The sequence below is a fragment of the Mauremys reevesii genome, linkage group 12 (assembly GCF_016161935.1).
Source record: "Mauremys reevesii isolate NIE-2019 linkage group 12, ASM1616193v1, whole genome shotgun sequence".
Taxonomy (NCBI): Eukaryota; Metazoa; Chordata; order Testudines; family Geoemydidae; genus Mauremys; species Mauremys reevesii.
The window spans coordinates 23,144,136-23,210,093 of record NC_052634.1 but is presented as its reverse complement, the minus strand read 5'-3'; the positions used below and the strand labels follow the sequence as shown (position 1 = coordinate 23,210,093).

Below are 65,958 nucleotides of genomic sequence, written 5' to 3'. Positions count from 1 at the left end.
TCCGATCCAACCATCTATACTTATGCCAATAGGTTGACTTTAGGTCTTTAACTTTGAGCGGTAGCTGAGAAGATGGTAAATCGGGCAGAAACCCAATCGACAAACCTCTTCATTTCCTTGTTATTTCCTGACTTCTTCATTCATCGCCTTTTCCTTATTTCCTGGCTGAGGCGGCGGCCTGCCAGGGAGCTCCCTGGCACCTCTGGCTGCCTGGGCTGAAGGCAAGAGGCAGGCCTGGGTGTGGTGAGGGCCTCCTGTCCCGTAATGAGGCCGCACTGCTTCCTGGTCCCTTTTTCCCACCCACACCGGCAGGCGGCTGCTGCGGGAGAACACGAGGGAGGCTCTCGGGATGCTAGGCAGCGCTGTGTGGCTGTCAGGGGAAAGAGCCTTCTTCTCTAAAGATGGCTGGCAGAAAGGTGGTGCTCAGCTCTGTAAGTGACCTGCCCAGTAGCCTCGCTGCCAGGGGATGCAGACATTTCTGTAAGGTGCAGAAAGAGGGTGTCATGAATAGATAATAAAGGGTTAAAGCATAGTACCTGGTGGGCACCTGACCTGAGGACCAATCAGGGAAGAGATTTTGAAACTCCTAGGAGGGAACTTTTTCTCTCTGTTTGGGGGGGTCTTGGTCTTTGGCCGTTGGGAGTTCAAGAGACCAGACGAGTTAATGAAGTCCCTACAAGTTCCACCTTTCTGAACTAATTTCTTCTAGTCAAGATAGTGAGTATTAGAAAGATACTTTGTGTCCTTATCTAATAATCCTATGTTTGCAATTCTGTGTGTTTGTTATTGATTATTCTTAATTCTGCTTGTACTGGTTGTACTGAGAAAGAGAGAGGATTCTCTCCAGAACTTAGCAAGGTTATACCCTATGAGTGCCCAGCTTGGATTCATAGAGATTCTGTATTTTCTTTTTGTTCTCTTAATAAATTCTTTTCTTTTCTATTAAGGACTTGTTGGTCTTTCCTTGGGTGGATTCTCAGGGAAAGAGAAGGGGGAGGTATCCCTCTGTAGTTAGATCCCGTGTCTCTCCTAGGAAAAGGGAGGGGGGAGGAAGCAGGGGGAATGGTTTGTTTCTCCTGGGTGTAAGAACTCCATGGATTTGGGGCTCTTGGAATCCCCTAGGATTTTGGGGAAGGACTGTGTCTCAATCCACATTTAATGATTGAGTGGTGGCAGCCTACTAGATCTAAACTAGGATTTTAGTTTAGAGGGAAGCCATGCGGGTCCTCACTTTGAAACCCCCCAGTTTCAAGTGAGGGTAGACCAGGACAGAGGGTATTTGGCTTCCAAGTTAATATGAGAAATATGCATTTAGGAGATGGAATTTCCATTCTTTCACAGAGCCCCAGTGGCCTAATGGACAAGGCAATAGCTTTCTAAGTCAGAGATTGTGGGTTCAAGTCCCATCTGGGGTGAAAAACTTCCTCTACATTGCAAGGAAACCTGGGCCTTATTTTCGCCAAGGAAGCTGGGAGATGTTTGAACACAAAATACTGGATCTTGGGAAAAATCCCCCAGAAATGGCATCTTGACAAATGCTTTCTAAACCCATCAGTAGCAAACAGTTAATACTAGCGTTTGTCTGAGACAAGAGGGAAGGGGAGTGTTTACTCTGACACCTCAGTGAGTGAAACAGACGGAAAGAGCAAGGCTGTTCTGAAAGAGAATGGATCTGTCTGGAGACAAAGCAGCCCCTGAGAATGAGCAATGGTGTGAAAAGAAGGGGTTCAAATTGGTGTTAGATGTAAGTTAGTGTTAGAGGGTTTATCCCTTCACCCTCCAATTACTGGGTCTGTCTTGCATACACACAGAGCAGCAATACCCAGAGTCCGAAGGTGCAAACAATTAGATGTTTATTGGGTTGAATTTCCAGCAAGCAACGATTCCAGTTTCCTTCCTCAGTGTCCCCATCCCAGCCCTGACGCCACAGAGCCTTGCCTGTGACCCTGTTCCCATTCTCCCCCTTAGCAAAGCATAGGACATATGGTGACACATTTCCTGATAGGGCCAGGCATCAAGGTGGAAGGTGTTGATATTCCATTGTCCCACTGCCCCGTGCGTAGTACAGTGCCCTGCACCTTCTCTCGTACAGGCCTGCCACACCTGTTCCAATTAGCGTTCCAGACTTCCCACTATAGTGGGCCCGAGAAGGTTGGGTCCAGGTTGTCTAGTACAGGGGGGAGGGGCTTACTCCATTACTTCTAGGTTATTTTCATAGGCAACGTAACACAAGTATACTTAGCAATACACCAGCCGCTGTAACAATCCACAGCAACACCGAGAGACCTGAGCACTGCCGCATGGTCCAACATCCTGGCCACCACCGAAACACCTCCTCTCCTCCTTCGACGGGGTCAAGCTCTTAACGTGCCCAGTTGCAATACGCTGCCGCTGCAGGTTTTCGTGCTTTTGTCCATAGCATAAGTCCATTGAATGTCCACAGAGAAATGGGTTATTGTCCAAACCAACTTAACCACGTGGTGTGGAATCAGGCTGTATGCGCTGGTTCGATTATTCACAGCAGTAAGATTCACAGGTCTATCTGTGCACCAAAGCCCAGAGAGCAGCGTGTAGTGTGGAATTTGGTTAGGGGCTGGTGTAATTGTGCCCCCAGTAATATGTACATTTCCAGCAAAACACCTCATACACAGTACACCCAATTGTCCACCCCTTGCCACGGGCCACTGGGTGTGCTCCTCCATGGCCATCAGGGAGGGGCACATTCAAACATCTTCTCTGGATTTACACCATTTTACACACCCCTCCATTGATTCCCAGCGAGCAAATCCCCTTCTCATTATTCCCATAGGGCTTGTGGGGCCCACCTCAGCTGCCGATTCACTTCCAGATACCACGGTAGCTATTACACAGGTGCTGGCCTCCTAGTCGAGCATTTTGAATTTCCATACACATCTTCCCCCAGGTCAGCCTTTTGAAGCCATCCCCACCCATGTCATGAGGTTTTCTGTTCATTGAAACACAACAATGCTAACAACAAGACAAACACCACAGACAAACAACACAAAACACAGATTCATGGTATTCTGGGTTAGTCTTTTGCTGGCACCAGCTAGTTTGTAGAGTGTCTTAAAAACAAAAGAAACAATTTCCACACACGCCCCCGGTGGGGACAGATTAGTGCTTAATAATAATAATACCACTTCCTTTTACAAATTTCCTTGTAATTGCAGGAAAAACGGAAGAATTACTTCCAGGCTCTCCTTATTTTGTTCTATAGTCAGATAGTGAATTACCCCACTCGCTGGTCATTTATGAAATTCATGAGGTGGTGTGCCTCAGTTTCCCCTCTTGTACAACAGACCCAGTTTGCAATAGTTTCTCTGCAGTACCAAGCTTTAAGTTTATCCTCAGGTAATAGCTGAGAGACAGCTTTAGATTTAGCTTTAGCACTGTACATACACCCACACACTCCTTAGAGTTAACCTGTCCCCCTTATTTTCAGGCTTGACTTGTTTTTTCACCTCCCTTTCCTGGAGGGCTACAGTCTGAGTCTTCCAGTAGCTTGTTTGCTGACCAGATGTATTTATTATTTGCAGCTCCTTTGTGCTGCCACTGATGGGCAGTTCTCTCCTTCCCCCATCAGCTAGGTCATTTGCATTCACACCGGCTTTCGGGCTTGCTTTTGGATCCAAAGCCGTCAGCAGCTCAGAGACACAATCAACTTCCACTGGAGTTCTGATTACTTTCCACTTTCATCTTCTGCTTCAAAGCACACAGACCTGAAAAAAAACCCACAACCTATTGTGGCTCCCTTTGGAGCCCTAATAGGGTTTGAATTAAGTACCATGTTTTGTTTGCATTTCTTTTACCCCTTCTTCAATATACGCTGCACATGTCCTGGGAAAACGCACATTCCTTCCATAGTTTAATCTTCATAACATTATGTTACAAACCATAAGTCTCACTTTAGGTTTTTAAAACCTTACACAATTACACACAACATTTTGTTTTGTCTAACATCCCTTGCACTGCAATAATTTTTTTTTACACAACTGTACCCCGATTACACGTCCATCTTGTACAACCAGAGCCAGCCAGGGGTAGGCAAGTTAAGTGCCAATAGAAACCTCGGACATTCCTTTAGTGATTTTGCTAACATTACCCAGGAGTCAAATCATTTTGATGAGATTATCTCTCCGCCTGCTGCCTGCAGCCGTCCCCTATAGACCATTTCTGTGGGCAAAGGGCCCATTTCCCCTCAGAATGTCTATAAATGCTTCTTGGGACAAAACATAGTGGTGGTAGCAGCCACTTTACCTGACACTCTTGTATCATTTAATTACTAAGCTTCCATCCAACGTGAGTGCACAGAGCTGCACATACAGTTACATTTATATAACTGGGTTTTATTATTAAACCAAAAACTGCCTTCTTGTAACACCACAACTGTTGCCTTTTGCTATTTCTACAACTCCAAAATGTTTACTTTCCTCCAAACTCTGTATTATTAATTTTTGCAAAGCCCTGGGCGGCTGCACTGCAGTGCTGGGGTGACTCTGCAGGAGGAGAAGCTGCTGTGGAGCAATGTAGAGCAGGTGCAGGAAGGAGACGGGTCACTATTCACATTCTGAACTGCACAATTTTCAAAATTTGGGAATGTCCGATAACAATTCTAAAGGGAAGGTGAATGCAGAGCAGTGACACTGGAGATGCCCAGACCTCCAATGGGGGCGGCATGGAAATTAATAATGGGAAGATCATTTGCGTAATTAGTGGTCACTGACAAGGTTTGTCTCTGTTCTTATTTCACGTTGTGGTGTTAGTTAGCAGAACCAGGACATAGTTTTACTGTATTAATTAAACACTTAATTTTATTTAACCAAGCCAAAAACTTAGTGTCACTTATTTTTTTCTCTGTCCTAGCAAGAACTAAATGAATGTTGTGACTTTCTGGAAAGTGCAGCAAGATTAAATGTGGGGAATTCAGTCTCTGTGTTTGGAGCTGATGTTTTCCTCTCACAGGTCAGTGCCTGCATTGAAATACCAAGAGGGATCTAAGGGCTGGTGTACGCGGGGCACAGGGGTGTTTTCAGAAGGGGCGGGGCCTCAGGTGGAAGGGGCGGGGCAGGGCGTTAGTCTCCCCCAGCTGGCGGTTCACGCCCTGCCCATGGTGTTGCAAGGAAAGAGGCTGCCCAGGCTGCACTTGTAGCGAGGTTCCCCCACTAGGTGGCAGCGCAGAGGCTGCAGGAGACAGGCAGGTGGCAGCAGGGGAAGTGGCGACACAGGAGCTCTCAGCAGCAGGGTGACGGACAATGCCGTGGAGCGGCAGCGACGCAGAGTGAACAGGGCAAACCGAGAGCCAGTTGAGGGAGTGGCAGCAGCAGAAGCTGAAGTATCACTCGCTGCCTCCCCCACCCCTGGGGCTTTGCTGCCCAAGGGGAGTGGGGGTTGGGGGAGGAGAGCGGAGGGGTCTGTTAAAGGAACATTGGATTGGCCTGTCACACCACAAGTTGAGAAACTGAGGCACAGCACTGCCCAGCGTACTCTGGGGTGGGGGGTTGCTGATGAGCATAGATTTGAATGTGGTTGTGGGGTTTTCCCAAACTCAGGCTTGATTCTCTTTCCCTTTTAAATAGAAGTTCTCATTGGCTCTCCACCCACGCAGAGCTGGGGAGTGGGGGCGTGTTGCCTTTTCCCCAGGCTGAAGGGTGACACCTGCCTGGCGAGTGAGGGTCGGTTTGGGTGACCCCCACTCAGGGCAGGCTAAGGGCAGGTCTCTGCCCTTTACTCAGCCTAAGAGGAGTTTTTTGCACTAACATCCCAAGTATGCAAGTCCGTCCCCGCAGAGCTGCCCCATAGGGTGACCTTAAAGAAACTGGAAAATGGGACAGGGCGTGGGGGGTAATAGGCTCCTATATAAGAAAAAGTCCAGCCAAACCTTTAAAAACGGGACATCTGGTCACCCTGGAGCAGCCCCACACTCCTGCTCCCCCGTTGGTGCGTTTGTAACCCGGGGGCTGAAGCCGACGCGAGAAAGGGAAGTGAGTGAGCTCGGAGCTCTACGGTGCCACCTGCTGGGAGCACAGGGCAATGACTGAGTGACATCCTGGCTAATTTAAATATCACCTGCTTCTCTGCCGGGTGGCTCCACGGCAGAGCTGGGGAGTGGCCTGAGTGTGGCAGCACCTTATTTGCATATATTAAAAGCAGCAGTTTGGGGCCATTGGGGTAAAATATGAGTAAGTTTTGGGGTTGGGCACCACATGTTTAGTGCAGGCTGCGGGGAGCCGGGCTGAGCACAGCCTGCCCCGACGGGGTGTGTGGTCACCCTGAGCTGGAAGCATGTTGCCAGATATGGGGAAGGGGCTGGGTTGGGGATGAGGTTGGCTGTGGAAAGCAGGAAGAGATTCACCCATTTTTGGTGTCTGGGTGGAGTTATTATGTAAATAGAGAACAGCAGTGGCAGGGCAAGGGGATTTGAGACTTGTGCTTTGGGGGTTGCTGGGGGGCCTGACCTGAGTTATCTGGGGCTGGCTGGCTGCTGCTGGGTGGGGTAGGATGGGGGGGGTGCTGTCTGTGTGCTTGAGATGAGGGGTGGTTCCTGGTTGGCTGGTGCTGGACTGTCTAGTGTTTTCTGAGAGCTGAACTTCCATTGGCCCTCACGCGGGGCGGGTCTCTGAAACCTGGTCTCCCATGGGGCCATCCCCAATTGACGTTTCTGACAGGCTCAGCTCCCATTGGTGACGTTGTCTGACAGCGATGCGGGGCGGAGCCGCCAGGGCCTTGTGCGCTCAGAGCTCAGGGCCCGCCCGCGAGAAGCGGCGCGAGGCCGCGCGGGGCCGGGTCCCGCTGCCAGGCGGAGGAACAGAGACCGCAGCAGCGGCGCCAGCGAGAGAGCCATCAGCCGGTCCTTAGTTTCTGCTTGGTAAAGGCAAGTCATTGGGGTCCATCCGTCAGAAAAAGAGTCCCAGGACTTCTTGCTGGGCGCCAGGGTCCAAAAGCAGCGCATTCCCTCCTGGAAAGGGCTGTGTTTCGAATGTCCGTCCAGTGCGTGTTGAAGGGAAGGATCTGCGTGCCTGGGAAGCTGCGTCCCTCCAGAGGCGCTTGAGAAGTCAAAGGGGCCGTGGGTGAGTTTGTGATGAGGTGAGTGTGAAGTGTGGAAGGGGGAGGGTGGCAAGAGGAGGTTTTGAGAGGAAAAAAGGTGCTGCTGAGCTGGTAGGTGAGGGCAAGGTCCCAGGCGGGTGTTGTGTGAGGAGCTGTGTAGGCCCGAAAAGGCGTCATGCTGGGCAAGGGCAGGTGAGGAGGGCCAGGGCTTTTCCCAGGGCTCTTGCTGCAGCCAAAGCCTTTGGGAAGCAGAAGAGGGCCAGGGATGTTGTTGCCTGCTGGGGCCCATGCGACGGTGTAGGTGTACACTGACCATAGCTGGTCTGTGGGAGCTGGGGCCACTCCCTGTGCCCCTTTCCTTGTTAGTATAGTGGTGAGTATCCCCCCCTGGGAGGGTGTGCCCAGTGAGAAGGACTTTGCAGTAACAGGGTCCCCTGGGGGGATTGCAGGAGCAATCCCGGGGCGGAGGAGTCTGCAGCTCGACCCTGGCAGAGAGGTGGTGACCTGAAGAAGGGCTGGTGCACGAGGGGTCTCCCTGGAACCGGTGGGAAGCTGAGAACACAGGCCGGCGAGGGGCCAGCAGGAAGATGTATGCTAAGCGCCTTAAGAAAGACCTGGTGGAGCTGAGCAGGCAGAGGGGGCTGCACATTGGGAGGTCCACCAAAGACCAGCTAATTGCCCAGCTGGAGGAGACGGATCGCTTGGGTGAACCAGGCCCTGTCCCAGGGGGAAGCCGCCCAGCGGACACATTGTGGGCCCTGAGGCCTGACATGGCTGGGAGGGGCCAGACTGCTGCCGAGGACAACCCGAGACTCTGACCACCTATACCTAGGGGAGGGGTTGGGAGAAGCCCAGTGAATACCGAGGGCTCAGCGGCCAGCAGGGGATCGTCCCAGCGGAGCTCCCTGTCCCTGGAGCAGATGCGGCTGGAATATGACAGGGAGGCGCTCGAGTTAAGGAGGCAAGAACTGAAGGAGTGGGAGAATCAGCGTAAACACGAGGAGAACCAGCACCAGCGTGAGCTGGAGGAGAAGGAGAACCAGCGTAAACACGAGGAGAACCAGCGCCAGCAGGAGCGGGAGGAGAAGGAGAAGCAACGTAAACATGAGCTGGAACTGGCCCAGCTGAAAAGCAGTGAGGCCCCGGCTGCGGTGAATGAGGGGGGACCCAAGCCTACAAAGAGCTTTGATAAGAGCTTCCTGGCCCGGCGTAAGGACGGAGAGGACATAGATACCTTCCTGACGGCCTTTGAGAATGCCTGTGAGCTGCACCGGGTTGACCCTGCAGACAGGATCCCGTTTCTCACCCCCTTACTGGACTCCACCGCCGTGGAGGTGTACAGCTGAATGAAAGGGGCGGAGGCAGGGGACTACGAACTGTTCAAACAGGCCCTGCTCCGCGAGTTTGGGCTGACACCGGAGATGTACCGGAAGAGGTTCCGGAGTCAACATAAAACCCGGGAGGTCACATACCCAGAACTGGTCAACCAGGCGCAGGGGTATGCCCGCAAGTGGACAGCCGGGGCCCAAACTAAAGAGGACCTGCTTGACCTATTCATACTAGAGCACCTGTATGCGCAGTGCCCACCTGACCTGCGGCTGTGGTTGATGGACCAGAAGCCGGAGAACCCGCAGCATGCAGGCCAGCTGGCCGACCAATTTGTGGACAGTCGGGCAGGGGATGGCAGGGAGGAGTCTCGAAGGAGCAGGCCTGCCTTAACGCAGGGAGAGAGTCACCATGGGACCTCCCAGCAGGGGCCTATGGAGAACCCCACCAAAGGGGAACATCCAGCGTCAGGTCCATCCGACCCCCTCGAGGGGACCCACGAGACATGGGCTGCTATCACTGTGGCCAACGAAGCCACATACAGGCCCAGTGCCCCAAGCTCAAGGACAGACAGAACAGACCCAACCCGCAGAGGGTTGACTGGGTAAAGACCCAATCGGATGAGGGGCAACATTCCCAGGAAAGGGGGGCTGGCAGCGTTCCACCTGGGAAGGAGGGAGGAGGGCCCCAGGTCAGCTCCTCTGGAGGGCTGGATGCTCCAGACACAGGGTTTTTGGTTTATAGGGTAGGCACAGGGCTGCCCCTCCGGAAACAGTGCCTTGTTCCCCTGGAGGTGGATGAGAGGAAGGTCACTGGGTACTGGGACACGGGCGCAGAGGTGACGCTGGCCTGGCCCGAGGTGGTGGCCCCTGATCGGATGGTGCCTGACACCTACCTGACCCTGATGGGCGTGAGCGGGACCCCATTCAAGGTGCCCATGGCGAGGGTGCACCTGAAGTGGGGGGCCAAGGAGGGCCCCAAGGACATGGGGGTACACCCACATTTGCCCATAGAGGTGCTAATGGGGGGGGAACCTCGAGGACTGGCCAAGCAACGCCCGGGGTGCCCTGGTCTTGACCCATAGTCAGAGTCGTCGCAGAGCTCCGCACCCTGACACCGGGGAAGGTACTCTGCCCAAGGCGCAGGACCCTGAACTGGTGGGGAGGGAACGCCCAGGGACATGGCTCAGAGAGGCTGCGGCCTCAGACCCAGCCGGTGAGAGAGAGCAGGTCCCCATCCCTGTCCCAGCTGCCGAGTTCCAGGCCGAGTTGCAGAAAGATCCCTCCTTGCGGAAGCCCAGGGACCGGGCTAACCTCAGTGCAGTACAGACCATGAGGAGAGGTTGCAAGGAGAGGTTCCTGTGGGAGAAGGGGTTCCTGTACCGAGAATGGGCTCCCCCCAGGGAAGTGGAGTCATGGGGGATCAGGAGGCAGCTGGTGGTTCCCCAGAAGTTTCGCCACAAGCTCCTGTACCTGGCCCATGACATCCCCCTCGCTGGGCACCAGGGAATCTGGCGTACCAGGCAGAGGCTGCTACAGAACTTTTACTGGCCTGGGGTCTTTACCCATGTTCGACAGTACTGCCAATCCTGTGACCCCTGCCAGAGGGTGGGGAAGGCCCGGGACAAGGGGAAAGCAGCTTTGAGGCCTTTGCCCATCATAGAAGAACCTTTCCAGAAGGTGGCCATGGACATAGTGGGACCGCTCAGCAAGGCGACCCGGTCGGGGAAGAAATACATCCTGGTGGTGGTAGATTTCGCCACTCGCTACCCTGAGGCGGTGGCCTTGTCCTCTATCGAAGCAGACACCGTGGCAGATGCGCTGCTGACCATTTTCAGCCGGGTGGGATTCACCAAGGAAGTCTTAACGGACCAGGGGTCCAACTTCATGTCGAGCCTGCTCCAGTCCCTGTGGGAGAAATGTGGGGTCCGGCACAACTGGGCCTCAGCGTATCACCCCCAGTCCAACGGGCTGGTGGAGAGGTTCAACGGGACCCTAAAGATGATGCTAAAACATTTATGCACCAGCACCCACAGGACTGGGACAAGTACTTACCTCACCTGCTGTTCGCGTACAGGGAGGTACCCCAGGAATCTACCGGGTTCTTGCCTTTTGAACTGTTATATGGGAGGCGGGTAAGGGGGCCCCTGGACCTGATGAGAGATGAATGGGAGGGGAAGGCTGCCCGATGGCGAGTCAGTGGTGGAGTATGTCCTGACCTTCCGGGAAAGACTTGCCGAGCTCATGGGCCTGGCCAGGGAGAATCTGGCCCGAGCCCAGAGGAAGCAGAAGGTCTGGTACGACCGCACGGCGCAGGGCCGCGCCTTCCCCACCGGGGGTCAAGTGATGGTTCTCATCCCTGTGAGGAAAAACAAACTCCAGGCTGCCTGGGAAGGGCCCTTCAAGGTTATCAAGCAACTAAATGAGGTAAACTATGTGGTGGAGCTGTCTAATCGGGCTCATCACCGCCGGGTGTACCATGTGAATATGATGAAGCCATACTATGACAGGGGGAATGTGGTGTTGGCTGTGTGTGGACATTGGGAGGAGCCGGGAGCTGACCCTTTAGTGGATCTATTCCCGGGGACAAAGGCTGGTTCCCCCCTGGAGGCGATTCCCCTCTCTGATCAGCTGACCCTGGGCCAGCAGGCTGAGATCAGAGGGGTGCTGCATCTGTACCGACAGCTGTTTTCCAACCAGCCCGAGCGCACTAATTTGACTGTCCACCAGGTGGAGACTGGGTCACACACCCCCCTCCCCCCATACGATGCTCCCCTTTTCGGGTCACAGGAAAAACTGCCCAGGACCTAGAAAGAGAGGTCAGGGACATGCTGGCTTTGGGGGTGATCCAGCCATCTTCCAGCCCTTGGGCCTCGCCGTTGGTCCTGGTCCCCAAAAGGGATAGGTCAATCCGGTTCTGTGTGGACTATCGAAAGCTCAATGCCATCACTGTATCTGATGCCAACCCCATGCCCAGGCCTGACGAGCTCCTAGACATGCTGGGAGGCGCTCGGTACCTCACCACCATGGATCTTACAAAGGGCTACTGGCAAGTGCCGCTGGACGCAGATGTCAGGCTGAAATTGGCCTTTATCACCGCTCTGGGGCTCTATGAGTTTCTGACCCTGCCCTTCGGCCTCAAGGGAGCGCCGGCCACCTTCCAGCGTCTGGTGGATCAGCAACTGAGGGGGATGGAGAGTTTTGCCGTAGCGTATATTGACGACATCTTCGTCTTCAGCCAGACCTGGGAGGACCACGTGTCCCAGGTTAAACAAGTGCTGGACCAACTCCGAGAGGCTGGGCTAACCGTAAAGGCTGAGAAGTGCAAGGTGGGGATGGCTGAAGTATCTTACCTGGGCCATCGGGTGGGGAGCGGCTGCCTAAAGCCGGAACCAGCCAAGGTGGAGGTGATCAGAGACTGGCCCGCTCCCCAAACCAAGAAGCAGGTCCAGGCCTTTATTGGGATGGCGGGGTACTATCGAAGGTTCGTGCCCCACTTTAGCGCCATAGCCGCCCCCATCACTGAGCTGTGCAAGAAGGGGAAGCCAGACAAGGTGGTCTGGACCGAGCAGTGCCAGCAGGCTCTCCAGGCGCTGAAGGAGGCTCTGCTCAGTGGCCCAGTTCTGGCAAATTCAGACTTTGACAAGCCCTTTATGGTGTTCACTGACGCCTCAGACACGGGGCTGGGGGTGGTGTTGATGTAGGAGGATGAAAAGGGGGAGAGACACCCCATCGTGTACCTGAGCAAGAAGTTGCTAACCCGGGAGCAGAACTACGCGGCCATCGAGAAGGAATGCCTGGCCATGGTGTGGGCCCTTAAGAAACTGGAGCCATATCTCTTTGGGCACCACTTCACCGTGTACACCGACCACTCTCCCCTGACCTGGCTGCACCAGCTGAAAGGAGCCAACGCCAAGCTCCTGAGGTGGAGCCTGATCCTGCAGGACTATGACATGGACGTGGTCCACGTGAAGGGAAGTGCCAACCCTGATAGCAGACGCGCTGTCCCGGAGAGGGGGCCCTGAACTTCCCCTGGACACTGGACAGAGTGACCCCGCTCAGTTCAGTCTCGAAAGGGGGAGAGATGTGCTGGAGTAGGGGCTGTCCATGTGGGGGTTGGGGGAGATGGAGAGGACTTTAGGGTGAGGGACAGGTATTCAGCCTGTAACCTGAGCTAGGCAGGGGGGAGGGGAGGTCAACATCTCTGCCAGGGGAGCTAGACAAAGGAGAGAGCCGAGTGGAGAGGGGGAGTCAGTTTCGATTTAGGGCTGGGTGAGGGGAGTTCAGAGAATCCTAGGCTGGGATCCAAGCACCCTGAACCCCCCAGAAAGGCCAGATTGAGAGGTCCTGGCTCTGCCCACAAGCTCTGCTGTAGCCTGTGTTACTGTGTCCAATAAACCTTCTGTTTTACTGGCTGGCTGAAAATCACTGAGTCCCAGGAAGAGGGGTGCAGAGTTGGACTCCCCCGCACTCCAAGAGGCAGCGGGGATCAATGCCCACGTCCTCCAGCGGCAAGGCAGCCGCGGGACCTGCTTTTGCCCTTCTTTTAGAAGCCATGGACAGTCAGCCAGCTCAGCTCCTCCAGTGGCCTCCATCCCTCTCCCCGCTTGGCCTCCCAAAAAGCCAGCCCTTGCGGAGCACAAAGCTTTTCCTCCCCGGCCCTTCTCCCCCTTGCGCTGACTGGGAGGCTGGCGACAGCTGGGGGAAGTTAGCTCAAATGGAAGAGCATGGGAGAAGTAGTCAGACCCATACACACATTCTCCAGCCTGCTCTGCTCTGCTTTGCTCTGCTGGGCTGGGCTCTAGTGGGGGACCTGCACCTTTCTTTCTGAGCTCTCACTGGAGCACAATCCCTTTCCTCCTCCCTCCCTGCTAGTCTACGCCAAGCTCATTGGCCGGGAGGGAGAGCCACTCAAATACAGAATTACTCACATCCCAGGGGTCCATGAAGGGAATGAGGAGATGGGCGGGGTGGCACGCGATACCAGCTCAGCTGAGACCGTGAGACCTCGCAGCCTCCTGATCTCAGGCAGCATGGCAGCCGTGGAGCAGAGCAGAGCACGCAGAGAGCTTGGAGACAGCCAAAGCGGGGAAGGGCTGCGTTGGTCTGGAAGAGGGAGTCGGTGGCTGTCTATCCTGGCGGAGGCAGGGTCGTTTTGCTGTATGCTGGGCCAGGGGCCAGGGAGTCTGCTAGAGTTGCTGAGCTGGGCCTGCTTCTGGCTTTGCTTGGGTTAGAGGAAAGTGGTGAAGATAAGAACGGCCCTCCTGGGTGACACCGATGGTCCATCTAGGCCACTATCCCGTCTTCTGACAGTAACCGATGCCAGGCGCTTCAGAGGCAATGGCCAGAGCAGGCAATCGTCAAGTGATCTATCCCTGCGTTGTCTTCTGAAGCTTGGTGCTTGTTTCAGGGGCTAACTCTCAGCCCAGACACACTCCAGGGAGGGAGCATTGGTGTTTGTGCCGAGGAGCGTGGCTGGGACTCGGACCCCCTTCCCCAGCTCTGGGTAGCACGCCCCCCTTCCCCCCCATTTCAGGCTGTGTCCAGCTTAAGGCCACAGAGCCCTTGCCTTTTTTTGCCCGGTGCCTGAGAGTCAGGCCAGCTGCGGGGAATTAGCTCAAGTGGCAGAGCGCTCGCTTTGCATGCGAGAGGTAGTGGGGGACGCTGCCCGCATTCTCCGAGCCGGTCAACTAAGGGCTCCTGATGAGCCTGGTGGACGGGAGAGCCGGCCATCTGACTTTTGGCCTGGCTGCCCGTAGCGGTCAGGCCGAAAAATCAAAAGCCATCCTCCCCAGGCCCACAGCTACCCAGGGGCTCCTCTGCACCATCTTGCCTCCACGAGTGCCACACTCTGACCAGCTGAACCAGGCAAGCCACGGGAAGCTTCTCAAGGTCTTTCCCTGGTGTGGGCTTGGATGCGAAAAGCACCTGGCCGTTCATCAGCTGTTGCAAGAAGTGTGCAGAGTAGGAGTAGCGATGGGGCTGTAGCTTTCCACAGCATCTCAATTTGGGCAGCTTTCCATTCCCCTTTTCTGTGTAATGTCCCTCCCACGGGTTTCACTTGCGGAGCTGTACGACTCTGGCAGGGTGGCCATTTAGAAATCTTTTCCTTGCTTTTCTTTTTCACCTGGCCCCAGCGTTAGGACCGTTTGGGTGTTTCAGTGTGTGTGTTTTCCCATTTGGAGGCATTTGGAAGTTTGGAAGGGGAGCCGAAAGAGGAGTCTTTTTCACAAGCAAGTTGGCTTTCTGCACAGGTAGGGCCCTTGGCCGTAAAGCTTAGCTCCGTCAGTGCGTCTGCATGGGGTTCCTCCAGTGCCTCAAGAGCCCGTGCTAAACTCTCGGTGTGGGCGTTTGGCTTGCGCCAGTCAGAGTGCCGTGCCTGCGTCTTCCCAGGGCCGGCTCCCGTGAGGCGCGCATAACTTGGGAGGAAAGGGGTAGAAGAGGAAGCAAGTGAAGCTGACTTTGAGTGGTGGTGCCCCTGGGCGGAGTGGTCCTCCTGCTCCTTCCTGTCGGAGGTGTGGGCTCGAGTGTGGGCTTGGGGGGTCTGGCTGTGGGCGGTGGGAGGATGGTGTCCAGGGAAGTCCCAAAGGTCACCCTGCGCCGGCGGAGTGTGAAGCCTCTCCCCTAGGTTGGGGTGCCGAGGATTAAGCCTTCCTCTGTGGCTTGGGCTGGGGAGCATGATCCGGCATCGGGTCCATTTGGGTGGAGCTGGCGGCCGGCAAGAATTTGGGCCATCAGGTCAACCCTCTGTGGAAATGGGGGTGAGCCGGCAGGCCTGCGATTTTGGCTTCGTGGGCGGGCAGCTCAAGCCTGGCCTCCTATGAGCCTGGAAGGCAGCTGGCCGGGCTCACCCGTCTCCTCCCGGGGCCCAAGTTCCTTTCAGGCAGCAGGTGGAGTGAGGAGCCCAGGGAGGGGAGCCCTAGGAGGTGTCCGGAGCCTCCTCCTGCCCGGTGCCTGCGCCCGCGCCCAGCAGGGCTCTTGCCCGCTCCCGGCCCACCTGGTTTTGGCCTCTGCCACCCCTAGCAGTCAGCCAAAAAACCAGAAGCCACCCTCTCCCTCCTGCACCCCGAGTGGCCAGCATGGGGCTTGAACCCATGACCTTGGCGTTATTAGCACCACGCGCTAACCAGCTGAGCTAGCCGGCCTACGGGGTGCCCTTTCTTGCCTGACCCTTTTGGAAGGAGTCACCGGCTGGCGCGGGGAACGATGTGGCCTCCGTTATCGAAAGGATGGATCAAGACAGCACTTGCCAAGGTAGGGGAATTAGCTCAAGTGGTAGAGCGCTCGCTTCGCATGCGAGAGGCAGCGGGATCAATGCCTGCATTCTCCAGCAGCAAGGCAGCCCCAGGACCTTCTCTTGCCCTTCTTTTAGAAGCCATGGACAGTCAGCCGGCTCAGCTCCTCCAGTGGCCTCCATCCCTCTCCCCGCTTGGCCTCCCAAAAAGCCAGCCCTTGCGGAGCACAAAGCTCTTCCTCCCCGGCCCTTCTCCCCCTTGCGCTGACTGGGAGGCTGGCGACAGCTGGGGGAAGTTAGCTCAAATGGAAGAGCATGGGAGAAGTAGTCAGACCCATACACACATTCTCCAGCCTGCTCTGCTCTGCTTTGCTCTGCTGGGCTGGGCTCTAGTGGGGGACCTGCACCTTTCTTTCTGAGCTCTCACTGGAGCACAATCCCTTTCCTCCTCCCTCCCTGCTAGTCTACGCCAAGCTCATTGGCCGGGAGGGAGAGCCACTCAAATACAGAATTACTCACATCCCAGGGGTCCATGAAGGGAATGAGGAGATGGGCGGGGTGGCACGCGATACCAGCTCAGCTGAGACCGTGAGACCTCGCAGCCTCCTGATCTCAGGCAGCATGGCAGCCATGGAGCAGAGCAGAGCAGAGCACGCAGACAGCTTGGAGACAGCCAAAGCGGGGAAGGGCTGCGTTGGTCTGGAAGAGGGAGTCGGTGGCTGTCTATCCTGGCGGAGGCAGGGTCGTTTTGCTGTATGCTGGGCCAGGGGCCAGGGAGCCTGCTAGAGTTGCTGAGCTGGGCCTGCTTCTGGCTTTGCTTGGGTTAGAGGAAAGTGGTGAAGATAAGAACGGCGCTCCTGGGTGAGACCGATGGTCCATCTAGGCCACTATCACGTCTTCTGACAGTAACCGATGCCAGGCGCTTCAGAGGCAATGGCCAGAGCAGGCAATCGTCAAGTGATCTATCCCTGTTTTGTCTTCTGAAGTTTGGTGCTTGTTTCTGGGGCTAACTCTCACCCCAGACACACTCCAGGGAGGGAGCGTTGGTGTTTGTGCCGAGGAGCGTGGCTGGGACTCGGACCCCCTTCCCCAGCTCTGGGTAGCACCCCCCCCTCCCCATTTCAGGCTGTGTTCTGCTTAAGGCCACAGAGCCCTTGCCTTTTTTTGCCCGGTGCCTGAGAGTCAGGCCAGCTGCGGGGAATTAGCTCAAGCGGCAGAGCGCTCGCTTTGCATGCGAGAGGTAGTGGGGGGCGATGCCCGCATTCTCCAAGCCTGTCAACTAAGGGCTCCTGATGAGCGTGGTGGACGGGAGAGCCGGCCATCTGACTTTTGGCCTTGCTGCACGTAGCGGTCAGGCCGAAAAATCAAAAGCCACCCTCCCCAGGCCCACAGCCACCCAGGGGCTCCTCTGCACCATCTTGCCTGAGTGGGTGGAAGTTGAGCCTGGCACTGAGCTGATGCGCTGAGGGTTATTTGCACTGTGTGCTTCACATGGAGGTGAAAACACGGGGCACAGATCTTTGAGCACAACCCCCGTCCTGAGGAATGGGGGGGGGGGGCTGCATAAAGAGAGACCGGCTCTCCCTGGCGGGGCTGCAGCGGCTCTTCACAGGGGCAGTCCCACTGCCAATTGGTACCAGAGTTTTGAAAACCTCCTTTTCTGGGCTGGCTCCTCTCTCTCTAGGGAGACTGGCGACCCCAAACTTCCCAGAAACCATCATAGCGAGGCCAACCTGAGCACAGACACCTGCTCAGCACCCCAGGGTGCAGCCCCGAACTCCGGCAATCGGCTACACTCAGCTGCCCACCCAACAAGCGTTACACGCAGGAGCCTTCGTGCCCCGCGTGTTCAGGTCCCTCCCAGCGCCAGCTTTAAACTCCGCTGCTCAGTTCTAAGCATTGGCCACACGGGGGCAGCCCGGAGCTCAGCCAGCGCCTCCCGTTGCTGGTTGCGTTTCCCGCTCCTCGTGGCAGGTTCACACCCCGCAGGCAGATCTCTGAACCGGAGCCGAACCGTTCCCCAAATCCAGCGCTTTAGCAGCAGCTTTGCTAGGAAAGCGCTGACGTCCCCAAGTAACGTAAGAGCCAGAGCGCTGTGTCCAGGACCTTCTATCGGGCCCCTCACCGTGGTGTCTGTCAGGCGCAAGGAGAAACCAGGGAAATGTTTTCATGGTGTTTAAGGGCAGAAGGGGCCATTAGCTCAGCTAGTCTGACCCCCGAATAACACAGAATTACACCATGACACACATTGATCCCACAGACCTTAGACAGATCAAAGCGTTTCAGCCCTCAGGAAGGAAGCTAAACTGGGTACCAGAGGCAGCGAACAAGGGGCCCCCAAGGCAATGGCAGGGAGCTGACGAGGTGAAATATGCCCAGATGATCCCAGCCGGCGACCCACCCCCATGCTGCAGATGTGGGAGTCCCTGTTCCTCCTGCCCTTAAGAATCTCTGGTGGTAAGTGGGTCCCCCCAGTTCCCCAGATAAGAATCCTCCATGTGGTTTCCCTGGCTTCACCTCCAGATAAGAACATTGTGTGGAGGGAGTGGGAGGAAGGTTGTCTGGCAGATATGTAAAGGGGGACTGTGTCTCCCTGTCTGGCCCAGGCTCCTGGGAGGAAGTGATCTCAGTGTGTCTGGCTGTCTCCATTCTTCCCGCCCATAAGAATCCCTGGTGTGTGGGTGCACCCTAGACCATTAAGGATCTCTGGTGGGTGGGTGTCTCTCTCCCCCTAGTCAGGATCTCTGGGGCGGGCCTGTATAAAAGGAGACTTTGACTCACCCAGGCTAGGCTGCCATCATGGAACAGACCAGGTCCTTCTGTGGAGGGTTTGCGTTCCTCCAAGGACGTGATCTCAGTGTGTGTGGGTGTCCCTGTCCCTTCAACCCTTAACAATCCCTGGTGCGTGGGTGCGCTGGGTCCCATTACAATCCCCTCTGTCTTACCCCCCATGAGGGATCCATTTGATGTGGGTGTTCTCCACACTACCGGGGGTGTCTGGTTCCCCTGTCCCTCCTGGTTAATAGTGGAGTGTGTGGGTGTCCCCCCGGCCCGTTAAGGATCCGTGTTGTGTGGATGCCCCCGTTCTTCTCATTAAGAATGGTGCAACGGAGCATATGGGTGTGTCCCCCACCCCATGAACTAGCTCCCGTGTGTGGTTCCCCTACCCCCATCCAGGCTCTGTGGTGTGTGGGTGTCGCTGTTCCTCTTTTCAAGATCCGTGTTGCAGGGGGGCGTCCCTCCCCCCAAGTCAGAATCCCCAGCGTGTGGGTGCTCCCATCCCCCCATCCAGGCTCTGCAGGGGGGGGTGTCTAAAAGGAGACCATGTCTCACCGAGGCTACGCTGCAGGGGTTACTCACAGGGACAATCCCACTACTGATCGGCACGGGAGTTTTGACCTGCTCCATTTCCGACCTGGGCCGGTTCACCCCTCCTTAGGCAACCTGGGGACCCCAAACTCCCCCAGGATCACCATAGCGATGCTGAACTTAGTGCGGACAACCGATCGGCACAGCCCGCTGCAGCTCAGAACTCCTGAGCTCAAGCGATCCGCTGGCCTCAGGCTCCCCAGGAGCTGGGATCACAGGCACCAGCCACAGGGCCTGGCTTGTGTTATAGCCTGGCAGCTGGAGCTTTAAACTCTGCTTGTGAGCTCTGTGCCTTGGCCAGACGGGGACAGCCTGGAACTGGGAAATGCTCCTGCTTCCCCCGCCCCCCTCTCATGTCGAGCTGCAGGCACCGCTGTCCTCCCAGGTAAGATCCCGGCTGTTTCGGTGCCCCCTTCCCCCGCCCAGGTGTCCGGGTACCTCTGCCCCCCATACAGAATCCTGGGTGTGTGGGTGTCCGTCCCTCTGCAGAGGATCCCGGAGTGTGGATGCCCTTGTCCCCCCCTACAAGATCCTGGGTGTGTGGGTGCCACTCTCCCTCCCAGTAGATCTCTGGTGGGTGGGTCCCCAAGGTGTGAGTGCTCCCATCCCCCGATACAGGCTGGTGGGGGGTGGGGTTAGACCTGGCTCTCGCGGTCCGGCCCAGGCGGTGCTACAGCAGCTGTTCACAGGGGCAGCAACCCCACTGTCATTCTGCAGCTTTAACCTGCTCCAGGGGTGACTTGCTTCCCCCTCCTTTGGGAGCCCGGGGACCCCGAACTTCCCAGAGTCACCTAATTGATGCTGAGCTGAGCTGTCCCTTGTGCAAAGCAGGAGGCCAAATTCCAGGGAAACAATGGACAAGCAGGGGGCCCTGGGCACATCCAGCCCTGGCCGTGAGATGTTCCCTCCCCTTTTCTTTATGCCCCTGTTGTTATTTCATGGATTGTCTGGGATGGGGGAAAAGCTGAGTTCACTCCAGGTGGAGGGGAAAAAGGACCCTGAAAATCTCAGTACCCAACCCCTGCTACCAGGATCACCGAGGTGCTGGGAATCTGCATGGGAAAGGGACGGTGTGAATTGTCAAGGTCGGAATGAATAACAATCTACAACAAGATCCACCTCATTAATCGCTGACAAGGCTAATCCTGCGCAGATAGAAGGGAAACTGGGAGTGATTCTTTGCTGTTCAGCCATGGAAACAGTGACCCAATTGCACCGCAGTGAATGTGCTGGGGAAAGCTGGACTTTACAGGCAGGTGGAAAGAGCAGACCCTAGAAACACCTGGAGCTCCCCACAGCACTTCTGCCACCGGGGTCAGCTGTTGAGCGACTCACAGCGCCGCTCCCCTCCCATTACATTCCAGGAGGGGGTGGCAGCACCCCCCACCCAATGCAGGGGAGAGGGCTGAGTGTATCTCTGCACCCTGAGCCCAGGGCACCCACTCTCTCTGCCCCACACATCGAATCTGGCCTTGCAGCAGAGTGACCCCTAAGAACCAGCAACTTCCAGGACAGCAGATTTGGCCTCAGAGCAGGGAATGTGTCCCTCATGCTGCTTTTAGGCCACTAGGTGCTCTGGAAACAGGAGGGCTCTGAATGTAACCTATAGCACAAATGGCCCATCTGGGGATGTAGTTCAGTGGTAGAGCACATGCCCAGAGGTCCTGGGTTCAATCCTAGCATCTCCAGGTTCTTTTCACCCTGCTGCTTTGCTCCTGCCCTGCAGGAGTTTCAATCCTGCTCAGTGAGGGGCAAGTGCCAACTGCATGGAAGGTCGGGGGGGGGTTTCTGCTCCTAAGTCTCCTCTGCACATTTAAGATTCCTACCTGCTGTGCTGCTTGGGACAAGGGTAGATGAGAAGTGCAAATCCTCCAGCACTGGAGGGAAAGGTCCCATCTGCAAAGACTAGACTTATTTCTTGTCTGGGCCCAATCTTTTCACCTGCTATAGCCCTTGTTCCAGCTCAGGTGGTAGCTAGGGGATGTCTCATGACTGCAGCATGTTTGTTCAGTTCCACCCTCTTATAGAGCTTTGGTACAAGGCAGGAATCTTTTGTCTCTCTCCTGGGGAAGAGCCCCAGGTTTAAGATGGATTCCTGTACCAGGTGACATGGTCACATGTCCCGTGAGACACCCCCCCCCCCAAGCCTTCATTCTTCCTGGCCTGACTCACAGATGGTGCAGGACAGAGCCATCTCCAGTCAATTGTCCTGGTTAATGGGAGCCATCAAGAGTCCAAACCACTATTAATGGCCCACACTTTGCATCATTACAACAGGACCTCAGAGTTATAGTTCATATTTCTAGTTTCAGATCCAAGAATGATCGGTTCATACAATAGGATGAACACACACAGTAGATTATAAGCTTTGTAATGATACCTTACAAGAGACCTTTTGCATGAAGAATAGTCCAGTCACTTTATATTCACACTCATTAGCATACTTTAATAAAATCCTATGGAGTGCAACTTCACAACAGGGAAAGGGTTTTACTGTGGCACCTGGGAACAGTTGAGTTGCATGTTCAGGCTGTGGTATGAGTTCCTCCAGGTTTCTCGTAAGCACACAGGGACCTTCGCGGGTGCTCTCGATACAAGAATGGCCCAGATATGATAAAGTGATGGGGATTGCATTTTCCTTTTTTATTTCTGTATTTCCAATGACATTTCTGTTTGTGATTTCGTTTTGCTTTGTATAACCGTGTTTTCTCCTGGATTTGATATTTAACAAAAAAAAGAATACGGCCTCAGGGCACCAGATGGAGGAGCAGGTGGGGCTAGGACTGCTAAGAGAGCCAGAGTAGCAGGTTTTCTGTATAGTTTCCTGCCCTCATTTTTCTTGACTAGTTTCTCTTCTGTACAAAATTTGCTTTTTGTAGAGTGTGAGCCTGGCTAGCTCAGTTGGCAGAGCATCAGCCTTCTAATTTGAAGAGCCAGGGTTCAAGTCCCTGGTGAGGCAAAGCAACACTTTCCCCCAGTGACATACCCAAAGAGTTTTAGAAGGACTCTCCTTGACTTTAGTTTTTCCTTTTCAGGACATGGCCTTTCCCAGGAAGGGTCCTTTACTGCCTGGGACTGAAGGTGCTACTGCCTCACCTATCCACTGGCTTCACAGTCTGGAGGAAGAAAGGCCTCTGGGCCTGCAGCAAAGTGCTGTGTGCTGACTTTTTCAGCAAATGCAGGGCTGGCCAGAGAGGCATGTTCCCACTGAGACCTCCCTGCCAGAAAAAATTGTCCCCACAGACAGGGGCAGCTCCAGGCCCCGGCACGCCAAGCGCGTGCTTGGGGTAGCAAGCCGTGGAGGGGTGCTCTGCCAGTCACCGCGAGGGCGGCAGGCAGGCTGCCTTTGGCGGCATGCCTGCGAAGGGTCCGCTGGTCCTGCGACTTCGGCGGACCTCCCGCAGGCAAGCTGCCGAAGGCAACCTGTCTGTCATGCTTGGGGCAGCAAAATGCCTAGAGCCGCCCCTGCCCACAGAGTCCTCCCTGCTGGAAGTCTACAGTAATCAACAGGTGCTCTGCTTTGGGGGAAGAGGCAGCGTAGGAGCGGGGCCTTGGGGAGAAGGGGTGGTGCAGGGGCGTGGAGTTGAGTAGCAGGGATGGGGCTACTGTTCGGGCTCTGGTGGCCGCTCCTTTTAGGGAGCCTGCCCCGCTCCTGGTGGGACCACAAGACGTCCCAGAGCAGAGAGGGTGGCCAGCAGAGCAGTGACAGGGGGGAACGGCAAGTGGCCGGCAATGTGGCCAGACAGCGGAGGGAGAAAGGGGCTTTCCCCCCGGGAGGTGAGAGGTGAACTCTGGGTTTTCACTGTCCCAGGACAGCAGCTGTGGGTGAGGTGCAGTGAAGGGAGGGGCACATCCACAGAGCTTCTGGTGTCTGGATTTAAGAGCCCGAGGCAAAAGGCCACTGCCCAGTGCACTGTGGGGGGGGGGGGGGGGTTTTGCTCATAGTGTTGTGTTATGAATCCTGATTGTGGTGTTTTCCCAAGTTAATACAAGGTGATTTTCCTCCTTTAGTTTCTTTTCTACACTCAGTGCGTGTGAGTGGGGAAAGTATCGCCTCTTAGAGGCACCCAGTGGCCAGGGTTAGTTTCCCCAGGTTACTGGGTGGGGGCTTAAGCAGACTGGGTGTTGTATTGTTGAAGAGGAGCCCCAAGCACCCAGACAGGGTGATTTTCCTCCTTTTTATTAAAGTTTCTTTTCTACACTCAGAACAATGTCCGCCTTTTCCAAAGAAGTGCTTGGAGGGGGGTTTCTCATGTTACCATGTGGCCTAATGGATAAGGCATCTGATTTCGCATCAGGCGATTGAGGGTTCAAGTCCCTTCGTGGTTGTAATCGTGCAGTTTTACCTTTGGGCTGAAAGTCCTGCTCCCTTCAGGGCTGGAACCTCTTCTTGGCCGCTCAGGCCAATGCTCTGGCTTCAGCTAGAGCCCCAGGAAGGAGTTGGGGGGTGGGTGTCACAAAGGCTGGGGCATGAGCCCCAGGTGTTTCCAGTCTCACCTTTGCCCTTCCTGACTTGCCAAAGAAAGTGCGCGGCTGCCCGGGCTAGTGTGTGCGCCTGTCCCTGTGCTGGAGGGTACTTGCTACACAGCGTCTTTGGAGCCTGGGTGTTTCTCTGCTTCTTGCCAGCTGGGGAAAAGCCTCTTGGGGTAAAATCTCCTGCCCCACTGCAAAAGTGAGCACCTTGAGTGGGACCAGTCAGAGGCCCCACCGATGGGGGCTGGCCCTGCTTTCCTACCATCTTCTGATGTTGGCCACAGAGCATCAGCAGCCGCCCCACATGCTGGTGACCTTCAGTGGGTGTTTGGCATGGCAGGGAGCAGCCTGGCTGGGTGTTTTGGTGCCTGTCTGCTGGCCACACATAGGCATGGTCCTGACCTCCTCTAGCCCTGTGGCTTTTAAGCCTTCCCTTGGAGCTGTCAGCACCAGCTGCCTCTGCTCTAGGTGCCCAGAGGAGGAGGTGTTGCTGGGTCACTTTTACAGATGCCCCTTCCCTGGTACTGCCCTTGCTCAGCTGCACAGAGGAGCTTCCATCCCCAATCCCTGCCTGTCACTGCCCAGCAGCCCTCTGGCACCATTCCTGAGGGTCACCCTGCCTTGCTCTCTTCCTGCCATGTTGGGAAAGACAGCTCCCATCTCGCCTTGTTAAAGGTCAGGTGGGCCAACTAGGGGCAGAAGCCCCTTCTATGTTTTCCTACTGCAGAGCCCAAGCTCAGGGACTCACCTTGGGTCAGGCACTGCAGTGCTCCCAGAAAACAAGCCACCCCTGTACAAAGAGGGATGAAAGGGCCTGCCAAAGCCTGGGATTGAACCAGGGACCTTTAGTTTTTCAGTCTAACGCTCTCGTAACTGAGCTACTTTGGCAGCTGCATTGAAGTATTTTGGCCTGTTGCTTCTCTGTCTGGGATGTTTTTGTCAGCAGTTGCACACAAAAAGAACAGGAAAACGAACGGCTGCTCCACACCCCGACCGGAGGAACCCGACGCCCTTAGCTGTGGGGAGTAAGAAGTGGCTGTTGGCTGACAGGGCCTGTCCCCGAGCAGCTGGAACAGCAGCTGCCGCCTCCCCCTCGGCTCCAGGCTGTGGGAAATGCTCATTGCCTGGCTGCATGGGCAGATGCTGCTCCGTGCTCTGGAGAGCGTCTGTATTGCTCTGTCAACCCCCCGTCTTCACTGAGCCAGTCTGGTAAGGTCCCAAGTGCCCCCTCCAGCCTGGCAGCTGAGAGTCTGTGCAGACATCAGCCCCCCTGCCAGCCCCACAGGCAGCAGCAGCGCCAGCCCCCCAGCACCACAGGGGCACTCAATGCACTTCCTGTGGGGAAATGGCTCCTTGGCGTCCAGCTGCTAGAGTGAGAGCCAGGAGAGAGCAGTGTCTGGCTCACCGTGGGGGAGAGAAGAGACCTGGTGAGTGCGGATCTCCCTCAGTCTCCCCCGCAATGCTGGTCACTTCTATTGTCACTGTGATAGTCGGTGCTTCCCTTCAGGGCTGGCCCTAGAGGGGTGCAGTCCCCGGAAAAAAAACCCCTTTCCTCCTCCACCCCTTCCCCCAAGCCCCCACCCCAGTCCCATTCCTCTCCCTCCCCCACCTCTTTCCATCTCTGCTCCTCCCCCTCCCTGCCCAGCGCCTCCTGCACTCCACTGAACAGCTGATCACTGGCAAGTGGGAGGTGCTGAAGGGGAAGAGGAGGAGCTTGTCAGCAAGGCCTGTAGTGGCGGGGCGGGGGGAGCTGGCTGCCAGTGGGTGCTGAGCACCTATTTTTTCTCTGTTGGTTCTGCAGCCCCGTAGCTCCCATGGAGTCGCTGACTCAGCTCCTTTCACACGCTAGAGAGAGGAGCAGAACCAGGGCTATGGCTGATCTATGGGGCACCAGGTGAGTGGCAGAGGCTTCAGGTGCTGAGAGTTTGCCCGACCCCTCAGGGACACAGTGTGAGGTGGTGTCCCAGGGATCTCTATGAAAGGAGCAGAACAGGATTTACTTGGGGTGGGGAAAGAATTGAGAGTGGCTCAGGGGGTTGTACAGAGGTGTTGCCCGGGTGAGAGACTGGCTAAAACACAGGCGTTGCTGTGAGCAGGATTTGAACCCGCCTATTGAATTTTGACTCCAACACCTTAACCACTTGGCCATCACAGCTGTGAGCACAAAATTGCCCCAGTGCCAGAGAAACTGGTAAAGAATCACAATGCCCAGGCATGAAGTCATCTGAGCTACAGAATTCCCACCGCAAACCTGGCTCCCAAAGCACAGGGGGGATTTGGGGTTCATTCTCTTTGCTTAGCCATGTGCAGTCGCACAGCAGGATGCAGCTGGTGGGACAGGGATACTGAATGCTCAAGGGTCAGACCCAGGAAGGTTGAAGCTGCATAAGCTTCTTGCCCTGAAGACAGCCTGCTCAGAGAAAGGAAACTCCCTTAGAGGGGTCTGCGGTTGGGATCGCAAGAGTCTTGCGCCGGGCCGGCAGCATGTCCGACAACGAGGACAACTTTGATGGTGACGACTTTGACGATGTGGAGGAAGATGAAGGGCTAGATGATTTGGAGAACGCAGAGGAAGAGGGTCAAGAGAATGTAGAAATCCTTCCATCTGGAGAGAGACAGCAGGCAAATCAGAAGCGGATCACAACTCCATACATGACCAAATATGAGCGAGCCAGAGTCCTGGGCACTCGTGCACTCCAGATAGCGATGTGTGCTCCAGTCATGGTAGAGTTGGAAGGAGAGGCAGATCCTCTGCTGATTGCAATGAAAGAACTCAAAGCTCGGAAGATTCCCATAATCATCCGCAGGTACCTGCCAGATGGAAGCTATGAAGACTGGGATGTGGATGAGCTAATTATCACTGACTGACCTGCTTCCTGTCATTGTTCCTGGTTCCTCTTTCACCTGCAGATGCTTTTATTTTTGTTTATATTTGTGTAAATAAAAAATAAACCCCCATTTTTAAGCAAAAAAAAAAATTCCGGACTGGCTGTGTGTAGCGCACTTCCACAGCATTGCCTTCTACAGCCCCTGACGCAGCCACTGGCCCGCCGGGGACAGCTGGACCCAGCAGAGGCCCCGGTGGGGACCAGGCGGCACTTCGGCAAGTGCCCCTGGTGGGGCTGGCAGCCGGACTCTTAGCACCGAAGAGCCGGGGCTGGCCAGGGGAGTGCGCCAGGCCGGGCAGGTAGGCAGGGGGCGGGACCTGACTGGAGGGCTGGAGCCACGTGAGCAGGTGTGGGAGCAGAGCATTGTGGGAGAGGAAGCAGGAGTAATCAAGTGTATTTTCCTGTTTAGTTTGCATCAAGGACAGAGTAACTCTACCTGGCATTTGAAGCCTGAAAGCTTCACCCTCACCTGAAAAGTACTCACCATTAAGGGGTATGGGTTCCTAACGCCAAAACCTGTGGGGAGATAGGAATGGATGTTTGTTTAGAATCTGCTTGTATGAGTGGGTTCCTGCTGATTTTTTTTTTTTTTTTTTTGCTGTTCCTGCTGTGTAAAGACAAAAGTATTTTGGGATCTCTTAGAATTGTTGTTAGTGCTGCACTGCTGAAATCATTAGTCCTAAGCTTATGCTATGTGATCTCCTTCACGGTATATTTTGGCCCTGGGAGATAAAAGGCTGCTCTGTGTGTGGTGTTAGGGAGTGAGGTAGCAAACATAGATGGCAGAGGTGGTGCATGTGCCACAGAAGTCGTGTGCCCCCCCTGCCCCTGTCCAAGAGTCCAGGATTTGCATAAACCCACCCACTGACCTGTGACTAACAATCTCGCTCTGCTAACTCTTCCAGCAAAACAGACCAAAGAAAGTGTATGCGAGCGCTGTACCACAGCCCCGGTGCTCTTTTCGGTTCCTTCCCACAGAACTTTCCTTCCATAGCAATCCAGTTCCTTGCTTTTGCTTGGCTAACCACTGTAGGCATGTGCTATACCGCACCCTGAGCTGATTCCGGGCTTTTGTGCTCAATACAGCCTTGCCCCCTCCATGTCTCTGTGGCGCAATGGGTCAGCGCGTTCGGCTGTTAACCGAAACGATGGGGGTTCGAGCCCACCCAGGGATGGCGCTAAGCCCGTGCTACTGCCTTGCTTTCCCAAGGCCTGTATGGGGAGCCTCAAAGGTCCCATTTTGCTGCCTCTTGGCCTCAGTGCTTTCAGCCGGTGGTCCAAAGAGCGGGCTGGATGCCATTCAGAAACTCAACTGCCAGCAGCCGTGCCGCAGGCTCAGGCTTAATCCTCAAAGCTGAGCACAAAAACTTTCAGCCGGGAACATTTCGCTCCCTTCCCGCCTCCGCCCAAGCGGCAAGGGAGAAGCGGAGGAGACAGGCCGGCTCAAAGACACCTCCCTCCCACTTCCCTGTACGCTGTGCAAAGCTCTTGGCCTGCCTCATGCCTCGTCAGGAAAGCACGGCCATGCGGCCCAAGCCTGAGTCACGTCCGCGGCCTGGCCCACCCCGCCCCGGCTGACGGCGCGCAGAGCCACGCGAGTCAATGGCAGGTCGAGTCGGGAGCCTCGGCTCTTTCCCCTGACAGCCACACACACAGCGCTGCCTAGCGCCCCCAGAGCCTCCCTCGTGTTCTCCCGCAGCAGCCGCCTGCCGGTGTGGGTGGGAAAAGGGGACCAGGAAGCACTGCAGCCTCATTCCAGGACAGGAGGCCCTCACCACGCCCAGGCCTGCCTCTTGCCTTCAGCCCAGGCAGCCAGAGGTGCCAGGGAGCTCCCTGGCAGGCCGCCGCTTTGCCTCAGCCACAATCTTGCCTCATGGCCTAGGCTCTTGGGGCTCTGCTGGTCACCGGCTCGCTTGAAGGCCCAGAGGGAAAAGAAACAAGCGCACGCGTAGCAGAGGATGGTTTTGATCCATCGACCTCTGGGTTATGGGCCCAGCACGCTCCCGCTGCGCCACTCTGCTGCTTCTTCACACTCTCCCCCTGCCACCTAGCTGCCACTATCCGGATTAGTGCCTTACATGCCCTCACTCTGGCAGGCAGATGCGCTGGCTGCTAGGCAGCTGCCCTGGTCACAGGATTTTACAGCTAGCTTCTACAGGGTAAAAAGGATCTATTTGGGGTTTGGACCCCATTGGGAGCTGGGTAGCTGAGTGCCAGAGACGGGAGCACTTCTTAAACTGTTTTCAGTTACGCTTGTGGGGGACGAGGGTCAGCCTTGGATCCGTGTCTGCAGCAGGCAAGCACCTCTGGCTCAATCGCCCCCCGCCGTATTAGCAGACTAAAACGCGGAGCGAACGCACACGCCTTGCAAAGGAAGAGGAGCCGGGATCTCGAACAAAAGTCAGCATTTTATTAAGATGAGGTTCAAAGAAAAAAAAGTGTACGGTACAGAGTTTTGGCGTAGAAGTTTCTGGTGCTCAGGGAACAACGTACAGCTTACCCAAGGGGTGCAAAGTTCGGTTTAAAATGGGGTGGCGTAAGGAATACATAATCTGCAATAGCCCTGACGGGGGGGTAAAAGGTTAACGTACAGACACTGAGTTAGGAGGGCATGTTGTCCATATGAGGGCTACGTTCGGGTGTGGAGTATAACGAGCGGTTACGACGATGAGGATGGATTGACCCGCGTTAGGTGAGTTTTAACGTTCGGTGTTTTGGAATCTTTGCCACAATCTAGTTGAAGCAGGGTCAGTATGAAGTCTACCCTGCCATCTGTTGGTGATCTGTCGTCAAGGCCTTTTGGGGCTGATGTCATTTGCATGGTTACACCCACCCCGGATTGCATGATGGGAGTGCTTGTCCAAACGGTCATTTCAGCTGCTGCGGGATCCCCAGTGTCTTTGTTATTGGGGCAGGAGTAATCCAGTGTATGTTCCTGTTGGTTTTGGATCAAGGACAGAGTAACTGTACCTGGCCTTTGAGGCCTGAGAGCGTCACCCTCGCCTGAAAAGTACTCACCATTAAGGGGTATGGGTTCCTAATGGCAGCGCGTGGAGGGAGGTAGAAACGGATGTTTGTTGGTCTCTCGCAGGTGCTGCTGATGTCCTTTCTGCTGTCCCTGGTGTGGAAAGACAGAGGCAGAGACGGTTTTGAATCTCTTCAAATTGTTGTGAGTGCTGCAGTTGCTCACCCTAAGCTTATGCCGTTAGATCTCTTTCACGGTGTATTTTGGTCCTGAGAGCTAAAAGGTGTGTTGTTAGGGAGTGAGGTAGCAAACCTTAGTTGCAGAGGTGGTGCATGTGCCACAGAAGTCGTGTTGATCCCCCCCGCCCCTGCTCCTGTCCAAGAGTCCAGTATTTGCATAAACCCACCCACTCACCTGTGACTAACAATCTCGCTCTGCTAACTCTTCCAGCAAAACAGACCAAAGAAAGTGTATGCGAGCGCTGTACCACAGCCCCCGGTGCTCTTTTCGGTTCCTTCCCACAGAACTTTCCTTCCATAGCAATCCAGTTCCTTGCTTTTGCTTGGCTAACCACTGTAGGCATGTGCTATACCGTACCCTGAGCTGATTCCTGGCTTTTGTGCTCAATACAGCCTTGCCCCCTCCATGTCTCTGTGGCGCAATGGGTCAGCGCGTTCGGCTGTTAACCGAAAGGATGGTGGCTCAAGCCCACCCAGGGACGGCGCTAAGCCCCTGCTACTGCCTTGCTTTCCCGAGGCCTGTATGGGGAGCCTCAAAGGTCCCATTTTGCTACCTCTTAGCCTCAGAGCTTTCAGCTGGTGGTCCAAAGAGCAGGCTGGATGCCATTCAGAAACCCATCTGCCAGCATCCGTGCCGGAGGCTCAGGCTTAATCCTCAAAGCCGAGCACAAAAACTTTCAGCCGGGAACATTTCGCTCCCTTCCCGCCTCCGCCCAAGCGGCAAGGGAGAAGCGGAGGAGACAGGCCGGCTCAAAGACACCTTCCTCCCACTTCCCTGTACGCTGTGCAAAGCTCTTGGCCTGCCTCATGCCTCATCAGGAAAGCACGGCCATGCGGCCCAAGCCTGAGTCACGTCCGCGGCCTGGCCCACACCGCCCCGGCTGACGGCGCGCAGAGCCACGCGAGTCAATGGCAGGTCGAGTCGGGAGCCTCGGCTCTTTCCCCTGACAGCCACACACACAGCGCTGCCTAGCGCCCCCAGAGCCTCCCTCGTGTTCTCCCGCAGCAGCCGCCTGCCGGTGTGGGTGGGAAAAGGGGACCAGGAAGCACTGCAGCCTCATTCCGGGACAGGAGGCCCTCGCCACGCCCAGGCCTGCCTCTTGCCTTCAGCCCAGGCAGCCAGAGGTGCCAGGAGCTCCTGGCAGGCCGCCGCTTGCCTCAGCCACCTCTTGCCTCATGGCCTAGGCTCTTGGGGCTCTGCTGGTCACCGGCTCGGTTGCAGGCCCAGAGGGAAAAGAAACAAGCGCACACGTAGCAGAGGATGGTTTCGATCCATCGACCTCTGGGTTATGGGCCCAGCACGCTCCCGCTGCGCCACTCTGCTGCTTCTTCACACTCTCCCCCTGTCACCTAGCTGCCACTATCTGGATTAGTGCCTTACATGCCCTCGCTCTGGCAGGCAGATGCGCTGGCTGCTAGGCAGCTGCCCTGGTCACAGGATTTTACAGCTAGCTTCTACAGGGTAAAAAGGATCTATTTGGGGTTTGGACCCCATTGGGAGCTGGGTAGCTGAGTGCCAGAGACGGGAGCACTTCTTAAACTGTTTTCAGTTACGCTTGTGGGGGACGAGGGTCAGCCTTGGATCCGTGTCTGCAGCAGGCAAGCACCTCTGGCTCAATCGCCCCGCCGTATTAGCAGACTAAAACGCGGAGCGAACGCACACGCCTTGCAAAGGAAGAGGAGCCGATCTCGAACAAAAGTCAGCATTTTATTAAGATGAGGTTCAAAGAAAAAAAAAGTGTACAGTACAGAGTTTTGGCGTAGAAGTTTCTGGTGCTCAGGGAACAACGTACAGCTTACCCAAGGGGTGCAAAGTTCGGTTTAAAATGGGGTGGCGTAAGGAATACATAATCTGCAATAGCCCTGAGGGGGTAAAGGTTAACGTACAGACACTGAGTTAGGAGGGCATGTTGTCCATATGAGGGCTACGTTCGGGTGTGGAGTATAACGAGCGTTACGACGATGAGGATGGATTGACCCGCGTTAGGTGAGTTTTAACGTTCGGTGTTTTGGAATCTTTGCCACAATCTAGTTGAAGCAGGGTCAGTATGAAGTCTACCCTGCCATCTGTTGGTGATCTGTCGTCAAGGCCTTTTGGGGCTGATGTCATTTGCATGGTTACACCCACCCCGGATTGCATGATGGGAGTGCTTGTCCAAACGGTCATTTCAGCTGCTGCGGGATCCCCAGTGTCTTTGTTATTGGGGCAGGAGTAATCCAGTGTATTTTCCTGTTGGTTTTGGATCAAGGACAGAGTAACTGTACCTGGCATGTGAGGCCTGAGAGCACACCTCGCCTGAAAAGTACTCACCATTAAGGGGTAGGGGTTCCTAACGGCAGCACGTGGAGGGAGGTAGAAATGGATGTTTGTTGGTCTCTCGCAGGTGCTGCTGATGTCCTTTCTGCTGTCCCTGGTGTGGAAAGACAGAGGCAGAGGCGGTTTTGAATCTCTTCAAATTGTTGTGAGTGCTGCAGTTGCTCACCCTAAGCTTATGCCCTTAGATCTCTTTCACGGTGTATTTTGGTCCTGAGAGCTAAAAGGTGTGTTGTTAGGGAGTGAGGTAGCAAACGTTAGTTGCAGAGGTGGTGCATGTGCCACAGAAGTCGTGTTGATCCCCCCCCGCCCCCGTCCAAGAGTCCAGTATTTGCATAAACCCACCCACTCACCTGTGACTAACAATCTCGCTCTGCTAACTCTTCCAGCAAAACAGGCCAAAGAAAGTGTATGCGAGCGCTGTACCACAGCCCCGGTGCTCTTTTCGGTTCCTTCCCACAGAACTTTCCTTCCATAGCAGTCCAGTTCCTTGCTGTTGCTTGGCTAACCACTGCATGCATGTGCTATACCGTACCCTGAGCTGATTCCGGGCTTTTGTGCTCAATACAGCCTTGCCCCTCCATGTCTCTGTGGCGCAATGGGTCAGCACGTTCGGCTGTTAACCGAAAGGATGGTGGTTCGAGCCCACCCAGGGACGATGCTAAGCCCGTGCTACTTCCTTCTTTCCCCGAGGCCTGTGGGGGGAGCCTCAAAGGTCCCATTTTGCTGCCTCTTGGCCTCAGTGCTTTCAGCTGGTGGTCCAAAGAGCAGGCTGGATGCCATTCAGAAACCCATCTGCCAGCATCCGTGCCGGAGGCTCAGGCTTAATCCTCAAAGCCGAGCACAAAAACTTTCAGCCGGGAACATTTCGCCCTTCCGCCTCCGCCCAAGCGGCAAGGGAGAAGCGGAGGAGACAGGCCGGCTCAAAGACACCTCCCTCCCACTTCCCTGTACGCTGTGCAAAGCTCTTGGCCTGCCTCATGCCTCGTCAGGAAAGCACGGCCATGCGGCCCAAGCCTGAGTCACGTCCGCGGCCTGGCCCGCCCCGCCCTGGCTGACAGCGCGCAAAGCCACGCGAGTCAATGGCAGGTCGAGTCGGGAGCCTCGGCTCTTTCCCCTGACAGCCACACACACAGCGCTGCCTAGCGCCCCCAGAGCCTCCCTCGTGTTCTCTCGCAGCAGCCGCCTGCCCGTGTGGGTGGGAAAAGGGGACCAGGAAGCACTGCAGCCTCATTCCTGGAGAGGAGGCCCTCGCCACGCCCAGGCCTGCCTCTTGCCTTCAGCCCAGGCAGCCAGAGGTGCCAGGGAGCTCCCTGGCAGGCCGCCACTTCGCCTCAGCCACCTCTTGCCTCATGGCCTAGGCTCTTGGGGCTCTGCTGGTCACCCGCTCGCTTGAAGGCCCAGAGGGAAAAGAAACAAGCGCACACGTAGCAGAGGATGGTTTCGATCCATCGACCTCTGGGTTATGGGCCCAGCACGCTCCGCTGCGCCACTCTGCTGCTTCTTCACACTCTTCCCCTGCCACCTAGCTGCCACTATCCGGATTAGTGCCTTACACGCCCTCGCTCTGGCAGGCAGATGCGCAGGCTACTAGGCAGCTGCCCTGGTTACAGGATTTTACAGCTAGCTTCTACAGGGTAAAAAGGATCTATTTGGGGTTTGGACCCCATTGGGAGCTGGGTAGCTGAGTGCCAGAGACGGGAGCACTTCTTAAACTGTTTTCAGTTACGCTTGTGGGGGACGAGGTTCAGCCTTGGATCCATGTCTGCAGCAGGCAAGCACCTCTGGCTCAATCGCCCCCCGCCGTATTAGCAGAGTAAAACGCGGAGCGAACGCACACGCCTTGCAAAGGAAGAGGAGCGGGGATCTCGAACAAAAGTCAACATTTTATTAAGATGAAGTTCAAAGAAAAAAAAAGTGTACGGTACAGAGTTTCGGCGTAGAAGTTTCTAGTGCTCAGGGAACAACGTACAGCTTACCCAAGGGGTGCAAAGTTCGGTTTAAAATGGGGTGGCGTAAAAAATACATAATCTGCAATAGCCCTGACTGGGGGTAAAAGGTTAACGTACAGCCACTGAGTTAGGAGGGTATGTTGTCCATATGAGGGCTACATTCAGGTGTGGAGTATAACGAGCGGTTACGACGATGAGGATGGATTGACCCGCGTTAGGTGAGTTTTAACGTTCGGTGTTTGGGAATATTTGCCACAATCTAGTTGAAGCACGGTCAGTATGAAGTCTACCCTGCCATCTGTTGGTGATCTGTCGTCAAGGCCTTTTGGGGCTGATGTCATTTGCATGGTAACACCCACCCCGGATTGCATGATGGGAGTGCTTGTCCAAACGTTCATTTCAGCTGCTGCGGAATCCCCAGTCTCTTTGTTATTGGGGCAGGTGTAATCCAGTGTATTTTCCTGTTGATTTTGGATCAAGGACAGAGTAACTGTACCTGGCATTTGAGGCCTGAGAGCGTCACCCTCGCCTGAAAAGTACTCACCATTAAGGGGTAGGGGTTCCTAACGGCAGCGCATGGAGGGAGGTAGAAATGGATGTTTGTTGGTCTCTTGCAGGTGCTACTGATGTCCTTTCTGCTGTCTCTGGTGTGGAAAGACAGAGGCAGAGGCAGAGGGCGTTTTGAATCTCTTCAAATTGTTGTTAGTGCTGCAATTGCTCATCCTAAGCTTATGCCGTCAGATCTCTTTCACGGTGTATTTTGGCCCTGAGAGGTAAAAGGTGTGTTGTTAGGGAGTGAGGTAGTAAACGTTAGTTGCAGAGGTGGTGCATGTGCCACAGAAGTCTTGTGCGCCCCCCCCCCGCCCCTGTCCAAGAGTCCAGGATCTGCATAAACCCACCCACTGACCTGTGACTAACAATCTCGCTCTGCTAACTCTTTCAGCAAAGCTTTTCTGGCAGGTTCTCATTCCGAACTGTATTCCTATGAACTTAAGCTTTTAAATAGCATCACAGTCCACTTCCTTCAGTATATCTCAATTTTTCGCTTATCTGTCTAAGATTTTAAGTGTATGCTTTAATACACTATTTGTAGTGGAATAATAATTAATTCTATTTTTTAACTAAAGAGAGAAGAAAACAATAAAATGTGTATTTAGAGAGTTCCACAGAACATCAGGATGTTAAACACATATATTTTCAATCTCTCTTAAATTGCTATTCTTTGGAACCCATGTCCCTTGTCTATCGATTCTTATGTAGGTTCGGGTGAGTCCCGAAATCATGAACTGCTAAGTACCGTTCTACTGTTTTTGATTCATATGACCAGGATTACTACACTTTATTACTCCTGCCCTATTAAGAAAGTGTTTGGGGATCCCACAGCAGCCAAAATCACCATTTGGACAAGCACCCCCATCATGCAATGCGGGGTGGGTGTGACCATGCACATCAGCAACCAAAAGCCTTTACAACACATCACCAACAGATGGCAGGGTAGAGTTCATTCTGACCCTGCTTACATCTTCCCCACAGCCAAGAGTTGGTGGTCCTGATAAATCACACTCCCTATTATACCAGCTCATTGGTATTGAATGCTGAAGTTATGGCTAGCAAAAGTAGCCACCCATCTCTGCCCTGTAGCATCCAGCTTAGCCCTTCTTAACACATAAGTCAGTGGATTGTTCTCTGTGCATACCTGAAACTGAGCACCAGACAAGTAGTCTCGAAATTTCTCAATGATGGCCCATTTCAAGGCCAAGAACTGCAGCTGGTGGATGGGATAGTGAGTTTCGCTATCAGACAGTCCTCAGCTGGCAAAGGCTACAGATTTACATTTACCTTCCACTTCCTGGTAGGAGAGTGCTCCCAGACCCTCCAAACTGGCATCAGCATGCAGGATACTGTTTGTTTGGTCAGCAAGGACTAGGACTGGCACATGAACCAGGCAAATAATGATTTCCCGTAAAGCCCTGTCACATCTCTCATCCCGCCATGTCCCCAATGGAGAGGAGAGGAGCCCCTCCCCTGTCCCAGGCCATGCGTACCAGATCTGTGGGGGCAGATGTCCATGGCCCAGCCCAGGTGAGCTGGAGCTGCTGGGGAGAGAAGTTCCTTCCTCAGCCCAAGCCCACCAGAGTTGATGTTGCAGTGGGGGAGAGGTATTTCTCACCTGGTTTTTAGATGCTCTGATGAGAGGGAGCAGAAGAAAGATTTTTCTTCTCCTTACATTTCAAATTCTCCACCCCCACCCCTAACCATTTTCTGCTCTAGCCTGATCTCTCTCTTATGTGTCCAGGGCCGTCCTTACCCATAGCCAGCTGCCTAGGGCACCACTAGGTGTGGGGGCACTGCTCTGATGGGAGCCTGGACAGACGGGAAGCAGTGGAGCATGTAAGAGCAGGGCTGCTGGGTCCTAGAGAGAGCCGAATGCAGCACAGTCTGAGGGAGGATTGGCTGCTGGGGTCTCTGGGAAGGAGGGGTTGGGGAGGAGCTCACCTGTGAGTGTGACTCTTTCCCGGCTGAGGTGAGGTGAGGCAGGCCCTGCGGCTCTGGAACCAGTATCCTCTGTTGTCCCCCATAACATCCATTCTTCTCCCACCCTGCCCCATGGAGCACCCCCTCCTTTCTCCCTCCTCCCCAGGAGCATCCCTCTCTCTCCTCCCTCCCCTCCATCAGGGATGGGTTGGGTGAGGTGCTGGGGGGTAGGGGGGGAGGAGGCTGGCTCCCTGCCTGCTGAGGAATGAAAGTGAAAGTAACTCACTTCCTGGGCAGTGAGCCAGGATTGGAATGTCACACAGGGCTGGGCTGGGGTTAGCCAGATGTGTGAAAACTCAGGACAGGGGGTTGGGATAGGGTGAGCAGATATCCCTATTTTATAGGGCCAGTCCCAATTTTGGGGTCTTTTTCTTATATAGGCTCCTTTTACCCCACCCCACCCCTGTCCTGATTTTTCACACTTGCTGTCTGGTCACTCTGGGTGGGGGTAATTGGTGCCTATATAAGACAAAGCCCCAAATATCGGGACTGGCCCTATAAAATCAGGACATCTGGATCTGGTCAACCTAGCTGGGGAGCGCCTCTCCCCCGGGCTGGCAGCTGCCACCGATCCACCTCATCCGGGGGGAGCTGTACAGGGCAGGATGAGCTGCTGTGGCTCCATGGGTGACCTGTCCCTGAGATCAGATGCTGTGCTAACTTCACCATGGTCCATAAGGCTGGTGGTGGTGCCCATTGGCGTGTGATTGGACCTGAGGGTTTGCTGCTGCTGTTGCCACTCTGCACCCCAAGAGGTGGATTTTGGGGTCTACTGCAGCTGTTGGACCAGCAGTATGAAAGCAGTACTGTGTTGCCATTTAGATTGTCATTTAACAACTTTGTTTGCCAAAAATTCTTGCTAACAATCCTGAATCCAATTTCAATATTTAAAAAAAGTCAATCTCTTAGCCAAAACAGAAAATTAAGTTGTTGACAATTATTAGTGACAGGTTTGGTTTGAGGCAGGGAGTGGGCCAGTTTTCATCAGAGAAACAAAAAATGTTGACTGACTTTCCTATAGCCTGTTACTCCTGATAAGAGCCCTCCAACAACTGTAATATGCTCATCTCCTTACTGGTGTATAAAGCAGGGGTCGGCAACCTACGAGACACGTGCCAAAGGTGGCAGGTGAGCTGATTTTTGATGGTATGCAGCGGCAGGCTGAGCGGCTCAGCCCATCACTGCTCTGGGGTCCCGGCAGCTGCCCTATTGCCAGCTGGGATACCGGCCGTCGGCCCCACTCAGCACCTGCTGCTGGCCTGGGGATCCCCAAGGAACCCCAGGCTGGCAGCGGGCTGAGCAGGCCGGCTGAACAACTCAACCTGCTGTCAGCCTGGGGTTCCATTCACTCAGCCGGCAGCGGGCTGAGTGGGCTGGTGGAGGGTTGAGTGGCTCAGTCTGCTGCCAGCCTGGGGTGCCGGCAGCACTCAGCCTACTGCTACTCCGGGGTTCCGGCTGCCAGCCCCTTGCCAGTCAGGAGCCCAGCCGCCGGCCCCACTCTGCTTCCTGCCAGCCTGGGTGAGCAGAATCCCAGGCTGGTAGCGGGCTGAGGGGGGTTGGTAGACGGGATCCTGGTTGGCAGGAGTTGGTGGTCAGAACCCCAGACCAGCAGCGGGCTGAGCAGGGCCTGGGATCCTTGTCTAGGGTTCCAGCCACCAGCCCCGCTCAGCCTGCACCCGGTCTGGGGTTCCATTTACTCAGCTGGCAGTAGTCTGAGCAGGACCGGTGGCCAGGACATCAGATAATAACAATAGTTTATTTATATAATATAGACATAGAGAGAGACCTTCTACAAACGTTAAAATATATTACTGGCATGAGAAACCTTAAATTACAGTGAACTTGGCACACCACTTCTGAAAGGTTGCCGACCCCTGGTATAGACTGACCATATGTTGTACTAAGATTCTCCTGCTTTTTTTTTTTTCCCCTGTGAGTCAGTATAGCTTTTGCCAGCCCAGAAGTTGGGCAGCCAATGTTTTACATTTTCACAATGTTTTCTCCAACTTTCATAAAGTAAATACATAGTTAATATGAGTTAAAAAGGCCAGGGACACTTCCTTGTGAAAAATCTGTACAGCAGATCATGCTAGAGCTGTGAAAATGTCAGTTTTTGATGGAACTTTAGAGGCAGTGATTTATCATGTATTTTATCATGTGAATGTGCTGCTATTGCTAATGTCTTTCCAAACAAAATAAGGCACAATAGGACTTCTGTAACATTTCTGTGCTACCTTAATCTAGATGAGATGATTCTGTGCTGACTTCTTTTTGGTCACTTTGTGCTTTACCTAGCAGTAAAACTAGGGTTATATTTTCCCACTGTTTGACCCAGCTTATTAAACTGATTTTGCAGCCAAAAAAGCCAGAAAGATTGCTTTTAATTAAAAACAAATCTTTGTTTCAATACCTCTTCATATAAATTTCCAATAAAATTTTGACAAATTAAAAAAATTATATTATTTGCATCATTCTGTCAAATCAGAATTTTTTCTATAGTGCTACTTCTTTAGTGCTAGTGCATCAGCATTACAGTGTGCTTCATTAAGTTAAACTGGTTTTAATAACGTGAATGTGGCAAGTTTTCCAATACTGTATGCTTATATTTGTGTTGCTAAGAGCAGATCAGGCACAGGGGCACCAGTTTAATAATCTCGCCTAGGGCACCATAAATCCGAAGGACGGCCCTTTGTGTGGGTGCCGCTCTCCCCACCAGAAGATCTCTGGTGGCTGCCCCTGTTCTCCCTGACAGCATCTCTGGTGCACGGGGGCTTCCCTCCCCCCAAGTCAGAATCCCCAGCATGTGGGTGCTCCCATCTTCCCCTGCAGGCTCTGCGGGGGGTGTCTGTATAAAAAGAGACTGTGTCTCACTGTCTCGCCCAGGCTACGCTGCAGGGGCTATACACAGGCGCGATCCCACTGCTGATCAGCACGGGAGTTTTGACCTGCTCCATTTCCGACCAGGGCCGGTTCACCCCTCCTTAGGCAACCTGGGGACCCCAAGCTTCCCCAGGATCACCATATTGATGCCGAACTTAGTGCGGACACCCGATCGGCACAGCCCCCTGCAGCCCTGCATTCCTGAGCTCAAGCGATCCGCCGGCGTCAGCCTCCCCAGGAGCTGGGCTCACAGGCACCAGCCACGGGGCTCGGCTAGTAACAGAGTCTCCCGCTTCCAACTTCAGGCTCAGCCTGGGAGCTCTGTGCAGGCTGAGCCTGAGCGGGTGGAAGTGGAGCCTGGAGCTGAGCTGATGTGCTGAGGGTTATTTGCACTGTGCGCTTCACACGGAGGTGAAAGACACGGGGTACAGATCTTTGAGCACAACCCTTGTCCTGAGGAATGGGGGGGCTGCATAAAGAGAGACCGGCTCTCCCTGGTGGGGCTACAGCGGCTCTTCACAGGGGCAGTCCCACTGCCAATCGGTACCAGAGTTTTGCCGGCCTCCTTTCCTGGGCTGGCTCCCCTCTCTCTAGGGGGAACTGGTGGCCCCAAACTTCCCAGAAACCAGCATAGCGAGGCCAACCTGAGCACAGACACCTGCTCAGCACCCCGGTGTGCAGCCCTGAACTCCGGCAATCAGCTACACTCAGCTGCCCACCCAACAAGCGTTACACGCAGGAGCCTTCGTGCCCCGCGTGTTCAGGTCGCTCCCAGCGCCAGCTTTAAACGCCGCTGCTCAGTTCTAAGCTTTGGCCACACGGGGGCAGCCCGGAGCTCAGCCAACGCCTCCCGTTGCTGGTTGCGTTTCCCACTCCTCGTGGCAGGTTCACACCCCGCAGGCAGATCTCTGAACCGGAGCCGAACCGTTCCCCAAATCCAGCGCTTTAGCAGCAGCTTTGCTAGGAAAGCGCTGACGTCCCCAAGTAAAGTAAGAGCCAGAGCGCTGTGTCCAGGATCTTCTCTTGGGCCCCTCACCGTGGTGTCTGTCAGGCGCAAGGAGAAACCAGGGAAATGTTTTCATGGTGTTTAAGGGCAGAAGGGGCCATTAGCTCAGCTAGTCTGACCCCCGAATAACACAGAATTACACCATGACACATATTGATCCCACAGACCTTAGATAGATCAAAGCGTTTCAGCCCTCAGGAAGGAGGCTAAACTGGGTACCAGAGGCAGCGAACAAGGGGCCCCCAAGGCAATGGCAGGGAGCTGACGAGGCGAAATATGCCCAGATGATCCCAGCAGGCGACCCACCCCCATGCTGCAGAGCTGGGAGTCCCTGTTCCTCCTGCCCTTAAGAATCTCTGGTGGTAAGTGGGTCCCCCCAGTTCCCCAGGTAAGAATCCTCCATGTGGTTTCCCTGGCTTCACCTCCAAATAAGACCATTGTGTGGAGGGAGTGGGAGGAAGGTTGTCTGGCAGATCTGTAAAGGGGGACTGTGTCTCCCTGTCTGGCCCAGGCTCCTTGGAGGAAGTGATCTCAGTGTGTCTGGCTGTCTCCATTCCTCCCACCCATAAGAATCCCTGGTGTGTGGGTGCACCCTAGACCATTAAGGATCTCTGGTGGGTGGGTGTCTCTCTCCCCTAGTCAGGATCTCTGGGGCGTGGCTGTATAAAAAGAGACTTTGACTCACCCAGGCTGGGCTGCCATCATGGAACAGACCAGGTCCTTCTGTGGAGGGTTTGCGTTCCTCCAAGGACGTGATCTCAGTGTGTGTGGGTGTCCCTGTCCCTTCAGCCCTTAACAATCCCTGGTGCTGGGTGCGCTGGGCCCCATTACAATCCCCTCTGTCTTACCCCCCATGAGGGATCCGGTGGCTGTGGGTGTTCTCCACACTAGCGGGGGTGTCTGGTTCCCCTGTCCCTCCTGGTTAATAGTGGAGTGTGTGGGTGTCCCCCCGCCCGTTAAGGATCTGTGTTGTGCGGATGCCCCCGTTCTGCTCATTAAGAATGGTGCAACGGAGCATATGGGTGCGTCCCCCACCCCATGAACTAGCTCCCGTGTGTGGTTCCCCTGCCCCCATCCAGGCTCTGTGGTGTGTGGGTGTCGCTGTTCCTCTTTTCAAGATCCGTGTTGCAGGGCGGCGTCCCTCCCCCCAAGTCAGAATCCCCAGCGTGTGGGTGCTCCCATCCCCCCATCCAGGCTCTGCGGGGGGGGGGGTAGGTCTAAAAAGAGACCATGTCTCACTGTCTTGCCCAGGCTACGCTGCAGGGGCTATTCACAGGTGCAATCCCACTACTGATCAGCACAGGAGTTTTGACTCGCTCCATTTCCGATCTGGGCCGGTTCACCCCTCCTTAGGCAACCTGGAGACCCCAAGCTTCCCCGGGATCACCATATTGATGCTGAATTTAGTGTGGACACCTGATCGGCACAGCCCCCTGCAGCCCAGAACTCCTGAGGGCAAGCGATCCGCCAGCCTCAGCCTCCCCAGGAGCTGGGATCACAGGCACCAGCCACAGAGCCCGGCTTGTTTTGCAGTCTGGCAGCTGGAGCTTTAAACTCTGCTTGTGAGCTCTGTGCCTTGGCCAGACGGGGACAGCCTGGGACTGGGAAATGCTCCTGCTCCCCCCGCCCCCGTCTCATGTCGAGCTGCAGGCGCCGCTGTCCTGCCAGGTAAGATCCCGGATGTTTCGGTGCCCCCTTTCCCCGCCCAGGTGTCCGGGTACCTCTGCCCCCCATACAGAATCCTGGCTGTGTGGGTGTCCGTCCCTCTGCAGAGGATCCCGGAGTGTGGATGCCCTTGTCCCCCCCTACAACATCCTGGGTGTGTGGGTGCCACTCTCCCCCCCAGTAGATCTCTGGTGGGTGGGTCCCCAGGGTGTGAGTGCTCCCATCCCCCGATACAGGCTGGAGGGGTGGGGGTATAACTGGCTCTCCCTGTCCTGCCCAGGCAGTGCTACAGCAGCTGTTCACAGGGGCAGCAGCCCCACTGTCAACCTGCAGCTTTAACCTGCTCCAGGGGTGACCTGCTTCACCCTCCTTTGAGAGCCCGGGGACCCCGAACTGCCCAGAATCACCTGATTGATGCCGAGCTTAGCACAGACACCGGCTCAGCATGTCAGGGTGCAGCCCTGAATTCCCTCAAATCGCCTCAACCTCCGACTGCACAGCAAGGATCCCACGCGAGAGCCTTTGTGCCCCACGTGTCCAGCCAGGTCCCTCCCAGCTCCAGCTTTCAACTCTGCTTGTGAGCTCCCCTCTCCGGCCAGACGGGGGCAGCACTAATGGCCTCATCTAAATTTGACCCTTCAGACCGCAGATTATAACCGAGCGGGAGATTATAACCCAGGAAGCCAAATCCTTCCCTAAACTGACCGTTGAAGCAGAAGATCCCCTTGGAAAGATCAGGATTTTTGCCTTTAAAAACAAGGAAAATGTGCATTGCCCTCTTCTGTCCACAGCGAGAGATTGAAGAAGCTCAATTTATTTCATTGACTGGAGGTTAAGTGGGGATTTAATCACTGTTTTTAAATACACAGTTTTAAAAATTCCCAGAGGGGGGAATATCTGATTTGAAAGGGTTCTTTAATTCACCAGACAAAGGTTGAACACGACCCCATTGGTTTGCAGTCAATGTCACAAAATGCCAACTGGAAATGATCATTTTTTAACCGTGAGGCTAATTATCTAGTGGAACAAGTTCTGCACAGGAATTGGTTAAATCCCCATCACTGCCCTGTGTAAATGAAGACCGCAGCTCTTGCTGCAAGACACTTGGTGTGTGAGTGTCCCTGTTCCCCCTTCAGAACCTCTGGTACATGGTGCTTCCCGCCTCCCAGTTCAAGATCCCCATCATGTGGGTGCTCCCATCCAGGATCTCTGGTGGGTGTCTCTGTCCCCCACCCCATGAACTAGCTCCCGTGTGTGGTTTCCCCTGCCTGCCCCCATCCAGGATCTGTGGGTGTCTCTGTTCCCCTTTTCAAGATCCGTGTTGCTTGGGTGCGTCCCTCACCCCAAGTCAGAATCCCCAGTGTGTGGGTGCTCCCATCCCCCTCTGCAGGCTCTGCGGGGGGGATGTGTCTAAAAAGAGACCGTGTCTCACTGTCTTGCCCAGGCTACGCTGCAGGGGCTATTCACAGGTGCGATCCCACTACTGATCAGCATGGGAGTTTTGACCTGCGCCGTTTCACCCCTCCTTAGGCAACCTGGGGACCCCAAGCTTCCCCAAAATCACCATATTGATGCTGAACTTAGTGTGGACACCCAATCGGCACAGCTCCCTGCAGCCCAGAACTCCTAAGCTCAAGTGATCCACCGACCTCAGCCTCCCCAGGCGCTGGGATCACAAGCACCAGCCACAGGGCCCGGCTTCTTTTGTGGCCTGACAGCTGGAGCTTTAAACTCTGCTTGTGAGCTCTGTGCCTTGACCAGACGGGGACAGCCTGGAACTGGGAAATGCTCCTGCTTCCCCCGCCCCCGTCTCATGTTGGGGTGCAGGCTCCTCTGTCCTCTGATGTAAGATCCCGGATGTTTCAGTGCCCCCTTCCCCCGCCCAGGTGTCCGGGTACCTCTGCCCCCCATACAGAATCCTGGGTGTGTGGGTGTCCGTCCCTCTGCAGAGGATACCGGAGTGTGGATGCCCTTGTCCCCCCCCCCACAAGATCCTGGGTGTGTGGGTGCCACTCTCCCCCCCTAGAAGATCTCGGGTGGGTGGGTGGGTGCCCCTGTTCGCCCTTACAGCATCCCTGGTGCACGGGGGCCTCCCTCCGTCCCAACTCAGGGGCCCCAGGTTGTGAGCGCTCCCATCCCCCGATACAGGCTGGGGCGGGGGAGGGGTATAACTGGGTCTCCCTGTCCTGCCCATGGGGTGCTACAGCAGCTGTTCACAGGGGCAGCAACCTCACTGTCAACCTGCAGCTTTAACCTGCTCCAGGGGTGACCCATGCGGGTCGGGAGTGAGGGGCACCAGCAGAGCTGAGAGTCTGGAAGTCAGGACTGGGATAGCAGGGGCTGCGGGTCGGGAGTGAGGGGCACTGTCAGAGCTGGTTGACGCCTAAGGGGCTGCGGGTCGGGAGTGAGGGGCACCAGCAGCGCAGTAACTGGGGAGCTCAGTGAGGAATCGAGGGGGCTGTGGGTCGGGAGTGAGGAGCACCAGCAGAGCTGTGAGTCTGGAGGTCAGGACTGGGATAGTAGGGGCTGCGGGTCGGGAGTGAGGGGCACTGGCAGCGCAGTAACTGGGGAGCTCAGCGGGAAATCTAGGGGGCTGCGGGTCGGGAGTGAGGGGCACCAGCAGAGCTCTGGGTGTGTAGATCAGGATTGGGATAGGAGGGGCTGTGGGTCGGGAGTGAGGGGCACCGGTAGCACAGCCAACTGCTGCAGCCCCTGGCTCCCGTCTGGGCAGCCCGGGGTGGGGGTGGGATCTGGGCAATGGGAAGAAGGAATCCCCCCTTCCCCCACCCCACCCCGGGGACATGGGGGGAGGCTGGTGCTGCGGGGGCAGGGAGTCCTGCAGCCCTCGCAGGGGAGAAGGGGCAGGTTCCCGGCTTGGCTGCTGATGGGGGCGGGGTGGGGGGCACTGCTGGACTGGGGGCTCCCCCCTGCGGGGTGGAGATGGAGCACGGCCTGCTGGGAGCGGACGTCTCCTCTGGATGGGGGAGGGTGACACTGGCCAAATTGTGGGAGCCCTGTCCCCAGACAAGGGAGGGGCCTCTCAGCCGTGCCGGCTCGTCTCTCTTTCACCAGGATCGGCCCAGCACCTGGCCTGGCCCAGACCCCCCTTCCTCAGCGCCAGCAGCTGCCCATTGTGGGGAGTGGAGCGGCCGGGGGGTGGGGGCCTCTCAAGCCCCCCGGGGAGCAGGGCCGGGGCACTGGGGGGCAGAGGCTGCGATGGGGGGAGGTGGGTTGGAGAGATGTCGGGGGGTGAAGCTGGGACTCAGGGGGGGCAATGGGGCAGGCTGCAGGGAGGAAGTGTGGGGGCGACCGAGGGGAGCTGGGGCTGGGAAGCTGCGGGGACACAGCCGGGGGCTGCTCAAGAGGCAGTGGGCTGGGGGCAGGGCGGGAGCTCGGACAGGGGTGGGGGTCAGGCTATTGCGGGTCTCCCTGTGAAAGGCACCAGGCTGCAGGGAACCCCACGCCCCTGCTGGGGGGTCTAGTCACTGCAGCCCCCCCCCCCGCTGCACCCTGCTGGGGGGTCTGGTCACTGCAGCCCCGCTGCACCCTGCTGGGGTCTAGTCACTGCAGCCCCGATGCACACTGCTGGGGCTCTGGTCACTGCAGCCCCCCCCCCGCTGCACCCTGCTGGGGGCTCTGGTCACTGCAGCCCCCAACCTCGCACTGGAACTGGGCGGGGGGGGGAAGGTTTCTTCTCGCGCTCCCATTGGTCAGGGCTCTGCCTCCTCTTCCTATTGGCTGTCTCGGGAGAGGCGGAGTTTCCGAGAGGGCGTCACGTGGCCTTGAAGCGTTCGCGAGGCGGCTCCTGAGCAGCCCAACCCCGAGCTCCCCTCCTCCACTGCCGCCCTCCCCTCTCTGCCCCGCCCCAACCCTCCCCGAGCTCCCCTCCCCAGTGCCGCCCCTCCCCTCTCTGCCCCGCCCCCAACCCCTGAGCTTCCTCCCCAGTGCCGCCCCTCCCCTCCCTGCCCCGCCCCAAACACCCCCGAGCTCCCCTCCCCACTGCCGCCCATCCCCTCTCTGCCCCGCCCCAACCCCCAGCTCCCCTCCCCGATGCCGCCCATCCCCTCTCTGCCCCGCCCCCAACCCCCAGCTCCCCTCCCCAGTGCCGCCCCTCCCCTCCTCCCCGCCCCAACACCCCCAGGCTCCCCCTCCCGGTGCCGCCCATCCCCTTCTCTGCCCCGTCCCCAACACCCCCAAGCTCCCCTCCCCAGTGCGCCCCTCCCCTCTCTGCCCCGCCCCAACCCCGATCTCCCCTCCCCAGTGCCGCCCATCCCCTCTCTGCCCCGCCCCAACACCCCCGAGCTCCTCGATGCCGCCCATCCCCTCTTCTGCTCCCGAACTCAAACACCCCCAGGCTCCCCTCCCCAGTGCCGCCCATCCCCTCTCTGCCCCGACCCCCAAACACCCCGAGCTCCCCTCCCCAGTGCCGCCCATCCCCTCTTCTGCCCCTGCCCCAAACACCCCCAGCTCCCCTCCCCAGTGCCGCCCATCCCCTCTTCTGCCCCCACCCCAAACACCCCGAGCTCCCCTCCCCAGTGCCGCCCATCCCCTCTTCTGCCCCGCCCCAAACACCCCCAGCTCCCTCCTCCAGTGCCGCCCATCTCCTCTCTGCCCCGCCGCCAACCCCAGGCTCCCCCTCCCCAGTGCCGCCCATCCCCTCTCTGCCCCCGCCCCAACCACCCCGAGCTCCCCTCCCCAGTGCCGCCCATCCCCTCTCTGCCCCCGCCCCAACCACCCCCGAGCTCCCCTCCCCAGTGCCGCCCTCCCCTCTTCTGCCCCGTCCCCAACACCCCCAAGCTCCCCTCCCCAGTGCCGCCCCTCCCTCTTCTGCCCCGTCCCCAACACCCCCGATCTCCCCTCCCCAGTGCCGCCCATCCCCTCTCTGCCCCGCCCCAAACACCCCCGAGCTCCCCTCCCCAGTGCCACCCCTCCCCTCTTCTGCCCCGCCCCAACACCCCAGGCTCCCCTCCCCAGTGCCGCCCATCCCCTCTCTGCCCCCGCCCCTAACACCGCCCCAGCTCCCCTCCCCAGTGCCGCCCATCCCCTCTTCTGCCCCCACCCCAAACACCCCCGAGCTCCCCTCCAGTGCCGCCCATCCCCCTCTCTGCCCCGCCCCCAACCCCCCCAAGCTCCCCCGATGCCGCCCATCCCCCTCTTCTGCTCCCGAACTCAAACACCCCCCCGAGCTCCCCCTCCCCCAGTGCCGCCCATCCCCCTCTCTGCCCCCACCCCCAAACAACCCCCCGAGCTCCCCCTCCCCCAGGGCCTCCCATCCCCTCTTCATCCCCCAAATACCCCGAGCTCTCCCTCCCCAGTGCCGCCCATCCCCTCTCTGCCCCGCCCCAACACCCCCCCTGACCTCCCTTTCCCCTCTCTGCCCCGTCCCCAAACACCCCCAAGCTCCCCTCCCCAGTGCCGCCCATCCCCTCTTCTGCCCCAGCCCCAAACACCCCCGAGGCCCCCTCCCCAGTGCCGCCCATCCCCTCTGCCCCGCCCCAAACACCCCAGAGCTCCCCGATGCCGCCCATCCCCTCTGCCCCGCCCCAAACACCCCCAGGCTCCCCGATGCCGCCCATCCCCTCTTCTGCCCCTGCCCCAACACCCCCAGGCTCCCCCTCCCCAGTGCCGCCCATCCCCTCTCTGCCCCGTGCCCAACCCCCGAGCTCCCCCTCCCCCAGTGCCGCCCAAACCCCTCATCTTCCCCCCCCCCCAACACACCCCGACACAGCACCAGGGTTTTGGAGGGGAACACCAGAAACGACCAAAGAAGCAAGAGACGAAGAGAAAGGAGGGAGGGATGGATGGAGGAAAAGGTGAAACAAAAAGAACAAACCCTAATGTCCCCAGTGATTATAAGGGACAAAATCCCAGGTACGGAATAAAATTCTCCCTCCTTAAGCTCGTGTTTTCCATGCCTAGAATTCAACTGTCTCCAGATGGATCAGACTGAACAGGTTTCAAACCTCGAGGAGGCTCTTACCTTCTAAACAGGGACGGCTGTTTTCTAGTAAAATCAGGAAAAGGGAAGGAGAAAACTCGAAAGAGGTTCCTCCTGGCGCTCAGGTACCTGAACCCGAATACTCTCTCAGTCCTCAAAGAGAGACCTGGAGAAGGAGACTTGCTGAAGCAAAGCCACAGGGGTCTCTGAGGTTTCCCTGGCCCCTCGCCCCTGTCCTGCCTGGCTGATGTCAGCATCTCTCTGTGAGGTCACCACCTCCCCACCACCTTTGGCCAATAGTCTGAGGTCCTGCCAAAGGCCTTTGTGATGTCACTGCCACACCCCTCCCTTGCGGTGCTAATGTCCTGCCCCTGGCCAGGCACTTTGGAGGTTTGAGCTACTCCCTGTGGATCACCCCACTCAAGGAGCGTTCGTTCTAGGCAGCAAGCCGGCTAGACAGGAAAACATCAGACGCTGCTCCCAACGCTACACTCAGTTTTTCAGAAATTAGTCGACTTTATGACCAGAAGAGACCATTAGAGCATCTAATCTGACCCCCCTGCATATCACAGGCCTCCTGTATGACACAAGAGCTACTTTTGGGGCAAACACATTCCAGAAAGGCATCTAGTCTTCATGAAATGACATCAGGAGATGGTGAATCCACCACTTTCCTGGTAGATTGTTCCTGTGGTGAATCATCCTCGCTGTTGAATATTTGTGCCTTAGTTGTAATATGAATTTGTCTCTTTTCACCTTCCAGCCACTGGGTCTTGTTATGCCTTTCTCTCCTAGATTCAAGAGCTCTTTAATACCCAATCTATTCTCTCCACGAAGGCCCTTCAACACTTCAATGAAGTCACCTTTCAATCTTCTTTTGATAAGCGAAACAGGTTGAGCTTGTTCAATAGCTCACTAGAAGGCATTTTTCTCCATCCCTCAGAACATTTATTGGCTCTTTGGTCATCGGACTCCTGAACTGTAGCTGGATGTGGCTCTTGTTCTTCTGCACAACATAGCTCCTGGAGAAGAGGGATCTTCAAATGTACATTCCTATGATACCTTTGTTTAATTGATGAAAACATAAACTAGACAGTTAGAGGATTGGAACTGATTTCAGCTGATGGACAGCTTTGCTAGGTTTTTGTGCATTTGGACAGTGAAATGTTGAGTGTTTACATTCATATCAAGCACCCCTGTATAGTGGAGCTCCTGAACATAATGAAGAATGGAAATGAAAATGTTTTCCTTTTTTTAAAAAAAAGAAAGAAGGTTATAAGAGAACACTGGGGCTTGAATCAAGGATCACTTGATCTACCATCAAGCACTGTACCACTAAGCTATACCCCCATGACCATGGACTCGTGATCTCCAAGACTTTGAAGGACAGACCCTGCTTCCTCGAGATCCTTTGCCATTCCCAGACCAGAAGTGGTTTTAAAAATGGTGTTTGATTAAACTTCTTAAATGTGGTGAACACCACAGCTTGCACACCCACCGATATAGCTTCTCCCACTGACATAGCTGCCACCTCTTGGGAAGTGGATTAACTGCACCCACATGAAAACTCTCTCCCCTCAGCATAGAGCAGTGGTTCTCAAGCTGCGGGTCAGGACCCCAAAGTGGGTCATAACCCTGTTTTAATGGGGTTGCCAGGGCTGGCATTAGTGCCTGGGGCTGAAGCCAAAAGTCTGAGCTCCACCACCCAGGGCTGAATGCCTCAAGCTCTGGTTTTGCCCTTCCCCAACTGGATAAGTGGGCACAGTGTGAAATGTTTGGGGACCACTGTTTTAGGGTGACGTTCTCAATCACTTCTATGAAGTCCAATGAAAGCTATTCCTCACCCACCTACCCCTCCATCAGGACCGACTAGGTATGTTCTGCTGCCCTTCACTCATGCAGGAAGGATAACAACATTTCATTCCACTCAATCCTAAAGTGATTTGTAACCTGCCACCAGCCAAAACTGGTCATTTTGGGAAAGCGGCCCCATCATGCTGCATAGCTAGGCAGAGTAGGTGTGTCTATGCAAACGCGGTCTGTTCCTGAAGTCTTTCCCCCAGCTCCTCACTAGATGTGAAGGGGGAGCTCATTCAGCCTCTGCTTCCGCCCAGGAACGACGCGCAGCGCCCGGAGTGCCTCCGTCCGCTGCCCCGCGTCGCCAACGCAGACGGTCTAGAGGCCGACTTCACGCCCAAAGAGGTGTCGGCGCGGCTCTCCAGAACCAAAAACACCGCGCCCGGAAAAGATGGCATCCCCTACGGCCTCCTCAAGAAGCGAGACCCCGGCTGTCTCGTGCTCTCCGGCATCTTCAACCTGTGTCGGCGCTTCGGCCGGTCGCCCACCTCCTGGAAGAAGGCCATGACGGTCCTTATACACAAGAAGGGCGAGCGAGAGGACCCCAGCAACTGGAGACCCATCTCCCTCTGCTCTACGATGTACAAGCTGTACGCCAGCTGCCTGGCAGCCAGAATCACAGAGTGGGCGACGACCGGGGGAGCCATCAGCCCGGCCCAGAAGGGCTTCATGCCGTCAGAGGGGTGCTACGAACACAACTTCCTGCTCCAGACCGTCCTCCAGACGACCAGGAGGGCGCAGAGACAGTGCGCGATAGCATGGCTCGACCTGGCCAACGCCTTCGGGTCCATCCCCCATCACCACATCTTCAGCACGCTACGGGAGTTCGGGATGCCGGAGACCTTCCTTCGCCTGATCCGGGAACTCTACGAGGGCTGCAGCACCACCATCCGCTCGGTTGAAGGAGAGACCGCCGAGATTCCTATCCGCAGCGGCGTGAAGCAGGGCTGCCCCCTCAGCCCCATCGTCTTCAACCTCGCCAAGGAGCCGCTCCTGCGGGCGATCTCCAACAGCACTGACGGCTTCGACCTACATGGCGAGAGAGTGAGCGTCTTGGCCTACGCGGACGACCTGGTCCTGATCGCGGACGACCCCGAGAGACTCCAGGGCATCCTCGACACCATCGGGAGAGCCGCGGACTGGACGGGACTCCGCTTCAACGCCAAGAAGTGCGCGTCCCTCCACATCGACGGGAGCAAGAGGGACTCAGTGCTGACGACGGAGTTCCTTATCCAGGGCGAGTCCGTTGTCCCCATGGCGGAGGGGCAGGCGTACCAGCACCTCGGCACGCCGACGGGCTTCCGCGTCCGGCAGACCCCCGAGGACACCATCCGGGAGATCCTGCAGGACACCGCCAAGATCGACGCATCCCTGCTGGCGCCGTGGCAGAAAATCAATGCCCTCAACACCTTCCTGATCCCCCGCATCGCCTTCGTCCTGAGAGGATCCGCCGTAGCAAAGGTGCCCCTCAACAAGGCGGACAACAACATCCGGCAGCTGGTGAAGAAGTGGCTGTCCCTACCCCGGAACGCCAGCAACGAGCTCGTATACATCGCTCACCGTCACGGGGGTGCCAACGTCCCCCGCATGGGAGACCTCTGCGACATCGCGGTAATCACGCATGCCTTCCGCCTCCTGACGTGCCCGGACGCCACAGTTAAGAACATCGCGACGACCGCCCTGCGCGCCGCCACCGCGAGGCGAATCGGCAGACCCCCCTCCGACCAAGACGTGGCCGCCTTCCTGAGCGGCTCCCTGGATGGAGAATTCGGCCCATTCAGGGGCGACGTCGCCTCGCTGTGGACCCGCGCCCGCAATGCCACCCGCCGACTGGGAAAGCGACTGGGCTGCCGCTGGGTATGGAGCGAAGATCGGCGGGAGCCAGGAGTCCTGATACCGCAGATCGGGACGGAGGACAACACCATCGTCAGCCCTGGAGCCAGAGGCATGCTGGAGAGGTCGCTGAAGGCCGCCACCCGCGCGCTCTACGTGGACACCCTGAAGAAAAAGCCGGACCAGGGCAAGGCTTTTGAGGTCACCAGCAAGTGGGACTCCAGCAACCACTTCCTCCCCTCAGGCAGCTTCATCCGTTTCACCGACTGGCGGTTCATACACCGCGCCCGGCTGAACTGCGTCCCCCTCAACGGAGCCATCCGCCACGGGAACCCGGACAAACGCTGCTGGAGGTGCGGGTACGCCATGGAGACCTTGCCCCACGTCCTGTGCAGCTGCAGACCCCACGGCAGAGCCTGGCAGCTGCACCACAACGCCGTCCAGGACCGCCTGGTGAAGGCCATCGCCCCGCACCTGGGAGAGATCGCTGTCAATCGCGCCATCCCCGGCACCGACAGCCCGCTGCGCCCGGACATCGTCATCACGGATGAGGACCGGAAAAAGATCATCCTCGTCAACGTGACGGTCCCGTTCGAGAATAGGACCACGGCCTTCCGCCAAGCCCGAGCCCGCAAACTCGAAAAGTACGCTCCCCTGGCTGACACCCTGCGAGCAAAGGGCTACGAGGTCTACACCAACGCTCTGATCGTTGGGGCCTTGGGCGCCTGGGACCCCCTTAATGAGCGCGTGCTGCGGACCTGTGGGGTGGGCCGTCGCTACGCACGGCTCATGAGATGCCTAATGGTCTCGGACGCTATTCGGTGGTCCAGAGACATTTACACAGAGCACGTCACCGGCCACCGTCAATACCAAGAGTGAGCCGGCGTGACTTCGTGCACCCACAAGGGGGAAGAGACCTGGAAACTTCCCCTGTTGGACTTTATCCCCTGAGCCCTGAACCAACCAAACTGAACTCTGCCCTGTGAGGGTCATCCTACCATCATTACCCAGTCTGCTCATTTATTCATGCCCACGACTATCCATAACCTGTTTGTATGAGTGATGTGCCCTCACTGCTTGCTGGCTGTACCTTGAACCCACCCACTGTATACCCCGCATTGGGGACATGACAGACTGTGTATATGTATATGCCGTCCAATACCAAAACGCTAACATCCCCCCACAACCTGTATGTTACCCCCAATGACACAATAACTGACGCTTCAAACACTTTGTATCGTTTATTTTAAATATTCTCTAATAAAATTTAAATCTGTTCTTATCAGTTGGCTCGTTGAGCTCAGATGGGGTGAGTAGTCTCTTGGCCTATCCAAGGCCGTGATCAATTGTCTTGATGTTATTGGTCTTTTGGCCTCGAGATGAAAACCTGGTCTGTGTCTTGGGAACCTTGAAGAAACATTATCTAAAGTTGTATCTGATAGGTCCTTTATTTGAGAACTGTATATTAAATTGATTTTTGAAACAAGGGGATGGAATAGGAGCTTGCTCTGTCCACCCCATGCATTGACCTGGTATTGCAGTGTCTCCAGGACCAGTGGCTCTCCTTGTGGGGAGAATTGTCTGGTTAAAAAGCAGAAAAAGTTTCAGTTTAAAGATGCTGATTTGAGAAGATTTTTTTAAAGTAGTTGAAAAATCAGGTCTCTTTATCACTTTGGTTTCTTCATAACAACATATTGTTAAAATTTCTTGGGAGTGTTTTCTGAGTCTACAGATGTGAGTTTCTTTGTCTTGCTAGAGGATTGTTTTAAAAGCTGGGATTCTTCTGTTTCCTTTGAATCTTTTTAACAATATGAGGGATGAATGCTTTCCGGACTGAGGGTCAGTTTGGGAGATGGTTAGTTGGGGGGGGTTTGTGTGGGGGGGGGCCACACACACAGATTGGTAATATTCGAGTCACATGTGTATCAATAACTGGATGAGTTACACAGACTTCTCCCCACCCAGCCTACGTTCCATGTATCTTGACTGAGCCTGTCGCCCACCATCCCAGAGCAGAAGCCTGAAGCCTGAGCCCCACCGCACTCCCTCAATTACAGCCCGGGAGGCTGTGGCCACAATAAAAGCCCCTGGTGGCCACATTTGAGAAATGCTGGAGCCTCACAGTAAACAAATCCCAGCAGGTTTGTCACACCCTGTCCCCCACCCTGGGGATTTCCTGCCCTCTCCCACCCAGACCAACCTTCCTGGAAGTTCCCACCCCCTATGTATTTACTGCCCTTTCTCCCCGCCAAGGGAACCCGCCAGCAACTCCCTGATCATCCCTCCCTCAACTGGCTCCACTGCAGCCATTTCCCTTTCCCGGCCCCTGGGAGGACGGAATGAGCTGGAGCAAAACATGGATGTTGCGCTGCAGCCTGTTAGGGCAAAAAGGGCAATTGGGGACATGTCAGAACAGGAAACCATTTCACAGCACAATTCCCCCCAGGCTCCTGCGACTGTGGGGCTTGTTTCCGATCCTTAGTCCGTTCACGTATCCGGGCAGAGTTCCTCTGGGCGGCATCCGCTGGCTCCCTTGACGCCTTCGAGGAGCAGTGGGGGCTGTCCGGTCTTCTCTGCTCAGTGTCCCCGTCAGGCTCCCTTCTTATGACCCTTTGACCGCACTCCTGTCCCTGTTCTTTTATTAGTTGTCCCCCGCAATTAGTGGGTTTCTGAGGCCCTGTGGAACCTCCCCTTAGGCTGTGGGGGGGGGGGATGCGTTAGCATGGGGCGGGCTTTGGGTTTCCCGGAAACCCAATAGACACAGATATTCCAGCTTGTCCTGCATGTGACAGAAACATTCAAATCTAGGGCTGTCAATTAATCGCAGTTAACTTACACAATTAACTTTAAAAAATCATGATTAATCTGTTTTAATCACATCGTTAAACAATAGAATACCAATTTAAATTTATTTTTGTTTTTCTACATTTTCAATATATTGATTTCAATTACAACACAGAATACGAAGTGTACAGTGCTCACTATATATAGTTTTATTACAAATATTTACACTGTAAAATATAAAGTACTGCCGTGCAATCTCTTTATCATTAAAGTGCAACTTGCATATGTAGATTTTTTTTGTTGCATAAGTGCACTCAAAAAGAAAACAATGTAAAACTTTAGAGTCCAGTCAGTCCTACTTCTTGTTCAGCCAATCGCTAAGACAAACAAGTTTGTTTACATTTACTAGAATAATGCTGCCCGTGTCTTATATACGTCACCTAAAAGTGAGAACAGGCTCTCTCATGGCACTTTCGTAGCCAGCGTTGCAAGGTATTAACGTGTCAGATATGCTAACATCCATATGCCTTCATACTTCAACCACCATTCCAGAGGACATGCTTCCATGCTGATAACGCTCGTTAAAAAAATAATGCGTTAATTTGTGACTGAAGACCTTGATGAAGAACTGTATGTCTCCTGCTCCATGATTGTATCCGCATTCTGCCATATATTTCGTTTTATGGCAGTCTTGGGTGATGCCCCAGCACATGTTGTTCAATTTAAGAACACTTTCACTGCAAATTTGACAAAACACAAAGAAGGTACAACGTGAGATTTCTAGAGATAGCTACAGTGCTCGACTGAAGGTTTAAGAATCTGAAGAGCCTTCCAAAATCCAAGACGGACGAGGTGTGAAACATGTTGCACAAGTCCTCAAAGAGCAACACTCTGATGCGAACAGTACAGAACCTGAAGCACTAGACAGGAAAATCAATCTTCGGTGGGTGGCATCTGACTCAGATGAGGAATATGAATGTACTTTGGCAGGGGCGGCTCTAGCCATTTTGCCACCCCAAGCACGGTGGCACGCCACGGGGGCGCTCTGCCGGTCGCCTGTCCAGCGGCTCCGGTGGACCTCCCACAGACGTGCCTGCGGATGCTCCACCCCAGCCGTGGGACCAGCGGACCCTCTGCAGGCACGTCTGTGGGAGGTCCACTGGAGCCGCCTGCCGCCCTCCCGGGACCAGCAGAGCGCCCCCCGTGGCATGCCGCCCCAAGCACGCGCTTGGCGTGCTGGGGTCTGGAGCCGCCCCTGTACTTTGGATCATTATGGAGCAGTACCTGTCATCAGCATGGAAGCATGTCCCTGGCCTCTGATTGCTAGAAGCTGGGAGAGGAGAACAGGGGCAGGAGCTCTCCATGGCCACCTGGTCTGGTCACTCCCTCTGAAGCCCATAGCCAGGGCCAGCCTTAGGGGTGGGTGCCACCAGGGAATTGCCCAGGGGTACCATGGTCAAGGGCGGTGCTGTACAGTAGCAGAGAGGTGTGTGCTGCTGGTGTAAAGTCAGAAACTGCTCCCGGCTGGCAGGGGAGTGCTGCTTGGGGTGGTGCCCAGTTTTCTCCCTGCTCCCTCCTGGCATAGGAACATGGGGGGAGGGAGGGGAAGAGAAGGGGGAGAGAGCGGTGATGAGCAGATACTGCTCCCCCCAATGTTCCTCCGTGCCCCCCTAGGGGGCCGTAAAGGGAGCAGGAGCGACATCAGGGCTCCTGCATCCAGGTCACCTTCCCCACCTGGGCGCCATCAGGCGAGGACAAAGCCCACCAGCCCCGGTGGGTAAGGTGACCCGGATGCAGGGAGCCCTGATGTCGCTCCTTGCTCCCCCTCTCACAGCCCCCTAGCGATGTGCGGAGGAGCAGTGTTCAGGGGCGGCGGGGGGAGCGAGCAGCAATGCAGCTACTCCGTGCATCCAGGTCAGTTTCCCCAAGTGGGCACAGGAGGGGGTGCAGGGGTTAGGGGAAAAGGGGGCACAGTGCAGGGATTACGGGTGCAGGAGGAGGCAGGGGTTAGGGGTGCCAGAGGGGGGCACAGGGTTAGAGGCGTGGGGGAGGACGCAGGGTGAACAGTGCAGGGTTAGAAGCACAGGAAGGGGCACGGGGCTCTCCTGTGGCCCAACCCCACAGGAGACTGACCCCATGTTTAAAGAACAAACCTCTATACTAAGGGCTGCAATATCCACTGGGGTGAGACAAACTGCATCATCTCCTTGCTGCCCAGCCTGTGAGAGCTCTGACTGTCTGTCTATAAAGGGAACAGCGAGTGGAAGTTAAGTGGCTCCAGGACATGCTCTGTTAGAGTCCCACCGGGAACAGTGAGCAGAAGTTAAGTTGCCTCCTGTTCTATAACTGATGGGGGGAGGGGGGGCAGCAGGGATTAGGGCATGGAGAACGGGGGCGCCTGACAGGCGTTGGGCTGTGGGGTTCCCTGCTGCGGGGTTCCCTGCTGTAGCTCCGCAGACTGGAGCCTGCTCCTCCTGTGCAGGGCCAGCTCCAGCTTTTCTGCCGGCCCAAGCAGGAGGGGGGAAAAGGACAAGCTGTGGCTCTTCGGCGGCAGCTCAACCACATTGCTGCTTCTGCAGCAGTTCGGGGGCGAGTCCTCCCTCCCTTCCTCTTTGGCAGCAATTCGGCGGCAGCTCAAAGACTAAGACAGGGAATGAGGGACCCGCCGCCAAACCAAAGACCCAGCCGTGCTGCCCCAATACCGGACGGGCCGCCCCTTTGAATTAGCCGCTCCAAGCACCTGCTTGCTACCCTGGTGCCTGGAGCCAGCCCTGCTCCCATGACAAGCAGGGGCTGGTGCAGAGCGTGGCAGGGCAGGGAGATGACATCTCCCCTAATGGCGGGACCTTTTCACAGCAAGGGCAGCACCTCCCCGCAGGAGCACAGACCCCACCTGCTCCTCCTGCTTTCTCCTGACACCAGCACCACCCTTCCCAGCACCGCCTCATGCCAGCATCTGCTTCCGGACTCGCACCAGAAATGGGAAGTCTGGGCCGGGCCTGGCAGCGGCTGTCAGGAAATGGAAGCAGGAGACTAACGACCACTCCCATGGAGCTGTGGGGCCTGTCCTGGCTGGTGGGAGATGGAGGCAGTGGACACTCCCACTCCCGCGGTGCCGTAGGGTTTTCAGGTGGGGTGCCCCCCCCCCCCAGGGTTGGGCTCCAGGGGAGGTTTGGCAGCTTAAAGGTCTGGGGGGGAAGTTGCTTGGAGAAGGTTTGAGGACCAACAGCGAAGGGGAAGTTGGACACTGGCCAGAATACCAGGGAGACAAGGCAGGTGAGGTGATACCTGTTACTGGACCAGCTTTGGAGCCACACAGGGTCTTCTTCATGCAGGGGAAAGGTGCTCAGAGCATCACAGTTCAATAGAAGGTGGAACCCTCTGCCCCGAACATCAGACATTCCCCTACTTCCTGGAACGGGGGGGCCTGTCCCCATTGTCCTGTAAACAGCCCCACCATGTAACCCAGAGGTGGCTGCATCTTAGCACCAAGACACCAGTGGTCACTGCTCCAGAGGAGATGGTACATATAGGCCACTGCCCTACGTGGCCCCACACGTTACTGCCCCAAGAGGTGAGGTACACACAGGCTACTACTCAAACTGGGCACCTGGGGTCACTGCAGCAGTGGTTGGGGGGATACATGCAGGGCACTGCTGCACATGGCCACCAGGGGGCACTGCTGCAATGGTGGTGGTGGTGTGGGGGGATGATAAACAGGCCACTGCCTGAAGTGGCCACTACCACAATGGTGTGGGGAGAGGGGAGGAGATACCAATAGGGCACTGCCACACCAGGGCACCACGGGGAGGTCACTGCTCCAATTAGTAGAGATACACATCGGGTAGTGCCCCAACTGGGGGCCCTACCCCAGAGAGAGAGGGGGCGGGGGAGAGAAGAGGAAATCAAAGGCCACTGCCTCACTTAGCCACCAGGGGTCACTACCTAAATAGGGGGACACACACACAGGGCACTGCCCCACCTGACCAGCAGGGGTCACTGCCCCAATAGGGGGATATACAGAGCGTATTGCCCCACGGGGATGCCAGGGATCAGTGCCTGCCATACCTGGCACAGGGGTAGAGGGGATAGGGTGACCAGATGTCCCAATTTAATAGGGACAGTCCCAATATTCGGGGCTTTTTCTTATGTAGGGGCCTATTACCCTCCACCCCATCCCGATTCTTCACACTTTCTATCTGGTCACCCTGGGGCGGGGAGGAGGCTACACACAGGGCACTGCCATACTTGGCCACCAGTGCACATCCCTAGTGGGGGAGTGACACACACCAGGAGCAGGGCTCACTGCCACAAAGGGGTTGGAAGATACCCAGGGCACTGCCTGACACAGCCACCCAGGCACCCTGCCACCTTGGGGGAGGTGAAGAACACACCTCAGGCACTGACTCCTCCGGCTACCAGTGGTCACTGGCCCAATGCAGGGTTGGGGGGAGTAAATACACACAGGGGACTGCCCCACCTGGGCAACACGAGTCACCGAGATGAGAGTGGGATACGCAGAGGGCACTGCCCCAATGGCTGATATACATACAGGGCCCTGCCTCACCTACCCACCAGCGCTCACAGGCACAATGGCAGTGGTGGGGTCACATAGGCAACTGCCCTCAGTGCCCACCAGGGGGCGCTGCAGCAATGCTGGGGGGGGGATACATGCCAGGCATTGCTGCCCCTCACCACCAGGAGTCACTGCTCCTACGAGAAGGCACCTACAGGACACTCCTGTGCCTGGCCAGCAGGGGTCACTATAAGTGGGGAGGGGCTATGGGGAAGCAGAGAAAGAGCAACTAACTGAAGTGGGGAAAATCGTCATCTACCGGGGAGAAAGAATGGACTCGGCTAGGACATCGCACCAGCTCCGGCCAGGCTGGATACCAGCAATTCGGGGCTGGAGAAGCTCCAGCTAGAGGCTGGGCAAAGCCAGGTGACCTTGGTCTCTGTGCTGAGCAGGCAGCGAGGAGGGACAGGGAACCCCCCGGCAGGGCCGCCCAGAGGATTCCGGGGGCCTGGGGTCTTCGGCAGCGGGGGGCCCTTCCGTTCCGGGACCCGCCACCGAAGTGCCCCGAAGACCCGCGGCGGACCCCCCCCCCAGCCACCGAATTACCGCGGCGGACCCGCGCGAAGTGCAGCCGGTCTTGGCGGTAATTCAGCGGAGGGGCCCCTGCCCAGGTCTTCGGGGCACTTCGGCGGCGGGTCCCGGAAGGGAAGGGCCCCCCGCCGCCGAATTACCGCCGAAGACCGAGCTGAACTTCGGCGGCGGGTCCCACTCCGTCTTCGGCGGTAATTCGCCAGCGGGGGGTCCTTCCGCCCCGGAGCGGAAGGACCCCCCGCCGGCGAAGACCGGGAGCAGAGAAGCTCCCGCGCCCGGCCCCGCAAGAGTTTTCCGGGCCCCCCGGAGGGAGTGAAGGATCCCGCTCCAGGGGCCCCGAAAAACTCTGGTGGGGGCCCCTGTGGGGCTCGGGGCCTGGGTCAAATTGCCCCTCTTGCCCCCCCCTCTGGGCGGCCCTGCCCCCCGGCCAGGGTCTTGCTGCCCAAGGAGGGGGAGATCTGTGGCAGTTTTGGAGTAGCTGGTTCAGCAGCCGTGAGCCGCACGCTTGTCCCCGCCTGAGCTCTCCAGGAGCACATAACACACAGGTGCGCACTGGATGTAGGCACCAGTGTAACGACAGGGCCAGACTCTGCTGAGTGCTGCCTGTGAGAGACAGGGGCAGAGTCAGACGGGCAGATGCGGGCAGGAGATGACAGGGCCAGCGGCCATGAGCTGAACCCATCACAAGTCCAGCCTGTCACCATCCGTCCCTGCAGCTCTCCATCTGTCCCGCTGTCCATCCAACCCTCAACCCCCATCCGTCCCCAATGTATGCCACACACCCCCCTTCACCCATCTGCCTCACACACTCATCTATTTCCTCATGCATCCTACTGTCCCTCTGATTGGCCCTGCAGTGCCCAGCACAAGGAGGCATAATGGACCCTGAGCGAGGCTTTTGGGTGATGCAGTAATGGAGCTAGCAGGTGATAAGGGGGGTTCTGGGCATCTCTAATCGCAGCCCCTCTTCTCCTGTGCCCAAAGCCATGACCGCGAGCCCACCCCTCTCAGTCTCAGCCCCCACAGCCCCAAAGACATGACTGGCCACTCACGCTGTGACCCAGTTACAGCAATGAGGTCTCCCCGAAGATAAGGGGTGGGAGGAGCAACCCCCTTATCCTGGCAGGCAGGACACATCCTTCCCAGTATGGCAGAGACCCTGCCCGTGGGCAGATAGACCCAGCTGAGCCCATAGGAGACTGGGGGAGGGGGAGGGGGGAAGAGGATGCGGGCAACTGAACATGACAGGTGTCCATGAAAGCAGAGAGAAAGTTTGAGTGTAAGTTGTCCAACACAGAGAGAGAAACCTCAGAGAAAGAAAGAAACTCAGAACAAGGAGTCACCCTCATGGATCCAACTTTCTGCTAGGGAGCACACACCACTCCTGGCCAGAGAGATGATCAGCCCCCACAAATGGCAACATCATCTCCCTTGAAGCCACAGCTAGTCCAGAAACCCACACCCAGGTAACGGGATGTCCCTGCCTGGAGCCAGGGGGGCTGTGACCAGAGCCCTTCCCAAACCAGATACTTCTCTCACCGACAGAGACAGCTACTCTCATCCCAGCTGGGCAGGTCTTGCCTGGCATCAACAGGATTCACCCTGTCACTGCTCTCGCTCACTTGCCATCTCACCTCGGGGCTGGACTCCGTCTCCGCGACTCCTTTTCCCTTGGTATGAAACACAACACAAGAGGAAAAGAAAAAGCAATGGTGGCGAGGCTCCTCTTCTCGCTACTCACGCACCCCAGGGCTCCGGCTTCAACCCTCCTCCCATTCTGCCATCACAGCTACAATTAGAAATCTGAGCCCGGGGCTCACACCTGGTTGTCTCCCCAATCCTTGGCGCTGTCCAGCATGTCTCCCTCCACAGAAGTCACCTGGCCTCATCTTAGACTCCATCTTCGTATTGCTCTTCTCCTTCCCAGAGCTCCTGCTCTGCTCCTCAGACCTGTCTGTGCTCAGCTCTGCAGGCAGAGGGGAAGGGGCATGATGGGAACACACACGCCCCATTCCAGACACCACGCAGCATCCACAGGGCTACCAAACCATGTCACCTTCAGCCAAAACCACCCCCCACCCTGAGGGAGCAAAAAGCCTTGGTGAGATCAGCACACACAAGCCAGGAAAAGATTAACACCCACACCCAGCCCAGCCAAAGTGGGAGCTTCCCCCACTTCCCGGCCACAGGTCCACGGGGCTCATGGATGGAGGAGTTTGGGGGGCTGTGGGGGCCCCTGAAGGACTAGCTCAGCGTGCGATGAGTGACTGGGATGTATGTGGGGGCCGGACTGTGGGTTGGGGTGTCCAGGGGGACCCCAGGGAAGGGACGAGGGGGATTAGGGATAGAGGAGGGTGGGGTTACCAAGGTGCATTGTGGGAATGTGGGATTTAGAGCCCAGAGTGGATGGGTGGGGGCGGGTTGGAGGACCCCACAGTGGCTGAAAAGGGGAACCCGGCAGGTTGGGGGGCAGCAGAGATTGGAGATGAGGAACCTCACACCCTGGGGATGGACTGGGGGAGTGGGGGGGATGGGAAAGTGGGGCCCAGCCGTGGGGAAATGGGTTGGAATCAATTAGGGGCAGGGCGCTGAGGTGGGGTGTGCTGTGGGTGGGGATGGGGCAAGAGGAGAAGGAAGGGGGTCGGGGTGCTGAGGACGGGGGCGGAGGAGGTCGGAGTCGGGGCGAGAGGAGGTGGTCAGGGTCAGGGTGCTGAGGACGGCGGGGGAGGATGAAGGGGGGCGGTGCGCTGAGGATGGGGAGGAGGAGGCAGGGGGCAGGCCGCTGAGGAGGATGTCGGGGTGGGGCAAGAGAAGGTGGTCGTGGGTGGGGCGCTGAGGGCGGGGGGGCGAAGGGAAAGGCCGGGCAGAGTGGGGGGGGGGTGGGGACCCCGGGGGTGGGGCGGGCAGGAGGGTCACAGGGGCCGGGGACACTGCAGGGGCAGGTGGGGAGGGTTGAAGGGGCTGTTGGGGCCCTACAGAGGGAGAGGAGGGGGTGGGGCTGAGGGGCCCCGCGGCCCCAGGCTGCCGCTTGTGGGGCTGCTCCCAGGCAGCTCAGCCCCCCCCCCCGCTGCCCCCCAGGCCCAGCTGGGGGGGGGTGAAGCCCTTTCACTCCGCGCTGCCGCTGCCCCCCCCCCGCCCGGATCCGACGCGGGATTCGAATCCCAACGGCCGCAGCGCGCGCCCGGGGCGGGGGGGAGGCAGCGCAGCCTCGGGGCAAGGGAACCGGGGCCTCCCCCCACGCGCCGAGTCTCTGTCCCGCGCTCTCTCCGCCAATCAGGGAGCGGGGAGGGGCGCGGCGAAGTGACGAGTTACGGCCCCTCCTCCAATAGAGGCCGCGCGTGTGAGAGAGAGAGAGAGAGAGAACTACGCTTCCCAGAGTGCACCGGGAGGGGGCGCGTTGTCTGAGCAACCGGCTCATCACTTCCGCTCTGAGACGAGCCAGGAACTACAACTCCCAGCCTGCCCCGGGGCGCCTCCGTCCTCTCCAGCCCAGGTGAGGGCGGGTCCCTGGGTCAACCTGACACCTCCCCCCCCACCCAGCGCAACTCCTCATCCCCGCCCCGCCCCCCAGGGAGCCCCGCCCCGCCCCGGTGCAGGGAACGTGCTCCGCCGCTTCGCCCCTTTCACCCCCCGCCGAAACGCCTCCCCCACCCCAACCCCTGGCGGGGGCGGGGCCGGGTCTGGCTCTGCCCGGGGACTGGATCCCCGTGTCCGCCCCGCGGGATGTTCCCGGCGCCCCTTGTAACCCCCCCCCCCGGCTGGGTGTGAGCGGGTCCGGGTGGGTCCGACGGGCCCAGGCACCGGCCGCGTGTCACCCCCCGACTCCCGCTGCCCCCGGCCCCACCCCGGGGGAGCCCGGCTCCAAACACCCGCTGCAGGGACAGTGTCACCCCCGGACAGACCCGCCCCCGGCCTGAGTGAGTCCTGCTCCTTCCCCGAGCCCCGCTGTGCCCGCCCCCAAAGCCCCGCCCCCTTCCCCCGAGGTCCTGCCCTCACTCTGCCCCTAACCCCGAGGTCCCCACCTCACATCGCCTGTTCCCCCTAATCCCCGCCCCTTTCCCTGAAGTCCTGCCCCGTCCCTTCCTCCAAGGCACCACCCTCGCATTGCCCCTTGTCCCCAATACCCCACCTCACTCCGCCCCTTCCCCCGACTCCCCACTCCCACATTGCCCCCCCATACACCCCTCCCCTGCACCCTTTCCCCAAAGACCCACCCCACATGGCCCCTTCCCGAGTTCCCACCCTTGAGCTTCCCTTTCTCCTCGAGACCCCGCCCCTTCCCCCTGGGACCCCGCCCCTGCACCACCCCTTGCCCCCGAGACCCCACCCCTGCACCACCTGTTCCCTCTAATCCCTGCCCCTGCATCGCCCCTTCCCGAGACCCCCACAGCGCCACGCTGTGCCCCAGTGCCCCCTCCCGCCTGCTTCTCCCTTGGCCTCCTCTCCCGACTCGGGGCAGGGGTCTGTTGGATGGAGCCATATGGAAATATGGGGAGGGGCAGGGCTGGGAGCCAGGACTCCTGGGTTCTCCCCAGCTCTGGGAGGAGTGGGGCTAGGGGTAGAGTGGGGAGGGTGGGGGGCTGAGCCAGGACTCCTGGGTTCTCCCCAGCTCTGGGAGGGCAGTGGGACGAGGGGTAGAGTGGGGAGGGGTTGGGGTACCTGCTACCCTCGCGGTGACCAGCAGAGCCCCCTGCAGCTTGCCCCCCCTAACCACGCGCTTGGTGTGCTGGTGCCTGGAGCCGCCCTGGTTCCAGCCCCTCTGCCCAGGCAGCTCCCCCAGCCTGACACACACACCCAGCCCCTACACCCGCCCCACCCCAGGGCTCCTCAGCCCAGAGGGGAGCCCCCCGGCTGAGTGGGGCATCAGAACCCCCCGAAATTACCCTGAGACCAGCATGATCTGCCTCTGCCCTGCCCTGCTCTGAGTGTATTCGGAGTGAGTCAGTTTCCCTGTCCCAACGTGTGTCCTGCCATGTGTCTCTTCTCCTCCCCAGTTCCCTCCAAATCACCCCATTTCCCCTGCACCCCAGGCTGGGTCTCTGCCAACCCCCCTTCTCCCCTCCTGCCCCCAATATCTCCCTGCCCCTACAGGGCTATACGGCTGGATCCTCCCTCCCCCTTCTCCCCATCCCCTCATCCCTCCTCCCAATATCTCCCTACCCCAGTCTGTCTATGGGGCTGGGTCTCTCCCTGAAGCCCCGCCCCCAGCGCGGGGCTCACAGACAATCCCCGCCCAGCGGCTGTGACGTACGGTGACGTGATCACTCCCCGCAGGCAACTCATCCACTCGAGATTGAAATGACAGCAGGGGCGGCTCTAGGCACCAGCAAACCAAGCTGTTGCCTAGGGCGGCCAAATCTAGGGGGCGGCAGGCTGGGCCGGTGGACCTGCCGCAGTCATGCCTGCGGGAGGTCCACCGGAGCCGCGGACGACCGGACCTGCCGCAGGCATGACTGTGGAGGGGGGCTCGGCTGGACCTCCCGCAGGCATGAGTGCGGCAGCTCAAGCGGAGCCGCCGGACCGTGCCCGCGGGAGGTTCGCTGTTCCCGCGGCTCCGGTGGAGCTCCCGCAGTCATGCCTGCGGCAGGTCCGCTCGTCCCGGGGCTCCGGTGGACCTGCCGCGGGAGCTCAACCGGAGCCGCGGGAAGAGGGGACCCGCCGCGGGACCGAGGAAGGGCGGCGCAGCACACCGCGCTGCCTGGGGCAGCCTAATTTCTAGAGCCGCCCCTGAATGACAGAAGGTGTCACGTGTCCATGGGCGGGGTTATGCAGATGAGCAGTGTCTGGCGGCAGGACGGAGAGCAGCGAGAGGAACCGAAGGAGCCCGGCGGAGAGAATTCTCTGCGTGTGGACAGAATCCGGTGTGGGGAGTTCGTGCTGTGGGTGCCTGAGCCGGAGTCCCTTCGGGGCATTGATTGCTACTGAGCTACATAGTGACCAAAGGCGTGTGAATGGGGTGTGGTGCCTGGTGGGGAGCAGCTCATGGTCATAAGGAAAACAGCAGATCCTGTCCTAGCAGTGGTTTGTGGGGGTTTCTTTGCAACCATGAGTATGATTGTTGTCGGAAACCCCCCCCTTCTCTGGTCGGGCGGGGCTTCTACTGTCTGCCTTGGGGAGGGGGAGGTCAATGATGTCACAGCCCATGGTGGAGGGGAGGTTGAATCATGTTTGTGAAGTGGGAGAGCAACTTCCCCGGCTCCCACTCACTCTCCACTAGGGGGCTGGGCTGGGATCTCTAGGGAGGGGAGCCCAGGAAAAAACAGTCTCCCCTATGGAACCCAGGAGTCCTGGCTCCCTCCTGCTCTAGACCCCCTCCACTCCCTGGGCCACGGATAGAACCCAGGGGTCCGGGTGCCCAGCCCCCTCCTGCTCTGAACACTCAACCCCACTCCCCTCCCAGGGTGGTGCAGGGGTCACTGGGTCCTGTCTCAGCTCTGCGAAGGGCCGTGACTGATTTTCCCAAAGTGCTTCCTTCTGAATGCAGCACATCTAACCCCCCCCGCCCGGCCCGGTCGCTGCCCACCCCCGT

General features: G+C 57.0%; 1 protein-coding gene, 7 non-coding genes and 1 pseudogene across 8 annotated transcripts; 6 read left to right on the top strand and 3 right to left on the bottom strand.

The window, feature by feature from the left end:
* Positions 1–15,461: 15,461 nt before the first annotated feature.
* TRNAI-AAU lies at positions 15,462–15,535 on the bottom strand. The gene has a single exon. It is a non-coding gene; the product is annotated as a tRNA-Ile (tRNA).
* A 6,344-nt stretch (positions 15,536–21,879) lies between these two features.
* TRNAR-UCU lies at positions 21,880–21,952 on the top strand. Its single transcript has one exon. It is a non-coding gene; the product is annotated as a tRNA-Arg (tRNA).
* A 3,598-nt stretch (positions 21,953–25,550) lies between these two features.
* On the bottom strand, positions 25,551–25,621 carry TRNAL-CAA. The gene has a single exon. It is a non-coding gene; the product is annotated as a tRNA-Leu (tRNA).
* Positions 25,622–25,927: 306 nt separating this feature from the next.
* Positions 25,928–26,334, top strand: LOC120375792 (DNA-directed RNA polymerases I, II, and III subunit RPABC2-like). The gene has a single exon (XM_039496720.1). The coding sequence runs from the start codon at positions 25,951–25,953 to the stop codon at positions 26,332–26,334; it is 384 nt and encodes a 127-aa protein (XP_039352654.1). The 5' UTR covers positions 25,928–25,950.
* A 1,121-nt stretch (positions 26,335–27,455) lies between these two features.
* On the top strand, positions 27,456–27,529 carry TRNAN-GUU. Its single transcript has one exon. It is a non-coding gene; the product is annotated as a tRNA-Asn (tRNA).
* A 2,437-nt stretch (positions 27,530–29,966) lies between these two features.
* Positions 29,967–30,040, top strand: TRNAN-GUU. The gene has a single exon. It is a non-coding gene; the product is annotated as a tRNA-Asn (tRNA).
* Positions 30,041–30,810: 770 nt separating this feature from the next.
* On the bottom strand, positions 30,811–30,882 carry TRNAM-CAU. The gene has a single exon. It is a non-coding gene; the product is annotated as a tRNA-Met (tRNA).
* Positions 30,883–32,456: 1,574 nt separating this feature from the next.
* Positions 32,457–32,530, top strand: TRNAN-GUU. The gene has a single exon. It is a non-coding gene; the product is annotated as a tRNA-Asn (tRNA).
* Positions 32,531–52,851: 20,321 nt separating this feature from the next.
* Positions 52,852–53,104, top strand: LOC120376493 (annotated as a pseudogene).
* Positions 53,105–65,958: the final 12,854 nt, after the last annotated feature.

Excerpts from the sequence above, each read along its gene's own strand:
- LOC120375792 (XM_039496720.1), top strand. The coding sequence starts at position 25,951 with ATGTCCGACAACGAGGACAACTTTGATGGTGACGACTTTGACGATGTG.